A 72,089-nucleotide genomic window follows, 5' to 3' on the forward strand; every position below is an offset into this window, starting at 1 on the left:
TTGAGACCAGAGGTATCCAAATGTATTGTCAGGTTGCACACTTTATAGGAAAAGCTAGTTTATCAGGTAACCAAAGTAAAGCCCCCCTTGCTCCCACCCAGCTATCTACCAATTTACCTGGACTGTATCTTAGAAAATCAGTGGCCTGTTGGACTCAAAGAAGTCATCCCCAAAAAAATTGTATAAAAAGATTTATTGAAATTTATCAATGACAAACAGACATAGAACTCAAAGTTTGGCTCCTCTGAGGGGGAGAAGAATGGGTGCAGATGTTCTTTTTTACAGGTGAAACACGGGCTAGGAAATAACACATCACTTCTAAAGCAATCCGGAAGAGGGACATGAAAGCCAACCTGTACATTCACTAGGAATTTGCAGTCATTTCAGATTTTCACTAGGTAAGAAAATACAATTTTGCATTAGTTTTTCCGTGCTCGGGTGTATGAAAAAAGAAAAACAAAAACAAAAACCCAGCCGACATGCAGCAACGTCTCCTGCGCTTAGTTAGGCCTGTAAAAATGTTCTAAGCACAGAAGTCCATGTGGAAGAATTCTCTTGTCATTTTGTAAAACAAAGCGTTCTAGTAGTTTACAGACCAAGATAGGGCAAGCTCTTTTTTTTTTTTTTCCTTTTAAAGAGGTTCAAGTTTGAGGGTTTGCTTCTTCTCTTTTAATTGTAGTCATGAAATTCATCTTACTTATAACTTGTCAGCCTGCGGTTTTCAGCTCTTTGCTGAAACATCAGTGTAATATCAGAGTTCTCTTCGTAGAGCGAAGCCCACTACCATCTGAGAAGGGGGGAGGGGAGGAGAGACGGGGAATATCCCCAAACCAGTGCCAAAATACGCCTTTAGGTTACTATTTACAAACCCGGGCGTCCGATGCCTTTAGCAGGCCCAAGAAATGTCGAAGTCATGTGATCCAGAACAAGACTTAAGATACAGCTGGTGCTCAGCCTTTCCCGGGCTTCAATTAGTAACCAACAGAGGCCAGCCACAGGCTTCCAACCAACTCAAGAGATACGGGAAATAGCAGGAAATATAAGAGACCTCCAAACCATCCTCTTCGCGAGTAAGGAACAAATGCTCACTCTGTGTGTCCTCAGCTATTGCATTACAGGGACTGAACCAGACACAAAGAAAAAGTAGGGGGAGAAAAATAAAGAGTGGCAGTAAAAATAGTATTTTATTCCACCCCCTCCCACCCTCCCTCCCCCCGGGACCCCCAGTACACTTTTCCCCTCTCGTTCCCACAGCAACATTACAATCAGAAAAAAATAAGTTTCGGGGGGGGGGCAGGATTGGGAGGTGGGGGTACGGGTAAAAACAGTCAGATCACAATAGGAATTTTTCAAAATAGGTTATTCCGCTCAGTCCTCGTCCTCGCCCTCATCTTCAGGTTCCCGTTTTCGCTTCTGACCCCTTTCTTCTTCTGGAAGAATAAGGAAAAGGCATTCAGATTAAACATGGATCTTGTCTCTTTAACATCACCTACCCACAGAGAACCAGGGGACCACACATCTAGGAAGCTTCCTAACCCAAGGCCTATCGTCCCTGGCAAACTAAGGCAGGCTATCTGCAGAGCCAGGGAGGCACCTGGGGCCTCAGGTTGGAGGCAGTGTTCCACCCTCTGCCAGGGCCCTCAGGGCCTAAGCAATGTCATGCCAACCGAAGGGGCCAGCCTGCCACAACTGAGAGTAAGAAGGCTGCCATACCACCAAGATCTTCTTCATCTTCCTCGTCATCTACTTCCCCGTCATTATAACCTTCTTCATCCTCCTAAGAGAGAAGATAGACATCACAATGTTAGAGATACTCCCAGCCTAGAGACACGCATAGGCCATCACTTTCCCAACACTTAGCTCCAACTGCTGGCAGTCAAGTCTCTAGGAGCCCCATACCAAGGACTGGCCACCTCAGGATAAACCTAAAGCAGAGGTTCTTAGCTTAGTTTGGATCAAGAACCTCTTGGAGAATCTGCAGAAGGCTTTGAACCCCTTCCTCCGGAAGCACCCATATCACATACAAGATCTGCCAACAACGTGCTAGGAGGTGGTAGATTCTACCCTCGGATTAAGAACTCCAGGCCTGAAGCCCCTCTAACAGCAGCTTAGATCCCCTGCCGTGTAAAGAAGGCCATCAGTCCATTGGTCCTTTATCTAGTTCTGGCTTCCAGAGAAGACCCCAGTTTCAGCAAATCCAGATCCTGAGGGTAAGTCCAACCATAGCCTACCCAGTACCTACACCACCTGATCACCTGGTGCCGAAGGAAAATCTTGACTCACGGCAAGCTCATGTGTTAGAGAACTGTGTTCCATAGATTTTTCAATGGCTAATTTTTTGGAATCAGACTGCCTAGCCTTTCTTCCAAAGCACCTCAGGGTGGACTCGAATCTCCAACCTTTCAGTCAGCAGTCTAGTCGTGAACCATCTGCACTACCCAGGGAGAGGGGGGATAAATTAAGGGTCCCCCAAGGACGGTGTTCCTAACTTGCCTGAGATTCAGCAAGGCATACAGCATCATTGTCAACACAGGATTCTAGTGTTTTATCCTGCTCCTGAAATTATGGGGTAGTTGTATTTCTGTACGTTTACCATGTTCCTAAAGCATCATGCGGCCCACTGTTATAAAGAACTTAGCGATAGACTTTTTTTTATCTAGGGAAATATGCTTTTATAAGGTCAAGCAGTTCCCTTATCAGTCTGTTTGTGAAGGTTCTGTTTTTGTGTATAAACTCTCTTTTACTGGAAGCTGGAAATCTACAGATGGTCAATGAGATTACAAAAGAAAAGTCCCTGCACGCTGCAGCTCTTGTGACAGGAAGGGCAAGATGAGAAATCCATTAGCCAACGCGACAGGCTGCTGTGTCCTAGGAGGACTTAGTTCTCAAAGTCTTTATTTTTAAAATACTCCCAATAGCCTTTAGAGGTGAGCCTAGCAACTTACAGAGAAAAGAAACCCAGCCCAGAACTAGACAGACACCAATCCCATCTCATCAGCTTTCCTATTCGTTGCCTCTTTCTGCTGCTCCTCCCAGGCCTGGGGTGGGGCGCCTAGGAGATCCTGCCTGAGTGAGTCTGCAGGGCAGGCAGATGTCTCTGCTCTCAATGGAGGGAGACAGGAAACTGGGCGGGGGGTCCCTGGAGGGGGCAAGGAAGGGGTGTTGTTGCCAGTGCTGTTGCCATCTTAAATCTCCCTAGGTCTAACTATGGAGCCCTGGTGGTGCAGTGGTTAAGAGCTCGGCTGCTAGCCCAAAGGTCAGCAGTTCAAATCCACCAGCTGCTCCTTGGAAACCCTATGGGGTAGCTCTACTCTGTCCTCTAGGGTTGCTATGAGTCGGAACTGACTCCACGGCAGTAGGTCTGACTCTGGCAATTTCCAAGAGTTGATTAAGAATTCTGAAAAAGTCATGGAAAATGACTCTGCTATAGAGAGACTTGGACATCCCAACACAAAAGCCAGGACCTTGGGAAAGGATGTAACAGCCTAAAATAAGCGGATGAATGGTTATCCATCCCATCAGACAGTCCTTAAGCATTTTACTTATGTTTTATTTTGTCCTACTAACGAAACCAGTATAATAGGGTTGTTAGTAGGATAATTATCATACTGGTAAAGAAACAGGCTCAGAAAGGTCAAATACCTTGCCCAAGGACACACAGCTAGCAAGCAGTAGAGCTAGGTGGAGTTCAGCCCCACAGACTGTGCTCCTAACCTCTGCACTATATTACCCCTCACAGACATTTCACAGATCTTATTAACTGTGAACCAGCCAATCTGTTAGGATAATGCACGACTCTTGACCTAGAACTGTCACCATTCACAGGTGACCTGTGTCACTCTGACGGGGAACCTGGCAGCGTTTTATCCAGCAAGCACGTACAAGGCAGTGCTGCTGGTCTTTGATTTTCCCTAGCACACTCTAAGTGCTCAGGGAATAGTCACTGAATTCACACATAAATGCAAAAAAGGCAGAAAATGGGAACACTGATTCTGCACATCTCTAAGAACTAACTCACACAGAAATGAGGGCTGGGCTTACCTGGCAGGTGAGTCCCCTTCTTTACCTGCCTCCAGAATCCTCGATTCCCCATTCCTAGTCCAACCACCTCCCCAGGGCTCGCTGGAAGTCCTGTCTCCCCAAGACCAGTACAAGAGTATGGAATGAAACCATTTCCCTGCCCACAGGGGAGGGGACTTCCCCAGCCAGGGCTCCTGGGCTGATCACCAAGTCCTTTAGTTGGACTAGCTCAGAGGCAGCAAGTAAGCGAGTGCGGGGAGAGAGTAACCCCACCCAGCCTGGCCCAGCTCCTTACCTCCTCCTCTCCACTCACATCCTCCTCTTCACCTTCCTCCTCCTCATCCTCATCCTCCTCGTCTTCCACTACCTGAGCATCTTCATCGTATTCTTCCTCTGTACAATCAAAATGGGGAATAAGAACGGACCTGGCAGTGGGCTGCTGCCCCCTCACACCAACATTGGCCCCAGGCTGGTGGGAGGGGCAGGGGTGGTAGGGTCTTCAGTGTGGGCCCATGACCCTTCCACCCCCACCTAGGCCAAAATCTGAGTGCTTTAACGCTCACGAAAACAGTACCAATATATAGCCTCAAACACGTCTGAAAGCGATCCAAGTTTAACAAAATCCAAAGATCCCACGTGGAAGCTGAGACAACAGAGGAACAAGCTATAGGGCCTAAGCTGAGAAGTCAACTCAGTTTAAAAAAGCATCCAAACTCCCCACTTTAAGGACAGGAAACCTGAGGCACAGAAGTGATCTGCTCAAGACACACATCAAATTAGTGGGAGAGCTAGGTCTAGAAACCAGGTCTCAGGACCCCTGTGTCCCTTCTGCCACATCACAAGATCTCTGGTAAGGCAAACAGGGTATCTAACATCTTGCAGAAGACTCCCAGCCTCACACGGAAAAGCACAACAAGCATGTGTCTAACTGGGCAAGTGTCTCAATTTTCAACTTCACCCTGGCCACAAAGACCTGCAGGGCTCGCAGCCTGAGCAGGTATGGAGGGCACAGGTGATGCTCCTTTCCCCTCCCTGAAGACCTGGCTGTGCCAGCCCTGCTCCACTGCTGCCAGTGTGCGTGGAACCTACTGTCTGTGGCCTCATTCACTTCCTGGGGCCCCTGGGGCTCCTGAGGTCACACCCCCAAGTCCTGGTCTGTGGCCTTGTGGGCTGCAGCCACCAAAAGGTGCCACAACCTCCCCTCCACTGGACACCCAGATGGGGAAAAGGGACCTGCAGGCTGCACCCGTCCTTCCTCTGTCCTCCCTAGCCTTCCAACCCCCTTTGAAGAGTATCTTAAGTCCATGGTCATATTATAGAGAAAATGTAAAACTCATTCCCTGGACAGCTTCAGAAAGAGGAAAAACTGAAGTGAGAATCATTCCAGATAGATGGTTACCTAAGAAGTTTCTATGCAGTTGAAGACTCTCAGGATGTGTCTTTGGGACATGTTAGAGGTTACAGAGCACAGCAAACAAGGCAGACAGCCCACTCCCCCTCCACAGCTTGAAAAAAGGCAGGCTGCCAGCTGGCCCTCACAGCTGGTGGTGGCCTCCCAACAGTCCTGCCCTTTCCCCTCCAACACGCACCATCCTCATCCTCCTCCTCGTCATCCAGGCCCTCCACATAGCCCTCAGCATCCGAGTCAGGGGCCTCCTTGTCGTCCCGGTCGTAGCCATCGAGATACGTGAGTTGTGGGAGGAGCTTGAACACGTTTTCTCGGTAGTCATTCAGGTTGGTTACCTCACAATTGAAAAGGTCTAAGCTCTTGAGGTTTTCTAACTTTTTCTGCAAGTGGGAAAATGAAGTCAACAGTGAGCAATTTGTTGGAGGCCGGGCGGGGAGTTCATAAGCAACCCCAAGATAGAGGCGGGGGTGAAAGGAGACCATGCAGAGCACTCAGGTGACAAGGAGCCCCTGATGCGGCTCTGCTCAGCCCTGTGTGTGCCCAGGCACATTGTCCTGGTTTGTGGGCCCCAGTCCTTCATTTGCACAAGGCGATTGAACTTGAGGATCTTTAAAACCTAGTGAACATTATTCTGCAATTCAGCTTTTGCCTCAACAGTGACTGGCTTGAAGTTAAACCAGGGCGCTCTTGGAACATAAGCCAACGGCTTTGCTGCTGGTCCCTGTCCTTCCTCTGTGGCCAGGGAGCCTCGGCAGGACTAAAAAAGAAATGTGAACTAACCTTGTCTATATCTAATAATAATAATAGCTAACACTGTACTTTATATGTATCATAACTCAATTTACCCTTGCCATCAGGCCATTTTACAGATGAGGAAATAAAGGAGGCACAGAAGTTAGGCAGCTCAAGTTCAAACTAGTGCTCTTACCCTGCAATACTAACTGCCAAAAAGAGCAAGAGAAAAACCAATGGGCAAACCCTTCTCTGCAGCTAGAAGAGCTCTTGAGTGGTGCTGGGGGGTTTGGGGGGTCAGATTTTGTCTCTGGTACTTAACACAATTACAGGAGCCCTGGTATGCAATGGTTAAGCATTTGGCTGCTAGTCAAAAGGTTAGTGGTTTGAACCCACCCAGCAGCTCCACAGGAAAAAAAAACCTGGCTATCTGTTTCTGTAAAGGTCACAGCCTAGAAAACGCTGGGGGGCAGAGCTCTCCTCTGTACGTGGAGTCACTATGAGTTGAAACTGACTCGATGGTACCCAACAACTTAACAGGATTAGGTTAAAGCTTTATATCAGGCGGGTTGTAGCTATATCATCCCCATTTGATGGCTGAGGAAACTGAAGCCCAAAAAGTAGAACGGCCACGTGGCTAGCAAGTAACAGAGCTGTATCTTCACCTCCCACTCATCACGTCCGTAAGAACCCCCATCCCAGGGAAGCCCCACTCTGACCAGACTCTGCCTAACTGGAGAGGAGAGCCCTGGCCCTCAGGGTCAATGCTGGGAGTCCAGGTTCCTCTCTGTAGGATCTTGCGATAGGGAACTGGCTCATTCGCAGCAGAGGGGTTAAGGGTAACACCCCGCTAAAAGCAGCTTCCCATTCCAGGAGGTCAGTGTAAGACACCACACAGATAAACACTTAGAAGCTGGGCAGGGGGCCAGTGGAAGAGGGTCTCTAATCTTTAATAGTGACTGAACAAGGGTTGGATACACTCAGTCCCCACGCCTCGCCCCCAAAGTATAACATACACAGAACTTCAAAGATTCTTCCTTTCCTAAGGAAAATTACGAGACTGAGACTTCCCAGTGGATCTGAACAGTTCTGTTTCCTCCTAGATCAGTGGAAAATCTGAGAAAAAGTACTGTGGGAAGCACATACTATTTAGTTGACCCATGCCACAGATAGGCAAGTCAAGTTTGACCTTGGCAAAGAAATGCCAGCTTCCTGTTCTGCCACCCCCACCCCGTCAGCCAGGCCCTTCAGCTTCCATGGAGAGCAAAGAATGTAGACAACAACCCTGCAAACCCAAACCCAAACAACTGCGGGGGTGCCCCCAACCTCCACCCTATAAGCCCAGAAAAGGGAAGCATAAGCAGACTTAACAAGATGTCCTCACGGTCTCTCCCTGATTCTAAGTGCATGGTTTATGAGGCAATTCTTATATGAACATTTACGATAGTGTTTCAGTGTGTTTATTTAATATAATTCAGACCCTGGTCATGTAGGACAGTCATTCTGGTTAATACATCAGTGAGGTTTAGGGCATGCTCAGCTCTACGAGGAGGGGCAGGAGACGGAAACTCTGTCCAGCTCTCTGCAGCCCTGGTCAAGTCACGCCAAGACCAGTGACCAGGGGTCGTTTTCTGCCATGCAGGGGAAGGCCTGCAAGAGGCTCCCATACCACACAGATGTCCGCCACCCCAGGTCCTTGTCATCCAGAGGTTGTGAGGGGGTGAGCCTACTCCCATCAATTCAGAGTCACCAGCCTCAGATCAAGTGAGCCAAGGAGAAACGGTACCTGCTAAGATATGAGGTCAGCTTAATCCTTGGATGGCATTCCCTCCTCACCCCCAAAGAGGGGCACAACCTTATGCTAAGCCTTGAAGAAACTGCAGCTCAGGTTCCCAAAGCCAAGCAGAAACTATGCAGGGAAAAGCATCAGACCAGCAACTGAGACCAGGGTCCTCACCCCACCTTCCCAATGACTGCCCATTTTGACTATTTGACATTGGTCATGTCAGTCCACTTCTATGGGCCTTGGTTTCTCTATGGACAAGGAAATCGTAGCTCCAAGTGTATCTCACAGAATGATAATGAGAATCAAATAAAGTAAGAGAAATAGTAGTATTCCCTGACACCAATTCCTCCCCACCCCTCATCCCCTACAGAGAAGGGAGGATCCAAATGACTTACCAGTGGCTCTATTGTGCTGAGGTCTTTAATTTTGTTGCCACTTAAATTTAGATGTGTGAGGTTCGGACACTTTTCTGCCAATACTTCCAGGCCCCCTGAGATTCTGTTATCGCTTAGTTCAAGCTAAACAAGGCAGGGAGAGAAGAAGCAGAAACAGCTCTTACAGTGAGGCTCCTCAGCAACTACAAGCCACCTGACTCTCTCCCAGGCAGAGCGGGAAGCGAAAGTGGTGTCAGAGACTTATCCGGCATGTTGTTGCAGGCACCTGGCTTTACAGGCAATTATGCTCCCTAAACACCAGGTAATAACCCCTTCCTCCTGCCGCCCTCCTCCCAACACACGTACACACACATACAGGCACCCACACATGTGCACCCACACGCTCTCGACACTTGTATTTACCTTCTTAAGTTTGTTTAACTTTGGTAAGTTTGCGACTGAGGTGAGGCCTACGTTGATTGTACTTAAGAACTCCAGTTCTTCAAACTCATCTGTGAGGCCTTCGATTTTGCCTTCGATCGACCGACAGTTGTCCAGGACAAGCTCTTTCACCTGCAAGGGAAGGAGGCATGAATGGAAGCAAGGAATGGCAGCTGGGGCCGGGGAAGGGTGTCAGACAGCCTTCTTGGAGGACAGAAAGACGGACCGGGAAGCAGTCCAAATGACAATGGACTGAAACACGTCAGTTCTTCTGGTTCTTCCGGCCCACTGGACTGCCAGTGATCAAAGGCTGGATTCATGCACTCTGGTCTTCCTGACTTCAGCAATACTGAGGGGAGGGCAGGGTTGGGATGAGCAGAGCTGCAGAACCAGAGCGCCACTCCAGACGGGGACCTTTACTGGACGAAACCAATGAGCCCTGCTGCCACTGGTAGGCAGGAGACAATGGTCTCATTTCAATCCTATTGCCAGATTCTCCCAAAACCCCATTAAAAAGAAAACACCCAGTCCCACAGCTCCCTGCCACCACCAGCCATAACGTTGTTCAGGGCCCTCTGGGCCCAGGACTCACCATTCCATCAGATCTCCCCTGTCCAGCAGTGCCCCATCATGACCCCAGCCCACTTGCTGTCCTCAGCCCCCAAGTCTGGGACCCTCTGCTTGCTGATGGTTCCCAAGATGCACACATACACTTGCTCTCACCATGAGTCAGAGCCTGCCCACCTGGGGCCTGACATTTGACACTGTGGTTACCCACTTGGGCCTGCCCCATGGCAGGGGCAGCAGACCAGGGACCCCTCTGATTCTGCGTTCCCTAGACAGCACTGCACACCAGAGTGGCCATGTGGCTTCTAAGCAGTTGAAATGTGGCGAGTGTAACTGAGAAACTGAACTGTAAATGTGGTTTCATTTTAATTAACGTAAGTGTAAAGAGCCATGTATGGCTACCATATTGGACAGTGTGGCCGCAGACTTTGCTTTTCAGGGTCCTGGGTATGGATGTAGGAGGGGGAAATCCCTAAACCCAGGATGGGCGCATAATGAAATGCTGAGGTTGGCAAATTCCAAAAGTCTGTCTTTAGAGGCACCTCTGTTCCCCGTCTAAACCTCCTCTAACTCCCTGGAGGCAGTTTTGCCCTTTGCCCACCTCTCTTCTCTCCCCAAAATTTGGATCCTAAATCCTTTATTTCTAACGAGGTAGAAAGAACCAATAGGAAGCTATCCTGTCATTAGTTTGTTAAAAGGTTAAAAGTTCCAGGCTCCAGGAAAGACGAATAAAGACAAGCTGAGGAAGAGTACTCAAGTCCCAGGCATGAAGTGACCCAGGGGAGTCAGCAAGAGAGAGGAGGATGCCTGGTCTTCCAGGCAGATGGCCCAGAGTTAGCCACTCCTGCCTACAGAGCAGTCTGGCCGCCTGCAAAGCCTGGTCTGAGAGGCACCTTAGAGGTGATCCCTCCTGGCTGCACCTAGTGCTGGTGACCCCCTACAATGCTTGGCCCAGAGTACCTTCAGCCCAGAACACAGCCACCCTGACCTGCGCCTACCTACCGCCCTCTAGGAAACTCCGATGTAGACTAGATACACTGCCCCCTGGGAACTCCATACACAGATCCTGACTTCTCACTAATGGAAGAGGCCATGGGAACAGGATCCACACCATGCTGTCCCTCCCTCTCCCCCACCCCCTCAAGTCCACTCCTGCCAGCAGGCAGAGCAGGGGAGCTCTGGGCACATCTGGATCTCAGAGCCCTGCAGCTGCCCTGTTTTCATCCTTCCCTAGTGGATAGAGGTGCATGGCTCTGCCCAGCACAGCAGCAATTTGCAGGTTCCATCTGGCACAGCCCACGGAGGAGGCGCGCAGGGGCAAGGCAGCTCTCTCCCAGAGCTAAGGAGCTCTCAGCCTGGGCACTGGCCACCAGGGTCCACCTTGCCACTGGCTCTGGGACAGGAGAAGATAAGTCCTTCTCCACCCCCTCAGCCCCCAGGAGAAGCCAGGTGGCCAGGTCAAGCCACCTTCTCAAGGTCACTGGCCGGAGTGCCTGGGACTAAATGCTGCAGGCCTTCTGCCCTAAGGCAGGGGAAGCAGTATAGAGCCAGGAAGCCAGGCCTTAGGGGACCGGAGCAAATGGAGGGAGATTAACTGCACTGGGGGAGAGGAGCGTTGCCTTCATTTGCAGTAAACACTAGAATCACAAGGTCCACGGTCTTCTTTAGCAACTGGTTCCCTTGGAAGGCCCTGGGAATTCCTTAAGCTCCACCAAAGAAAGACAAATATGAGAAGGGATTCCAGTCCACCCTCAAAGATTTCAGACATGTGGTTTTTCTAGGTGGATCAAGGGCTTCTCTGCTTAGTCCTCAGCCAAGGAGAGAGTAGGGCCTCAGTGAGGAGGGGGGGGCTGCTGGGGCGTCAAGGGAACTCCGCCTCTTTCCTAGAGAGGCACAATGCTGCCTGACATCCCAGCCTTGGGGACGCCAGGTGGAAGACACTGCTGGGGACAGACTGCCTAGGAATTCTACAGAGTTGACCAGACCAGTCCCCAGCTCCCAACACCACATCTAAACTGGTGGCCACTCCTCCCCAGGGACAATGAGCATGCCACTACTACTACTACTTTCCATTAATAGTCAATAGATCTTTTTTGAGCCCATGTCATGAGCCAGGGACACTCTAAGTCCTTCACACATATTACCACACTTGGTTCCCACAACTACCCCATGGGGTATTTATGGGGCATTCTCCCCACGGTAAAAGTCCCATGACATGGTCAGAGAGGAGGGTGTCTACTGGACCGCGCTGGGCAGTACTGGCTGTAAGATGAAGAGCGTGCCCAGACAGCTTCTCCAACATTCCCAAATGGAGGAGCCAAGCTCTTCCAGACCCCCAACTCCATTCTCCAAGTTCCCTTGACCCTGGCTGCTCCCCTTTAGCCCCTCTTCTAACTGCCCCACCAGCCAGTTGGGTGCCACTCCCAGCAGACCCCACCTTGGTTACACTTCCTCAGTAGCCAAAGCACAAGGCCTAGGCCAGCCCTGGCTGAGATGAAGCTGCACCAAGCAGCAGCAATCCAGAGGAGGTCTGGACCTCACTCTTCCCTAAGCAGCCCTTGGGAAACCCTGTGGTTTCTGACCCACCAGGTGGCTGTTAACGGTCTGGGTGGTGGGGTCTCCGGAATCCCCACTGTTTCTGCATTTCCTTCCTGGTGACGCACCACTGTTTGGGGCAAGATCAAAGATAAGATGGGACGGGCAGGGCTTAGATCTGGAGGTTGCTGATATCACCAAAAAGCCCAAACCAAGTGACGGGAAAGCCCGCAGAGTAAAGCAGGGTGGTGCCTTACACGGGGGACTGCCCAGGTGTTAGAAACAGACCAAACAAGACAAAACAGAAACACCTGCCTGACAGTTGACCTGTGGAGTCACTCAGTCCAACCCCCTGCCTCCGCCGGGGGCTACCCTTCTGTAGTGAAGGGTAGTGAAGCCGTTCACTACAGATTAGTAAGTGAACTCAAGTAAGCCCATGCTGACCCTGCTTCCTGGGTCATCTGCCCCTGACAGGGATTGTAAATTTGAAAGGCTCTGGTTCTGTAGGAAGGTGCTGTGGGGATGGTATAGAGACAGATGCCAACAATACCTAGAAGCAAAATCTTTGACGTGGTGAAAAAATTAGAAACTATTCACTACAGATGATCTGGTAAGCACCATGTTTACCTTGCCTATCGGATAATCCCCTCCTGGTTGGGTAGGCTAGCACATTTCAAAGCTTCCAACCCATCTGACCCTGAACTCTGCTGCAATTCCAACCCACTTCCTCTCATCTGTGCCTGGCTGCCACTCTCTGAAACTCTCCAATGCAAAGAGAACAACTCTTTTACATCCAGGGTGTGTTCTGCTTAAAAAGGACAAAAAAAAAAAAAAAAAAAAACCCCAAAACAAAAAAACTAAAGCCCATTTTGCCTGCCAAGTCCTGGGTGTGAGCTAAGCACAAAGTTAAAATTAAACCGAAAACTTGTACTTTGAGTTTAAACTCTCTCAAAATTCCACTGGCTTATTTAAAAATACCAAAATGTGGTTACCTTCTCTGGTCCGGCAACTGGAATTACGCTGTACCAGGAGCTCCACAGCCCCCAAAGCCAAACCTTCACAGGATTGCAAGTTTCGTTCCTCCAGTGTTAACGCCCAAGGGGAACCCTACTATTCATTTAGCCCCAAGAGGTCTCAATGGGGAGGAACTGGAGGTTCCCAGAAGTCAGACAGTGGGAAGGGAGGGTGGAAGGTCCCTCCTGCATTTCCTGAAAAACTTGTCCCCAAAGCAAGGTGGTATAAGTCCTTCTCACGACTAGGAGCTAAAACCTCCATTACAGACATGAAAACATTATTTATCACTCTAAGGAACAACTGCTGCTTGTTTCAAAACTGAAATTTTGTCCTTAAAAAAACGTCTTAAATTTGACCTTTCCTTTCCGTTCCCAACACTGCAGCCCTGGTCTCTGTCACCTCAAGTCACTTCAAGCCTCCTTTTGCCTCAAAATGGGGTTCTGTGACTGCAGTGACGGATGTGGTCAGGAGGAGGCAGCCTGGACTATAGGACACAGACCTTGACTTGGAGTCCAAGGACCCAACTGGCGGAATGTCCCTAAGCTCTGTCCCCGAGGTCTCAAGCTTCTGCCCCTGCAAAAAGGGGATGGTAATATCTGTTTAGCCTATAAAGTGCAAATTCCATCCTAGAAAACATTCCTGGCTTCCCACTGCCTCCAGAAAAAAGTCAAGTTCCTAAGGCAGGACCTCCAAGGCCCCCCATTCTTGACTTCTCCCCTATTCCCCCATCTCATTTCTCCCCACCTCTCACCCTCACTACAAATCTGGCTCAAGTCCCCTCCCCAGGAAGCCAGGGACCTTCCCACACCCAGCTCTGAGCATCCTGGAGCATTCTGGGGCCCCGAGGGCAGCCGCCGCATGAATCATTTAATCGTGTATTAAGCACCCGATCCGCCTAGAGGTCAGGGACTGTCCTCCGTAAGCAGCCTAGCGGGCAGCCGGACACCAGGGCAACTGCTTAACAAATGTCCTGTTGGTTGTGCCAGGCACACCATTGGGAGCTGGGAACGCAGAACTGAGTCACACCATTGCGAAATTTCTACGTCACTAGTTGAATAAGTGTTGAATGAGCCCTGCCTTTCACAAACAACTTTTTTTAGGTGTTTATTTTCTGCCTGGACTCAAGCATAGCCCCTGGGGGGCCAGGTCAGTTGTGCACACATCCCCCCACCGCCACCCTAACCGGACCTGGTATCTTCAAACAAGAGCCCCGTGATAAATCACCCTCCGCACAGGGCACCCCTTCAGTGTTGCTCACCTGGGCCAATGCTGAGGGCACACTGGCCACTGCAAGCCAAGACTGGGGTCCCTGCCAGCAAGAGATGTGGAGGGCCGGGAGGGGACAAAGGGCCGGTAAACAGCCAGTCTAATGTGGCAGGTAGCGAGACTGAGGTCAGGACAGAGTGCATTCTTCAAACGCCTGCACCACAGAAACGATGAGCATGCTAAAAAGAGGTGCAGAGGGGCCCAGAAAGACCTAGAAGGGGATGCAAACCAACACTGTCTACATGATCTACGGTGCCTGTGCAAAATGAAAATGTGGGCTGCTTGATCAAAAATTACTAACAATTTCAAGACGATGACAGCAACACATTAAGCCAAGTACAGGGCCCTGAGCAACTTACACAGGCCACACGCCCGTGAAGGCCACCCTGATTAAAATGGACAGCTTGGGTGTAAATGGAGCCTCCTGAAGGGTGGAACCAGAGAGAAGCAAGCTCAGAGTGGGAACTGCTGTTTACTTTCCTGGGGGCAGCAGGCTGACTCTGGAGTCAAACAGACCTGGTTCAAATCCAAATTCTCTAGTCACTAGCTGTGCGACCTTGGGCAAGGCATCTTACCTCTCTGAGCTCCAGTTTTCTCCGACAACAATAATCCCCATTTCCTAGGGCTGGCATAAATAATGTACTGAGAGTGTCCCCAGCTTGGAAGAAGTCACCTGCCTTTCCCTGCATCCACAGCCACCTCACTGAGTAGGGATGAGAGGCAGCCCAGTAGACCCGAGTCACCTAGATTGCCTGCAAGGCTTCCTTAGGAAAACACGAGGCATCTTAACCCTTTGGAGAACCAAGATGGTGTGCCCATAGCATACCGCCTCAATTTCAGATCAGCCGAGGGCTGTGTTTTTGCATTGTTTGCTTGGTGTTTCTTTTCCCACTAACACAGAACCTTGGTTTTCTTTTCCTACAACTGAGTAAGAATTCAATAAATATTTGTAGCTTTGGTTTCAACCTTGTCAGTCCCTGACCAATTTAGTTTTCAAGTTCTAGTCTTTGCACAGAAGAGAAGACTCAAATCAAATTGACCTCGTGTTTTTCAGTGCTCATGGGTTTTAAATAGGTCAGCTTTTAAATGGGCCATCCCCTGCTGCAGATCCATTTCTAGCTAGAAGGCCAAGCTGTTTGAGACACCAAGGCAGAGGAGACAAAGGCTTCCCAAAGGTGTTACACAGCAGTGATGGATGCTAGCGATTTTGTCATTTTAACCATAAAATCTATGGGTTTTGTCTCAACAGACAAGTGTGGCAAAACCTATAAACATCAGTCATGTTCCATGAGGGGAAAGTCAAGGCTCTGGGAGAAGAGCTGGATATTTCAAAAGCTGGCAGGGTCTTAAAGGTCATCTAGGCCAGTGGCTTTCTGATCACCACTCACAGCAAGAAATCCATCCTACCCCTTGGCTCAGTGCACACACGATTCTGAGTGTGTACAGGTATATACAACCGAAACGAAACTTACCCTTACAATCATTCTTCTCTATTACTTTTCTTGGTCATTCTTAATGTGACCTATAGTTTGCCAGAAGGCCCCTCAGTGGCACAAATGGTTTGCCCTTGACCACTATCCTAAAAGTTGGCAGTTCCAACGCTCCCAAGGTGCTAGGCAAGAAAGGCCTGGCAATCTGCTTCTGTAAAGATTACTGCTAAGAAACCCTATGGAGCAGTTCTTCTCTGCAGTACATGGGATCGCTGTGAGTTAGAAATGATTTGATGGCAACGGGTTTGGTACTTTTTTTTTTTGTTTTTGGTTTTGTAGTTTGCAAAACATCAGTCTAGTTTAGCTCTCTTAGAGGAAGAAGCAAGGTCTAGAATTGGGCCTAGTCCAGGATCCCTGAGCTGGGTGATTTTTCTCCACACCACACCACCAACCTGGATCAGAGTCTGTCCCCAAAGGAAGACCATCGATTAACCGAGCTTTCAAGTGTCTGCTAACAGAAGGAGGTTCTGCAAATCTCAAGTACCTAAGACTCAGGATGCCACATCTCTCAAAGATCTTTCAACAGCTTAACTAAGAGCAGGGTCCCACATTATATTAAAAACAAATTAAAACCACCTCTCCAAGGAGCTCGTGTCCCTGAATGTTTTTGTTTTCTGCAATAGCGCTCTGAAGGCCCAGCGCGGAGCACATGGCAGCGGGAACGCGGTGACGCCATCCCTTATTATTTCAGCGGAGGCGCGCTGCAGCGGTAATTAAGCTGTCTGCCAGGGCTGGGGTATAGGCTAAGCTGCCGGGCTGGGGGAGGGCCAGCAAGGAGGCATTAACATAAACCCTGTAACTCGTCCTGAGCCGCCTGGAACCGGCTTCCTACCTACTCCTCCCACAGGTGTGGGGAGTCCTTGGTTTCTGCCTGGCAGAGGCTGAGAAGCTGGTTCCACAGCACAGCTTCCTCCAGCCAAGGGCAGTAATCTGATGGCCCAGGCAAGTGCCGGGCAGAGGCTCTGGGCTTGTTGAATGGGCCAGGTTAGATGGCGAACCCTAGCAGAGCTGGGCCCCTCCCTCATGTTGTGCCTTTGCTTCCATTAAACCTCTTGCCTCCCACATCTATATTCTGCTCCTACTTCAAGGACCCGTCAGTCCCACCTCCTGCAGGAAGCCGTCCCTGACTGCCCCAGCCCCATGTGTGCAGAACAATGTTCTCTGAGCAGCAGGAAATGGGCCCAGGGAGGAGCAGAAGCCTTGGGTCTGACTTTGCTGTGGGGGAAGGTAGGGAGGTATGGGGTGGGGCGGTGGTGGGCGAGGGGTAGATAAGGGTTTTGGAATTGGCTGGCAGGTGTGACAGGACTGATTGAGAACTTCCTGGGTTCCATCTCCTAAATGGTGTTCCTTTTTACCTTCAGTATATGCTGGAATGCCTGAGAACCAGGAGTTGGAGACAGAGCCCAATGACTGCACTAGTCCGAGCAGGTAGTATCTGAACAGCAACCAGGAGAAGGGACAAGAAGCACTGAGAGGCAGGCCTGGGTTCTTTGCCGCTAACTTGCTGTGTGCCCTTGGGGAAGTCACCTCCACTCACTGGGCTTTGGCCAGTTCCCTAATCTGCCCATTGGACAATGGAGCCCAGGTGCAGAGATGAGATCCTTACTAGTTCATTGTTCTGTGGGCCCATACTCAGTCACTGTTCCCCAAAAGGAGGCAGAAGATTTTATGCACCAAAGGAACCCTGGATTCATCATTGACGGATGCCAGAAAGGAAATCTGGGACACTGGGCAATTATCCCGGGTAATCACTGAAATGTGAAAATCAATCAGGTAGTCTCTTAAAACACACCGGGGTCACAAAAAGAGCCCCCTGAGGCCCAGGGCGCTGGGTTCCAAATGTGGGAGCCTGGCACTGTCCCATCTGATGCCTGCCATTGCACAGGCCAGCCGAGGTGCCTCCAACCTCCTCTGGGCAACAGGGAGCAGGCATCTCAACTCAGGGGGTCCCGTTCCCAGCTTACTACTTCTGTGGTTCATAATGAACCACGGTCCTCCATGATCTTATTAAAGAGCCACAGCACTGTCCCCATGCAAAGGAGAAGCCATGAGCAGACACAAGAAGGCCTAGAGAGCAAAGGGGGTAAATCCTGACCTAACCAAACCCACTGCCAGCAAGTCCATTCCAACCCACAGTGACCCTATAGGGCAGGGGAGAACTGACCCACAGTTGCCAAGGCTGTAAATCCTTACAGAAGCAGACTGCCACATCTCTCTCCTGTGGAGCGGCTGGCTGGTGGGTTCAAATCACCAACCTTTTGGTTAGCAGTCAAGCACTTTAACCACTGTGCCACCAGGGCTCCTCAAATCCTGACCAATCTTCCTAAAATGTTGCTTTGATCATGTCACATTCCGTCCCATCACTCCCCTGTTCAAAAGCCTTTAATGGCCATGGGGATCAAGTGCAAATCCAGAGTAGGATTCTGAGTTGCCATCCATTAATGAGCCCCGTCCCAGCCTCACACCTCTGCCAGCCTGCCTGACCTGTGGAAAAATGTTGACATACCTGGCATTTCTTCAGCACAGTCCAGTTTACAAAGCTCTTCCCCAGGCATCGCCTCACTGATATGCAGGCATCTGGAATTCTACCTGCTCTACCCTTCCTGGGAAACCAGCCTCTATAGAACCGCTTGGGGACAGCAAGGACTGCCTGCTGAGGCAATTCCACCAGCCTTCTCAGCTTCCTAACGGCCAACAAAGCCTGAAAAGATGGCCCGGCCCAGCCCAGCCCAGGGACTCTGCTGTGGGCCCGGTGGGACCTTGACTCCCACCCACTCCCTGTGGGCCCCTGGGCAGAACTGTCTGAGGAACAAAGCTGACTCATTTCCCCAGTTAAACTAATCAGAGACACAAGAGCTGGCAAATCAAAGCTTCTGCCCAGCCCAGCCCACCAGCATAACTCATTCTAAGAGGACACCACACCATTCAGACTCAGAGACAGGAATGCCTGCAGCCTCAAGGTGGGGATCTGCCAGGTTTCCAGTTGGCTATTAAAAAAATGCTTCAAAGAGTTAGAAGACCCATATCACTGTCACCTCTCGGGAACCACTGGATCCAATCCAACTCTCCTGGGCAACTGACAAAGGTAGGTGGCTCACCCAAGGTCACACAGCCCATGGTGGAATCCAGCTTTGGGCTGTGCTCAAGAACACCTAACTTCGGGTCCACACTGCAAAGCCACAGCCTCTCCATGGTGAATTCCTCGCAGCAGAGGAAAGAGGCGCTGAAAATAAAAATGGCTGTCAGGAAAACAGCCCAGGTCTCACCCAAAAGAATAAGGTCTGATCCCGGTCCCCTTTATCTCCCCCCACGCCCAGCCTACCCACACCCTACAGCAGGGCTGGAAGCACAGATGAGGCAGGGAAAGGCCAAATGGCCTCAGAGATAAAACCCTCGACCTTGGCCTCCTTCCCCACCACCTCTATCCAAAAATGACGGCAGCAGAGCAAATGCCACGGTACTGAAGCCCAGTGTCCAGCCGCCAATTGGAAACCACTGGTTTGGGCAAAAACTGGGACCAACTGTGCAAAAGAACCTAAGGCTGGGCTGCGAGTTTTTTCTACCCAAGACCACAAAACAAATTAGCCAAGGGTCATGTGTTAAGTAGCAATTTAATCTTGGTTCTTTCTCCCTGAGAGAAACGTGAAATGTGGTGTTTTCCTAAGTGGGTAAGTCTGCTAAAGGTACTGGTGATTGAAGTGCAAGAAATGCTAAGTAAGAGTTCTGTATTTCTAGGAACTGGAAGGGGGATAAACGGGAAACAGTGGAATGAGGAAGCACAGGAGTGGGGAACCAAAGGGCTGCTGGAAGGACAGGAGAGAGACAGAGCAGGCAAGGGAGAGGGACGGACAGACAAAGACAGAGACACTGAGTCAAAGGCAGTCAAAAGGAGGGAAAATAGAAGGTTATGGGCTTTGTAGGTCTTACTTCCTGAGTCCCACCCTGCTGACTTGGGTTCTGGAACTAGAACTTGACCCATACTTACTGTTTTTGAAATTAGGTTACAGATTAACAGTTAATTGTTCACAGGTCTGCAGCTGTTTTAACCTTAAAATGCTAAAAACAAGCCAAAAAGCAAAAGCCTCACAACCTTTTTGTATCTTTAAGAGTTAGGGAGGGGGTGCTAGGTGACTAGAGACAGCGTAAAAAGGACATAATGATTTTAATTTTCCTCAGGAGGACGAGAAGGAGGTCCCTCCGTGGCAGCCATGACAGACAAGGTCGTCCCTGGCTATGTTGACAGAAACAAGTGGAACGAACCAAGGTTCCTCGGTCAGAGCCCAAACCACTGTGCACTGATGTGAACAACTCTTAAATTCCACTCTGTGCATTGGGAAGATTGAGGAAGAGCTGACTTGAGGAAGGCAAGCAGGGTGAGGAAGGCTGTGACCACTGGAGGAACAATTGAAGGAACTAGTGATGTTTGGGCCGGAGGGTGGGGAGACACTGAGTGCTATCTTTATCCAACTCTCTGAAGGGGTATCATGTGCCAGTAGAAGTGCATGTACTCTGTGCGGCTCAGGTGCTTCCAGGACTAACACCAGTGTGCAGAAATTGCACAGCAGCAGCTCTCTGCCCATGTACAACAGGGTGTTTAACTCATTCTGGCTGTCCCACAGAAGAAGGGGCTGCTCTGGCAATGAGTGAGCTCCCTGCCCCTATGAGCACATGGAGCAGCCGCTGCTAAGTGACTGTTTACAGGATGTCACACATCAAGAGTACTGAAGGATTACCAAATGAATGAATGAATAATAGTGTACGAAGAAGTCCTGCAAGGAGGTGGAGCTGGGTCTCTTCTACCTCTTAAAATGGCTGACTTTGATTCTTTCCTCTTTAAAGAAGCCTACTTGTTTAGCCTCCCCATTGCTGTCAAGTCGATTCTGACTCATGGAGACCCTATAGGACAGGGCAGAACTGCTCCATAGGGTTTCCATGGCTATAAATCTTTCTGGAAGCAGACTGCCACATCTTTCTCCCGCAGAATGACTGATGGGTTCGAACCACCAACCTTCCAGTTAGCAGCCAAGTACTTAACCACTGCACCACCAGGGCTCCTCACTTGTTTAGGCTAATGGCTCCTAATTTAGTCATTCAACAATATTTACAGTGCCTATTATATGCCAACTGCTAACCAAAAGGTCAGCAGTTTGAATCTACCAGCCGCTCCTTGGAAACCTTATAGGACAGTTCTACTCTGTTCTATAGGGTCACTATAAGTCGGAATTGACTTGATGGCAATGGGTTTATTTTGTTTTGTTTTTTGTTTGTTTGATTATATGCTGGAGAGCCCTGGTGGCACAGTGGCTAAAGCGCCTGGTTGCTAACCGAAAGGCTGGCCATTCAAACTCACAAAGCCACTCTGCAGGAGAAAGATGTGGCAGTTTGCTTCTGTAAATATTACAGCCTTGGAAACCATATGAGGCTACTCTGTTCTTTAAGGTCGCTATGAGTCAGAATCAACTCGACAGCACTGGGTTTGATTTTGGATTTTCATTCTAATGGGGAAATGAGATAATAAACCAATGAATGCATGTGTCTATTAGGATATACACAAATGCTACAAAAAAAAAAAAGAATACACAGCAAGAGTGGCAAGGGACACTGCTTTCTTTACAGAGGGTGGTCAGAGAAGGTCTATCCAAGAAGGTGAGCTTTCAGAGGAAACCTGAAGCCACGCGAACACCTGAGGAAGAGTCTTCTAGGCACAGAGAAGAGCCAAGAGCAAAGGCCTTGAGATGGGAATAAGCTTGGCCCTTTCGGGTATTAGCTAGGAGGCCAGGCAGCTACAAAAGAATTTGTAGAAGGAAGGGAAAGAGGTGTCAGTGTGGGAATCCGGCAGGGAGAAGGCTTTTGTATGTCACAGGCACCCTTACATACATATGGACACATGGGACATTCTGCACGGAGCCCTGGTGGCACTATGGTTAAGAGCATGGCTGTTAACTAAAAGGTTGGCAGTTCAAATCCACCAACCACTCCCTGTAAACCCTATGGAGCAGCCCTACTCTGTCCTGTGGGGTCACTATGAGTTGGAATAGCCTAGGCAGCAATGGGTTAATGCATAACTGGTCATGGGCTGATGAGGTTTCCACAGACAGTGGAAGAACTGTTTGGACCTTAGTAAAGAAGGTAAGACTCAAGGCCCAGCCATAAGCCTGATGCTTCCCTTGCCCTGCCTCAAGGAAAAAAACAGCAAAAAAAAAAAAAAAGTAAAGGATTATTCAGAGCTGCACTCACACACACAGTGAGCGTAAGCTACACCCCTGGGCAATATCCCCCAGGAAAATGTTTTGATTATGTTGAGTGTTTGGGCATGGGAAGTAGCCGGGAAGTCTAGTTTCATTCTAGGGTTTGCTACTCAGGAACTGTGTGACTTTGGATAGGACTTCACACTGAAACTCAATTTCTTCATCTGTAAAATGGGAAGAAGAGTCCCTATCAACCTCACAAGTTCCCACGGGACTGAATGAGATAACGGCTATGAAAGCAACGTGTAAGCCAGACTGTCCTGGAGGTTACTGTGTTGAATAGTAAGGGCAAGTCTCTTGTCCAAGACTTCACACCCCAGAGAGCAGAGACCGGGTGCTAGGCAACTCTGGATCCCCCACAGTGCACTGCACTTCGCTCTCAATACATGTTTACCAAACTGAAAAGCATTCAAAATAACCTAGGGACAAACAATCTGCCATTTCTCCTTCCTATTAAACTGCAGCACTCTGCCAATATGCTCCAGAACAGTCTCTCTTCCCCGTAACCCTTCACTTAGGGAGAAGAACCAACGGAGTCACACCAAGACAGAGTGTCAGGAACACCTGCGTGGAAGGCTCCCTGCACTCCGCCCCACCCTGCCTTTCTCAAACACTCTGAGCTGATTCAGCTCCAGGCTCACCTTAGGGGTGAGACATGGCCTGCCAAGGTCCTAACTGAATCAAGAGGGCCAGGCTGGGCCACCAGCAGAAGGGCCCATGGACCATCCTAGGAGAGGGTCAGGGTTTCCTGAAAATACCGAAGAAAGGCACAGAAAAGCACAATACACACCACAAACTAAAAGGCCTCAATCCAGTCCAGCCCCTCAACAGTACAGAGGGGAGGCTGAAGCCCAGATGACGTCAAATAACTGGTCTAAAGACACCTGTTATTTCTTCCTTTTAAACTTTTCAAATAAGTTAATGCACTCATTCACATAGTTTTAAAACCAGAAAGTTTAAAAAAATGTTACTTCTCCCTTCCACCTGTTGTCCGTCTGTCCAGTTAACCACCCTACCAGTAAGTTATCGTTTTAGAGTCTGTTTACACATATACAAATTCAGAATCTGATTTTTCTCCTTTTTACCCCAAACTACCATATTATATACCATTCTTTATTTTGCCTTTTTTCATGGCATTCATTTAATATCAGTACAAAAACACCTTCCTTATTTCTTATTTTCAACTACATGGTGGTCCATTGGGTAGATATATCACCGTTTTTCTTAACCAGTCCTTACTGATAGGTATTTGGGTTGCTTCCAATCTTTTGCTTGAATAATTTTGCAATGAATAATCTTACGCATGTCATTTTGCATTCACCCTGCTGATTAACAAAGGAGCTGAAAACAGATATCACTTCTGACCCACAGGGCGGCAGTCACAGAGCACTGGGGTCCCCTGGCCCAAACGGGGTCACCACTGTCTACCCATGTGGACAAGTTACTTAATCTCCATTCATTCAATAAATGCTACTCAGAACCTACTAAATGCCAGGCACTATGCCAGGCCCTGGGGACTGTTATGCAATGATAAAGGTATCCTTATCTTCTGCCCCCAGTGTCCAAACTGGGAGGGACAAGCAAGAGAAGGGACTGTTCCTACAGTGGTTGTTCAGGGTCCCTAAGAGACATTTGATCTCTCTGAGCCAGCCTCCTTGCCTGGAAATGGGTGGCCACACTTATACCTCAGGGGTGTTCCAAAGGATCAAAAAGGTGACGCCAAGTACCAAGCAGTGGACAAGGCTTGCAGTAGGTGCTCAATAAGGAATACGCTTCCTCCCATCCCAGAAGGTTCTAGCTGATGCCAAAGGCAGCAAGGTGTTCCAGACAAAACACGAAGCATTCTCATGCCCACTCAACCACCACCACCACCACCCTTTTCTTAAAGTTGGAATACACTGCTACTTATTCTTTGAAGCAGCAGGAAGTCCCAAATTATGTCTTGTTGTTGTTCTTCAAGTTGATTGTGACTCATGACAAGCCCATGTGTGTGGAGTAGAACTGCTCTAAAGGGTTTTCAAGGCTGTGGCCTTTTGGGTGCAGATCACCAGGCTTTATTTCTGAGGTGTCTCTGGTGGGTTTCAACCACCAACCTTTCAGTCAATAGGCCAGCATTCAACCCCTTGTGCCACCCAGGGACTCCTCAATTATGTTTTAGCCTCCTTTTACTGGAAAATGATTTGGCCTCTCTCCCACCTCCAACTAACCACCCACAGGGGGCTTTTCAGGCAGTCTTTAGTATCTCTGAGGCACCCTGATATGTGTCTCATCTCTGTGCCCGGCCCCAGTGTTCGAAGAATGTCAGAGCTGTAGGGGGAAACCAGACGCATTATTAAGCACCCTGCCACTGAAAGTTATGGGCCCGCACATGGCAAGCTGATTTGATGGGGGTTTTCCTGAGAGTGTGAAATCAGCATTTAAAAGGTGGGGAGGGGAATCAGAAGGAAAAGAATCATTGAACAGTATGTTTATTTTGTTTACTTTTTGGTGTCTTATTCCACAACAAAACATCTTTTTAAAAAAAAAAAATTAAGAAATTTCAGCCTGATCTATTTCACTTTCCCAGGACTTGACGATAGACAAGAGTGAGGGACAGAAGTCAGCAGTCTAGAGCGTTTCCATACTCTCAGCAGCCCCCAAGTGATTAGGAGGAGAGGTGGCAGGAAATCGAAGCAGAGATTTGAGGTTACATGCACAGCTCTGAAGTCCAACGACCTGGCTTTGTACCCAAGAACAGATCCTCAGTACTTTGTGACCTTGGGCTAGTTACCTAAACTTTCTGAGCCTCAGTTCCCTCATCTGCTCAAACGAGAGCTATCCCACTCATCGTACAGCACTTCTGTACAGATGAAATAAGATTACATGTGGTGTCTGGCACATAGGTACTCAACATAAAAATAAACATGACATACAGAAAAGACACTATTCTTTCTCAACATTGAGCAAAAAGACGAAAATGTAATGCCTTCTCTTTAGACGCTTACAGCAGAGGGACGAGACAGATGCATTTGAGCCCTGAATAACGAGTGGCTTGTCAGCAGAGAAGAAAGAATGGGGCATGCCGGGTGAGAAAAGCAAACACGGAGGTGCTGGGCAGCACGGTGTGGTCAGTGGCTGCAGCCCCCAGAGGGGTACGACGGATGGGGAGACAGGTGGACAGAAGTGTTCCATTATCAAAGATCCTTAGGAGGGGACTCATCACACTATTCCACCCCATGATACTGGGAAGCTGTTTTCCTAACAGACTAACAAATTCTTATTTTACTGGAAGCTCCTTTCAAATTCATATAGGATACCTGCTTCTAGATGAAAACTACCAGCCAATTATGGCTCATCCTGGTCCCTGGGAGGGAGAGGTGGGTCAGCAGCTGGACTTAGGACCTCTGACTTAACTGTGGGCCTCACTCCTCCTTAAGCCCTGGAGGCCCTCTGAGTCTAGCCTCACCATCTTTGGTCAGCAGCATCTGGAGGGTCTCTCCAGCCCACCCAAAGACTTCTTGACCACCTCCCTCACCCCCCGGCAAACCAGGTGGGAAGGGCTGGAAGGTCCAGCTGGAATCCAGAAAGTAGTACGGAACACTGAAGAACACTGACTTTTCAAAAAGACCAATGGAAATCCTGCTCTGATCTGTATTGAGAGTTTGGGTTTACCAAAAAGGGGCAGCATCTCTGCCTAGGCCGGAATAAGACCCACTCCAGGTAGTTAGTTAATCCTTGCCTGGAGGGCTGATGGGGAGTTAGACATGTTTGGTTAACTTTTGCCCACCCTCTCCACAAATACACTCAGCCGTAAATGAGAAAATAAATTATTGTTAATAAATGCAATTTGGAAGTACAACTCTTTCAAAGTATGAGAACTAAAACATTCTGGAAAGAAAAGACAAGAAGGTCAGCTGGCCTGGGGAAATGCCTAAGGCTGGGTGTGAGCAGAGACCACTAGCCAGTTGTCATATTCTGTCCCTCTTTTGTATCATTCCATCTTTCCTGTCAATCACCTCAGGAACTCACATCTTCACCTCACTGGGCCTCAGCCCCCTCACTGGGAAGGTGACTCCTAAGGTAATTCCAGGTCAGACATTCTAAGGTTCTGGCTCACGGGGGCCGGAAGTCCAGTGTGGGTCACTTGACTACCTGCTCAAAAGCCACCTACAGGTGGCTTTCTGGATCACCCACCCCCTTAACACAGCTTTGTCTTTGTGGCATGTATCACACCAGCAGCTATGCCTTTGTGGATGGTTTACTGACTGTCTTGCCCTTGGAACTGAAGTTCCATGAGGTTAGAACAGATGATGTTTGTCCAGTTGACTGCCCTACCCACAATGCCTAGAACAGAACCTGACACACAGTGGGCATTCAATCAATATGTGTTAACTGAATGAACAAATAGATGAGTTTGCTGAAGCTGGGGGTCTGTCAGAAACACAAGGGCTTCCAGTCCTGCACATCTCCATTTACTACTATTTGGTGATCTTGGCACTTACCCCTCCACCATACTTTGTTTGCAGACATCACCCCTATGACCCTCGTTAATATGAGATGCAGGCTGGCCAAGTGCTGCCCATCATCAGGGACATTTGTGGCTGTAATAAGCCTCCTGGGGCTAACAAGGCATTGGCCAGATTCAAGTCTGGTTTCTGATGCAGCAGACACCTCTCAGACCACAATCCAGACCTTGCTGGAGTCTTTGGCCACTGGGCAAACAGAGGCACATGCTCACTTCCCCATCTGACCTTGCTCCGAGGCTGCTCATCGGCTGCTCCTGACGATGACCACACTGGCCACTAGAACTGACGGAAGACTCCAGAAGACTCCAGAGTGCCTATGGAGGCCGCTGCCTGCCCTGCGCCCCTTCAGCTTTGAGAGGTTGATTTTTCATTTTAGCTTTCCCCCTGCCCCCACCAGCTCCCAGGCCTGCTCCTCTACCTCCATCCCAAACAGCAGCTCTGGAGAGCTATCTTCCTCTAGGCCCACAGACCAGCTTAGACTCAGACATACCAGTATTCAACCAAGACACACAACGGCATGTCTGCAACCAAGCAGCAAACTGGATGGAGACTAAAGGAGCAGAACTACTCATGGCCCCAAGCCAACCTCTGCAGACAGGCTTAAGGCCTGCCAGAGACAGCTGGGGGGGGGTTTCTAAAAATGTATGCCTGCCCTCACTCTTCCTAGGCCACACCCCAGGTACACCCAAATCTCCATGGCGAAAGGAAAACATGTAGAAGTGGAAGGAACTCGCTGGTAACGGTGCCGGCCAGTTTGGTTCTCCATATGGAGCAGGTCCCAGAGCCAGAACAGGCAGATCCTTCCCACAGGCAGCCAGGCAGGAGGCTGGACAGCCACATCTGACGTCATCATACAGCCTTCCCGACATCCCCAGCCGCAAGGAAGTCACGCAGGGTTCTGCAAACCGTCAACGCTGCCCTCTGGCACGGGGCACAGAGAGAGATGCTGACCAGAGCCAACGGAAAGCAGAGCCACAAGTGCACACCAAACGAGGTGCTAGGCACTCCCAGAATTAGCCGAGAGCACAGCGTGACCTGCAAGCCCTGGAGATGTGCTCTTATGTCAGACTGAATGGACACAACTAGCTTCCTCTCTTCCAGTGAGTCAAGGAAGACTTCCTGGAGAAGGGCCCCTTCTCAAGTGCTGTCTGAACGACAGATAAAGAATTGGGAGGGGCGGGCCCAGAGTTCTACAGCCAGGAGGGAGCTGAGAGGCTGGAGGGGCTGATGCCTCCAGGTGACTGCTACAGAAAAGGGAAGCCAGGCTGAGGGCTCCCCCATGACGGGAAAGGGAGGCCCGGGGCAGCGAATGTCTGTAGCCTGGCTGTCTCTCCAGTCCCACCTCAACAAAAGTTGGGGGCTCTGTCCCCTGTCCCAGGCCCCATCTGCCCCCTCCCACTTGCTTCAGCAGCTCCAAGTGAGGCCTCCTTCAGGGATAAAAACAGTTCTAAGAACAGCTCCCACCACACACAAGCTCCAACACCTGGCGAGCGCATGGTTCAGAGCAGCTGGCCGCCCCCCTCCCATTCAGGCCGGGGCCAGTCAGAATCTATGAACACTCAGGGGCTGTCCACACCACACCTGGCTCAAACCATCTTTCCTTCAGTCCTGATAATAACCCCTGAAGGGCAGGTACTACTTTTATTCACCATTTTATAGATAAGGCAACTGCCCGAGAGCCTCAAGCAATGGAGCTCGCAAACCTCAGCTCTGCCCACTACACCTGGCTGCTTGACCCTGGGGCCCCCCCTTCTTCTTCCAAAGGGTCCGGTGGCCTCTCAATCTCCTGGAGCTTTAGGATGGGCCAAAGTTCCAGTCTTGCTTAATAAATTCCACTCAACACTCCAGTAGTGACCTCATGAGATACAGATAAATGAAAAATCACAAATGTGATGACCTCAGACGTGGCCAGGAGTGTGAATTCGGAATGGCTGTAAGGGGTGTGTGCGAGAGAAGATGCCTGCACCCCAGCAGGTTAGATCCTGCACCCTTCTTTCTACTTCTTGCTTTCTCTGTTTCATTTTCCTCCTCTTTCACATGCATTCAGTTTACTTCTTCCTACCTGCTGTGAAATTCCACACCTATCTCGGTGTGGTCATTCCCAGCTGTGCTTTACAAGTCCCCCTCTGGAGCGTTCTGCAAACCCACAGACTGGACCCCATCCTCAGAGACTGACTGGGGTAAAGCCTGGGAATTTCTTAAAATGCTCCTCAGGTAGTTCCCACACACAGCTGGGGCTGAAAGGCGCTTTGATAACCACATACCTTCCTTCCTGCCATCCTGATTTTGGCAATACTATCGGTCTGTAGCCACTCTGCCATATCCAGGCACCTCCCCCACCCACCCAGGACACAGGAACTGGATTCAGTAAACTGAATTTGCTGCGTACTTAGGTAGCATTCATCTAATTCCCTGCATCACTCCAGATGCTGGGCATACACGCCAGTGAAAGTGGGCTCCCGTAGCCCTTCCCTCCACAGCCACACCACCTGGGCCAGCGAATGTTTACGGTGGAAGCTGATTGTATATAATGTGTCCCCCCACATATGACCTCTGAAAATACCTAAAGGTAACCCCTCTCATTTTATTGCAGGTCCTTACCTTAACCCTATCACCCCTCTACCCACACACACACGCACATGCACACACACCCCCATTCTCATCACTGCGCAGGAGGCAGCAAAACCCAGCCATACAGACCTTCTGGGTACTGTTGGCTGCAGAGCAAAGTACAGCTTTGCTCCTGGGTTGTGTCCACAAGCCACAGAGAAACACTGGCAGGCTGATCTCCTTCAGGCTTCCCCTCTGCCCTCCATTCCAGCTCTTCCAGCCTGTAGCAGGTCCTGCCTTTTGTTTATCCCAGCCTAAGGATAAGAAGGAGAAAGCCTCTCCACCTACCGACCCTAAATCTAAGGAATCCTCCTCCCCCCTTAGACACTTCTGGGCCTCTCTGGAGACCCGCAGGAGTAGCCCAGGGTTTGCCTTTGCTGGACGCTTGGGGACGGTGAGGGTGAGCTGGCACGTCTGCACTCACAGCCTAGTCAGGCAGCACTCAGCGGACACAGCAATGGGCCCTAGATTCGCTGGGGGTCTCAGGCAGGCCATTGGATCTTTCCTGTCTATCAGAGGTGGGTTATGAATGTCCTCCATCCCTGCCCATCACACACCAAGAGCTGGGAAGATCTTAACAAGGAAGCGGTGCTTGGCAAGGTACGGACATTTCTTTCCCAGTATGAACTTTCGTAACCAAACTGAAAATAAAGCAAGTAATTGATGAGAAAGCGGTGCTCTCCTAAGTGGATTGCCTAAGACAATCTATGTGGGCATAGGATGAAAATATTAGCACTTTTAACATTCTTTTACTTCATCCTTTTTAAATTCTACTTTCTTCATGTTAGCTTTTATGTTGTACATAACATACCTATCTGTACTGTATATAATCAATAACTAAAAGGTAGGCATACTGGCACTCACGTTCAAATTTGTTACTGATAAACAAAAAGTCTGAAGTCCACTGGGCTTGAGGAGCAATGCTGCCCACCTCAGAGGCAAGCTCAGTTAGAAACTCCTACCATCCAGGGAAAAGCTGTGGGCACCAAACTGGTGCTTTGTTTCAGATGCTTTCTTTTGGTGGCTTCGTGCTTGGTTTACCAGACAGTGGGTGATGAAAGTGACAAGACTGTATAAGAACCGAGGTTCCTTCAGTCAATCAATACTTCTAGAATGCCCACCACTTGACAAGTGCCGTACTCAGCTCTGAGGACACACAATGATGAGCAGTAATAGGCCCCTGACATCACATGGTTTACCAGCTACAAAGGCAGACAGATATGCTAATTAATCACATTTAGGAATGTATAATTACAAACTAGAGCCCGGGTGGCACAATGGTTAAGCACTCGGCTGCTAAGCGAAAGCTTGGCAGTTCCAACCCATACAGCAGCTCTGCAGCAGAAAAACCTGGCCATTTGCTCCCGTAAAGATCACAGCCTAGAAAACCCTCTGGGGCAGTTCTACTCTGTCACATGGGGTAGCTGTGAGTCAAAAGTCAACTCGACAGCATCTAACAACAATTACAAACTGAAGCACTTTGCAGAAAAGGCTCCTTAGGAATTTTATACCAAAGAGACCAGACCCTGACCTGAGGAATGGCAGATGAAGCAGGAGATGGTAAAGATGATTAGATGCTAATAGTGTGGAGTAGATTTGAGATAAATCCACTAATTAAGAAGGCGGCCAGGGCAGAGAGCAGCAGCAAGGGAAAAAGATGAGAGCAAGGGGCTGGCAAGGGCCAACTGTGCAGAACCTTGTTGGCCTTATTAAGGATTTTAGGCTTTATCTTAAGAACGATGTGGATTTTAAGGATGGGGTGACATGATTACATCTATGTTTTCATACGATCATTCTGTCTGAAGTTTGAAGCGGCTTCAGAGGCCAGGCTGTGACATAGAGACCAGCTGGCAAGCAGTAAAGGATGATGATTTTGCATCGATAGGACCTGTGATGGATGGAAAGATTAGGGGGGGAAGGGGCAGAGGTCATGGTTTCCATTTGGACATGTTGAGTGTGGAATGATTTTGGACACCCAAGAGGAGACATCAGGTGGGTCCCAACCTTAGCCAAGAGGCTGCTGGGGCTCTAGATGTAAACAGTATATCCCAGCAATGCATGGATGATATGTACACTGACAGTGAGAACACGATTTCCTGGGGAGGGAACACAGGATACGAGGGCCCAGGCCCCAGCTGTGACAAGAGTCCAGTATCTCATGGCTGCATAGGCGTTGGGGGGGGGGGCAAAAGGACACCAGAAACTGAGAAATGGCAAGAGCAGGAGAAAAACCAGAGAAATGGAGAGCATGGGGGGGGGGGGGATATAATTTTTACCAAGGTCAAGGGTGCCGATTGCTGCTACTGAGGAGTCATGTAATAGAAGATGGCAAAGGCTGTTGGGATTCTAGGAGCTATTTAGGAAGCAAACCAGTCCAACAGGGTTAAGGCATGAGAGAGGGGAGGGAGTGGTTACAGTCAAGTGTGGATGTAAAAGCAAAGTGTCGGGGCAGTAGCTAAGGTGGGATGCAGGACTGGGCAAGGCCTTGTTTGCTTTTTTAAGATGGAAGAAACATTCCAAGCTTGAGAAGGATCCAAATGAGAGCAGTGGCTAGATGCCCAGGAGGAAGAATGCAAGGAAGAGTGAAGGGCAGGAGCAGATGAGACCCAAAAGACAGTTGAGCTGGGCACAGATTTAGGCAGGTTTGGTCTAGAAATTTCTTAGGCAAACCAAGAGGCTTTGATTCTCTGTAAGGGCGAGATCACCAGCTTATAGGAGAAGGGTGGGGGGCCAGTGGGTGGTATGAAGAGTGTAGGTCCAGAGAAAAGGAGTTGCTCAGGGAGTGGCAAGTCATGACACTACCCCCAGCAGAAGCTACCTGGAATCCAATGCCAAGGTGGCTCCATGATGTTTAGATGCTATCCCTATATCCAGATCTAGAAACACCATCTTCGCTGCTGAAATTCTTGCAAGAAAAAAATAACTCTTCTGTCAAGTTTGAAACTGTAGCTTCTAACCTTTCCCACTCACCCAACTGTTACTTTTTAATATAATGTCTTTTAGACAATGTAATGCGTATTTTTAAGTGAATGTCAACTATGGTGTTAGTGGGAACAGACCACAGTAACAACACAGCTAATGTTTATTGAATGCTTTCCCTGTGCCAGACTGTGTGGTTAAAAAAAAAAAAAAAATTGCTGTGGAATAGATTCCCAGTCCTGGTGACCCCATGTGTGTCAAAGTAGAACCGTGCTCCATGGGGCTTTAAATGGCTGGTGTTTCAGAAGTAGATCACCAGGTCCTTCTTTCAAGACGTCTGTGAGCGGACTAGAACTTCCAACCTTTTGGCTAGCAACCAAGCATGTTGACTGTTTTCACCACCCAGGGACCAGACTGTGTGGTAGGTACTATTACACCCTCATTTTACAGAGACCAAAAGGCGTTGTGAGAAGAGACTTGCCCAACGCCCACGGCTGGAAGTGGGGGAAACAGACACACAACCAGGCCATCTGGGTGGGAGCAGAAGTCAAGGGCTTCATCAGGGCGTTCTTTTCTTTTCTCTACACTTATCGCCTCAGTGCTGGAAAATGTGGGAGCCCTAAGGCTTCTTCCACAGGCGTGGCACACTTCAGAGATGGAGGGCACTGGGTGACAAGACCCCAAGAAGGGGCTGGGGGAACATGGCCGGCCAAGGACCACTGGCACAGCCAGGGAACTTGGAAGGCACCCATCTGGGTCAGGAATTTGGGATGATGATTCCTTAATGTCATGAGGTTTGGGATGGGGAAGAGGTACAATTAAGGAGACCAGCTTGAGAACACAGGACCCAGGGACAGGCTGGTTTAAAAGCAGGAGAAATTAATACTGACCCTCTGTGGAGAGATTTCACCAAGCTACCACATATCCCCTCATCCTCTAAAATCAAACCACAAGGTATCTGAGGATGAAGGAGCCTTCTTATCTGCCTTTTTTAATGTCTTCCTAACATTAATTAGAATTGAAATCAATTTATGGGTCAAATGCAGTTAATTGTTTTGTTTTAAATGGAAACTGATTTACACACAGTAAAGGAGCCTACTGTTTCATGAAACCTTTTTCCTGTAAGGTCTATGTACGCATATACTGGGTAGTGGTATAAAATCTATTTCTCACTGTTAGGACCAAAGGGTTTTAAAGTCACTGATTTAATTCAACACCCACATTTTAGAGAGGGAAAAAACAGGAGCCCAAAGACACTGAACAACTTGTCCAAGTTAGTTACCAGCACAGGGGAGACCAGAACCCAGGTCTTTTAACAGTTCTCTGATAACTTCCTCACCAAACCAGAATCCCCAAGTGCAAACACATCTGGGGAAAACAGCGCTGACCTGAACCATGTTAGAGTAATCGTACGGTAAGTAGATGAGTGCACCCGGGCAGCTGGAAAGCTACAAGAACATAAACTAGAGTGAAAACACCAGGGATACAGGGCGTGGCTCAGGACAAGGCTTGGTGTGGTAGAAGAGAGGCAATTTTGCCTTGTTTACAGACTTTGTATTAACAAATATCATCAGGACAACTGGCTCTATATACATTGTGGCTGCTTCCTACCTATGAAGGTGGCCCAAGACCACAGTGCTTTACTCAGCTGGGTTCAAAGAATGTTACTAGCAACAGATGTCTTCGCAAGTCTTCATCCCTGCCAGAGTCCATCTCTTTTACGAAAATATCATTGTTAGGTATTTCTCGTTCATCATGTAATTCTGTTCCAATGTAATATCAGATTCAGAGTCAGGCCCATGCCTCTCTTCGTTTGTGGGAGAAGGACGGCCAGGATAGGGGACTAAAAGTGGAGGGTAATTCCTAGAGACTAGAGAAGCAGCTAGAGCAGAGAGTAGGCAGATGAAAATGAGGCGGGAGGTGGCAGAAAATGCCTGAAAGGGAGCACCCCCTCTGGACACCAGAGCAAAGAGCTTCCTCTTAAACTAAGAACTCAGGCCAAACAACAGAGCCATGTTTATTCAACCACCACTCAGCAGCAAGCTTTCTCTCCTTGCTCAAGTGACTACACCAGGGTAGAGAAGGTACGGAGGGAGGTACGGAAACATCTGTTGAGAATCCTATGCAACCTCCATAAAAGGTAATCAACAGCCCCAAGTTTTTTTTATTTCAAAGTGGTGTAACAAATTTGGACTAAAGCTCTGGGATGACCAGTCCCAAAGGCTCAATTGTGTTAAGTCTAGAGTAAGTCACCTTGAGAGGCTAGTGGTATAGCAGCGTCTGGGAGAGGAAACTGGTCCGTCGGTTGCTGTCCTATAAGTACAGGCCGCAGTTATGGGACAGGAATTCATCCCTTGGGATTCGCTCCTCCAACTCTTTGCCCAGTGGATCTTTATCTGTTCCTTCTGCACATCAGCTCAGGCAGAAGAGGCTGGAGGTAGAAATCAGGGCTCTAAAACTCAAAGCCACTTTGCTGCTGGTTAGTTCCCCAGGCAACATGCATGGTGGGAAGAGCAGCAGACCAAAACTAGAGATTCCAGGACTATCTGTGGTTTTCAATTATCTGTGTTCTGAGGATCTGATGTCAGCTACCAGGTACACAGATGCTGCACCTTCCACAGGCCTCAAAGCTAGAATCGTTGCAGTTCAAAGCCTCTTCCCTCTAGACAGCAACACTGAAGAGTAACCATTCAACTACAGGACATGCAAAAACCTTTTGAAATATTCTAAGTATGCAACATAAAGAATTTCAGTTGGTTGCACAGAACTTCTGGAGAGAGAGAAGTGTTTAATACTAAATAACATGCACCATTTCTCCAGAGTGCTCCGATCCAGGCTGATTCTCACTAGCTCCTACCACGTACAAGGTCATACCTCAAAGGGCTAGAAAGAAAGACCCTCAAGGCACCACCTGAATGCATGGCTTGCCACATACTTTAAAAAAAAAACAAAAACACCCAGGGTCCCCCAGGTTGCTAAACCAGGGATTAGCAAACTTCTTCTGTAAAAAGGCCAGACAGTAAATTTTGCCAAAGACAAAATTGAGGCTATTATGTCGGTACTTACGTAACAAGAGAAAACAAAATTCCACAAATTTATTGGTAAAACTCAAAAGATAACAGAGTACAATTTTTTGTAACACAGGCCCATTAAGACAAATGGAACTATATTTTGGGGGGATATTTCACATAATTGAAGTTCAAAGCTTGTGTTCCCTATTATCCAATCAATTGTGATATTCATCTGCACAAATTCTTCTTAGCTCATGGGCTGTACAGAAATTGGCAGCTTGGGAAACCGTATTTGGCAATTTACATGCTCCCCAGGTGATTGACAATGGGCCTCATCAGGTACTGGATAGACTACACACTCCTCAAAGTGTCTACTGCCCACCTAAGGGGCCTCTGCTTTTACAGCAGGAAGAGAACCCAGCTCAGCTGCCTGTGGTTGTCTGACTTTCTCTCCAAAACTCCGATGTTTCAGCCTCCCAAATGGGAGGATGCTTCGAGGCTTGGCCTACCCTTAAGGAGATGTTGGGTGGATTAAGTGAGATGACCGGTGAGGTGTTATGAGTGTATTATACCCCAGGTCTCAAGGACATGCGAACTCTGTTCAGTGTTTTGGCTGCAGAGAGTAATGCACAACATGCAAGATCCCAAAAAAGCCACTGCCGAAGAGTGGCCCCTGCTCGTCTTCCCTGTACCCAAAATGTGGCAGGTGTGGCAGGTGTCTCAAGGGCAGGACAGTAAGCAAGGTACGCACAGGGTTACTTGTGTTTACTTACTAATCCGTGGTGCAATTTCACATGGGTTTCACCACATATTTGACCCCCCGTCAAAACCTAAAAGGTCAGATTCATTGCAGTCTAGATGTGATGTGCTAACCCAAACTTAAAACATGCGTGGCTTCCCCCTAAAATGACAATTCACAGAACCTCTGGAACTCAACCTCATCCTCAACACACACAAAGTATCTTCAGCCAGGAGGCTACCCAGCCTTCACCTGAATACCTTCAATGACAGGAAACTCACTCTCATAAGGTGGTACCATTCCAAAGTTGGAGAGGGAAAAGCTCCTCCCCAGAGTGTCTCACTCAAAAGGGGGTTTCAAGGAAGAGAGTAGAGGCTAAGTGTGCAGACTAGACTGGCTGTCTAGGTTTGAATCCTAATTCAGCCACTCACCTGCCCCACCTGGTTTCCAAGGAGCAGCTGGTGGATTCAAACTGCCAGCCTCTTGGTTAACAGCTGACCTGCTTAACCCCTGCGCCACCGGGGCTCCTGCCACTCACTAGTAACATGACATGTCTGTGCTTCAAATTCCTGACATGCAATATGAGTATATGGATAATACCAACTTCAGGGGCTGATTATAGGGATTAAATTAGATGATATGTATAACCTAGAACTGTGCCTGACATAACACGGGTGCTACATAAACATTAGCTATTATTTTTGTTGTTGCTGATATTCTAAACCCTGGAGAGGTTCACAGTTCTACCTTGTACCACCCCCTTTCTCTGAGACTAACACTATCATATGCTGGGCATCTACTGAGGACCACATCAGACCAACTTGCCAATTATTAATGAAATGGGATTATAGCTCCCACCTTACAGGTGAGGGAACTAAGGTTCAAGAGGTAGGTTAAGTTAACCTGCCCAAGGTCACATGGTTAATGTGTGTGTGTGTGTGTAAGGGGGTTGCTTGGTTTCAAACAGGGCTTAGACCTGGTCCAGTTCAACCCCCTGCGGAAAACTTGCATTTCCACCCCAGATGTGGTGAATCAGAATCTACGTATATCTTGTTAAACTGTAAATTCTGATTCAGTATACCTGGGGTGGAAATGCAAATTCTTGGCAGGGGGTCAAGACTGAATAAACCAGCTTGAAACCCTGGTTTCAAACTCAGGTCTGTGTGGTTCCAGAGCCCAGTTTCATCGTGGAGATCCCTGGACTTTACTACCATTCAGCGACAGCAACAATGCAGTAAGAAAACACAACTGACCAGGACTATACTGAGTTCGACAAGCTCAATTTTCTGCCTATGGATCCCTGGTTAACCTGCATAAACTGGACTTAATACCAGGCTACTTGAATCCAATTAGGCAGTAAGTCAGCCTGGAAAACATCATGCGATGTATTCCAAAGGTCAAAGTTAAACCTCGCTTCCTGGGCAGCCCTTGTTGCAGTGAGAGCCAGTCTCCATGCAGACACCACAGTTCAGCCAGTGAGGTTTGTAACCAGCACCGATGTCAGCTTTTAAAAAGTCCCAAAGAAATGCCAGCATCGGAGGGCGCGACGCGACGCTTTGCCTTGCCTGGCCTGGCTCTGCAGTCAAAAGCCAGAGAGGATCGGCTGAAAGACATCATTTTTATTGAATGCAAACGTTATTCTCTTTTTCGGTTTAGGGTCACATTTACTACTTCCCTGAGCAAAAATAAACTGAGCGGAGGGGCGGGGGAGGTGGACAGAGAAAAACCGAGGGAGGCTCCGAAAGGTAGCCCTAGCACCCCGCGGGGCGCTGCAACACCCACACCTGAAACACGGAGCAACACCTACCTTCCCGGAGAGCCCAGCCCCGGAGGGCGTTTCCCCAAAGTAACACCTCGTCCTTCCCGGGTAAACGGCTGCTATCCTTGGCTTCCATCAGAGTCGTGTGCGCGAACCCCTCCCAAAAAAGAAACCTCATGTTTAATTTCTCCCCCATCCTTTTATTTCCGCCGAAAGAGCAACTAGGGTGATCGGCTCGTCTTAATTTTAGGCGTAGTTAAGACTACGTCTAAAACGCCTGGAGGAGGAAAAACGAAAAACGGAGAGAAGTGGGGCGGGGGAAGTAGGGAGCGCGACTGGGGTGAGGGGAGCACTTGCCGGGAGGACCGTCGCCCTCCCGATTCAACCGCCGCTGCGACGCTCCGGCGAAACCTCGGGCTGTAGGCGTGGGGAGAGAATCCCCATCGGGGCCCCGAGAACGATTTGGGGTCCCCTGTGCCGGCCCCCCCCCCCCCACTGCCTCCGTGCCCGGGGCCGTCGGGGCAATGGCGCAAGACTCCGCTCCCCCCCCCACAGCGACAACATCCACGGTGACAAAATGGCAGCCCGGCGCCCGGCAGTCGTGCCACAGGCGCGCAAGGCCTTGGCGGCTGCCCTCGCCCCCCCAATAACGCCTCGCGCCCCTCGGGCTCGGCCCCAGGCTGGCCTGCTTGTGAAAAAAAATCCTAAATTAAACACCTCGCGCTCGGAACCACTCGGGAAAGCGCGAGGCGGGGCCGGGGGCCGAGGCGGCGCGCCCGCGCCCCGGCCCGCGCGCACGGCGTCCCGGCCGCCCCGGCGCCCCGCCGCATGGAGCGGGCGCCCGCATTCCGAGCCCCGCGCTCCGCGCCCGCCGCGCCGTGGGGGAGGGGCGGGGCGGGCCGCGAGAGACCCGGGGAAACATGGCTGCTCGTCCTAGTTCGGCGTCGCGGCGTGGCCACCAGCCGCCGGAACAGAGTTGGGAGAGGCTCCGAAGGTGGGTGTGTGGGGGCCCGGGGGCAGCGCGGCAGGGAGGGGTGCAGGCAGCGCTCTCCGGGAGCTATTTGCATTTAGGACATTTTAAAAGAAAACAGTTCCTCCTCCCCCACCCCTTTTGTCCCTCATTAGGTAGCCTTTTCCCCCTCCTATCCAAATATGCAGAAAGTGTCCTCTCAACCCCCATCCGCTCCCCACCCCTCCTCAAGGCCGGGGGCAGGCGAGTGGGCAGGGAGACTAGGAGGCGAGGGGGCGAAGCGTGAGAAATCTCTCCCAGTTCGGCGCGTCGCGCTCCCCTCCCCCAACACACACACCACACACACACACACACACACAGAGACACACACTCGGTGAAGTTTAAAGAGCCGGTTCGACCCGCTTTCGATCTCGCTCCCAATTGGCCAGCAATGTGTATAGGGTTCGTCCGGCGAACCGCGCCCCCACACCGAGCAGCTGCGACCCCGGCCCCCTACTTGGCGCCCTTCCCCCTCCGCACCGGGGGCTTCCGGAAAGTACGCGGGAAGACCGCGGCCTCCAACCCCCTCCCCCATCACCACACCCAGCCCCAAATCCTCCGGCCCGGGGTCCAAGCTGGGATGATACCGGCCAGAGAAAGAAAACCGCCAGCGAATTGTTCGCGGAAACTCCTGCTTTCTCCGGCGGCCATCCCCCAGCCCTGCGCGCCATAAGGCACTCGCTCGTCTCCAGTCCACAGCTGCGTTATGATGGGGGTGGGGGCACAAAAAGGCTCTTGTTTTCAAAAGTCACACTCAGGTTTGGGGGAGGAACTAGGGAAAAGGGGAAGCAAAGCCGACCTCCGCCAGGGATTCGGGTTTTAGCGGGTTAGAGAGGCGACAGGTCAGCGCACAGTGCTACCCAAATTCCCAACTCTGCGCAAACACGGCCACCGAGGTTATAGAGGGTCCTCCTCGCCCGCCCGCGCGCCCCAGATCTCCCCGCAGGGCCACGAGGGGAGTCGGCCAGCGTCTTCGCCCCGGGCCTGGGGGTCTCCTCCGCTGAGCCAACTCGCATAAAACACTCATGTTTGCACGCGGGAGGCAGACCGAAATAAAAACGAGCGTGCAAGTAACCCACCCTCACTGTCCCCTCTCCTAGGAGTGGGCTTTTGCCAGAGCCTCCCGGTTCCCATCCGTGTAAGTTTTCTCCGGCCGGACTCCTTCCGCTGCCCAATCAATAACGGCGAAGAGAAGGCAAACTCCGTCCCGGAGCTGCGTGTTTTCTATGCCCGCATAAACCTGGACCCAGCCAATACCCAGCACCAGCTCTGGGCAGCTCGCGTCCTGACAAAGTTTCCCGTGCCCATTTATGAACCAGGCGCGAATGGCTGCCAAAGAGCCCACCCCAGAGAAAGCCGGGCTGGGGGCTCGTGTTGACGGGGAGGCGAGGCTCCGAGGCTGGCATCTTAGGGAGGCCGGAAGGAGCTGGGGCGAAGGGGTCCGGGACGTAGCCTCTCGGTAACTTGCAACAGTGGTGGCTCGAGGTGGGGAGGCGCGGGGATTATCTGTGCCTTTCCACGTTCGAAAATCCCTCCCCCCGCCTTCTAATTTATCCTCCCTTCCGAAGGAAAGGAAGAAACATCAGCATCTGGCCCGAAGGTGGGGTGGAAAGAGTGAGAGAGAAAGAGGAAAGGAAGGGAGGCAGAGAAAGGCAGGGAGGGAGGGAGAGAAAGGGCGCGTTCACGAACACTACAAAGTTACAAATATGGCTCCCCCGTCTCTCGCCTCATCACTGCAAAGAAATGAAGACGCACTTTAAACTCGAGCCATTCCCAACTCCACTGCAGCCCCCTCCCCACGCGCTGTCCCCGGGGGCCTCGGCCCACATTTATCTGAAACTAAACTGGACTCGCGAAGCCCAAAACTTATTGTGTGTGAGAGAGAGAAAGGGAGGGGGAAGGCGCGGGAGGGGGGGCGCGGAAGGAGGGCTACGTTTATAAAACATAAAAGCCCCTTATTTTTGTTGTTAAATCCAGGAGGCAGCCCCTGTCCTCCCCCTCCCTCGTTAATCTTTCCCCCCGACGGAGTCACGGGAGCAGCGAGCTCAGAGGGTGATTTTCCCTCATTCTCTCCGACCCAAACGCGTGCGCCCGCTGGCCCCTGATGGGTGCACATTCGCACGCACACTCGCACCCACACTCGCACACTTGGACGCGCACACGCGGGAGCACACGCACAGGTAGTCACACACCAAGGGCAGCGGCAGCAGCAGCCGGAACATGCTCGGATGGCATTGCAATCCCCCAACCCTGCAATTCATTTGCAGTCCGACTCTCAAACCCACACCTTCTGGGCGCCCCCCTCTCAAAAAACAGTGCCTCCCCCCCAACACAGACAGACAAAGTAGGAGAATGGACCGACAGAGATATTTTTGGCAAATGCTCACATCAGAGGGCGTCCTGTTCCGCAGCTCTAAATGAATCCGTTTGTCCATTTCCATCTCTCGCTTGCTCTCTCTGCAGAGGCTCCCGCGCCGGCGGAATTCAATCAATAAACCCCGAACCCACGGCCGCGCGTTTTAGGACTTTGAAGGCTCAACCAGCTCCGCTCGGTTCTCGAGCCCCCAGCACCCGCAGCGCACACTAACCTGATCGCCGTGGAGGCGGGACCTGCGGCCCCGAGGACGAGTGGCAGCAGCCAGAGCCAATCATCGCCGAGGGTCTCCGGGCAACAGCCCATGGTGGCGGCGGCGGGGGGGAAGGGACCAATGGGCGGGCTGCGCAGCCGGCCAGGGAGGCTCAGCCATTTGGTTGTGGTGCCGGAGACGGACCCCTTTAGATTTCGGGGCGGCCGAGGAGCGCGGTGGCTGCTCGGTGGCTGAGCGAGGGGGGTGGGCGGAATGGCGGGGGAAGGGAAGGTGACTGTGCCTCGAGGGCCGAGCCTCCCGGTCGCGCCAGTCCGCCGCCGCCTCAGCGTTTGGCCGGGGGCGGGGCCGCAGGTGCGTTACACGGGGGGAGGGGCGCGGCCGGAGGGGTCGGGTCGGGGTCCCCGCCGGGCCCCAGGCTTAGCGCGGCCGCTCCGGCCCGCCCGATGGGGTTGCGAAAGGAGGCGGGCGGCGCGAGGTCGGGGTCCGCCGGCTGCCCTTCGGGCTGGCCGGGGGAGGCCCGGAAAGGGGGGAGGGGTCAAGGGTGCAGCTGGGCGGAGGGGCTGGTCATTTTCTGGGTCCGGAGGGCTGAGCTGGAGGAGCGTGGCCGTCCCCCTCCCGCCACACACACACACTTGGTGGCCGCGGCTCAGCCCAGCGCTCCCCTTTCCCTCGGCCAGGGCCATCGCTGCCTCTCAATAAATAAGAAAAGCAAAATGTTTCCTTCCACTTTTGGATGACTTTACCGTGCGGTCTCGACCCTCTCCGTAGGGAACAGCGTGGGGGGGGGTGGTCACCAAGAGGCACCAGGGTCTTGTTTAGACAGTATATGAAGACCATGAACTTGGAATAAGAACTGTTGATAAATGTATATAGAACATTAAAACGTGCAAAAGGAAGGTGCTATTATAACTCCTGGGTTTCTGGGCCAAAAATAATTTATGGGGTTTTATAGACATAGTTGAAGGAAACGGTGCAGTTCATTTTAATCGTCCATTTGAGTCATTGGTTAGATTTGGCTTACCAGGGAGGCTCTACTTGGAGCATTTTCACCAGGTGTTTTTGCTTTACCTGCTTTTAGTTTGAATCACATTAGTTTTAAGAGACCTTAAAGTCTTAATTCTCACTGGGTTACCAACTACTTACGGCCAGGCCTAGACCTTCGTGTACTAAATTGGCTGCCTATGGCTTTTAATAAATCACAGGAATTGTTAACAAGGACAGATACAGGCGACATCCTGCAACTTAACACTTTATTCAGTAAATTCTTCTTTCAGATAGAATAGTAATAAATGGAATTTAAAAACTGATAATGCTTACCCTTTGAGTAGTTGGGAAATGCAAAATAAAAAAGGCATTTTAATCGATTTGGGTGTACCTAGAATAATTTTAACTTGCTGGCTTAGCTGACATACCTGTCATCTTTAGTTTTGTTAATCTCATTTTAGCTTGGCTGCTAACCAAAAGGTCAGCAGTTTGAATCCACCAGCCACCCCTTGGGACCCTATGGGGCTGCTCTACTCTGTTCTATGGGGTTGCTATGAGTTGGAATCGACTTGCCGGCAATAAGTGTGGTTTGGTTTGCATAGTTGGAATTTTTTTTTTTTTAATGGTATTGGTTTCTTTTTAAAACATAAGGAAGGACCCCAAATTATCTCTTTTACCATTGAGTCAGTTATTTCTGAATATGGTATTTAAGGTTGTTTCAAAACAGACCTCTGGAAAACATCACAAACACATTAAATCAATAAGGTGTGTAGCATCTATGTAACATAGTAGCCCTGACGTTTATGTTCTAAGTGGTAAAGACTCATCTTCAACTTAAAACGTTTACCACAGTTAAAATGGGATATGGGACAGTACCTTTGCAGAGGAGGGATCCCTCAAAAGCCATCCACTCAAGTGCAGAGATGTGTCCCATCCAATACTCTGAAACAGAAGCAGATAGCTTTAGAGTGTAAGAACGGGAGAGTATGGCTTGGAAGCTCAAACCCCCTTTAAAGAGTGCACCTGAACAAATTAAGATACGGAAGAGCCCTTCATAGAGTGGTAATGTTTAGAATTGGAAAAATTGCAGCCTGATCACTATATCAAAATATGAAATGTAACACAGTTGTTTTTAAAAGCATCTTGCCCTTTAAAATTTTAACTGCTTTTGTATTAGTGTTAGAAAATTGAAAGAATGCTTTCCTGGATATCTGTCAGTATAGAATTTGAAATATCAAAAAAGGCTCCATAACTAATTGAATACTTAACTTTTTTCCACATACTTTGAAAGAAGAGACTTCCTCTCACTTTCGCAGACAGAAGTTAATGTTTGTAGTTTATTTCTAAGGAGCCCTGGTGGCACAATGGTTAATGTCCAGCTGCTGACCAAAAGGTCAGCAATTCAAACCCACCAGCAGCTCCAAGGGGGAAAAGACCTGTCGATCTGCTCCTGTTAAGATCACAGCTTAGGAAACCCTATGGGGCAGTTCTACTCGGTCCTATAGGGTCTCTCTGAGTTGGTGTTGACGGCGCACAGGAAGTTTATTTCTAAGAAAATTTTCACGTGGTACTGATTTAATTGTCAAAAGGAAACAGACATAGCTCGGGTAAAACTGAGCCATCAAAAAAATCAAAACATCAAAAAATATTTGCTCTTATATTCCTTATTTACTAGGGTTGTTTCTTAGATTACATTTTATTGCATACTATAAACCAAAAAAACCAAACCCAGTGCCATCGAGTCGATTCTGACTCGTAGCGACCCTTCTATAGTAGTAAAGAAATGCTCTGAATGGCTCTGCAAATCGGAAGATAATAGTAAAAGAAGCCCATACCAAGGACTCTTGCTGAATTTTGATGTGGAGTTGGAACAGGGTGAGTTCCTAATTGCTGAGTGATTCTGCAATAGGAGTTAGGTTATGAGAGGTGTAGAGTCTGTGACTTCTGTAACTGGGCTTGATTCACACTGGAAAGAATGAGACAGTTTTGAGCCCTGTCATGGATTGAATTGTGTCCCCTAAAAATACGTGTCAACTTGGTTAGGCCATGATTCCCAGTATTGTGTGACTGTCCTGCATTGTGTGATTGTAATTTTATGCTACAGAGGATTAGGGTGGGATTATTACTCCCTTACTAAATTCACATCCCTGATCCGATGTAAAGGGAGTTGCCCTGGAGTGTGGCCTGCATTATCTTTTATCTTACAGGAGATAAATGGAAAGGGAATCAAGCAGAGTGGGAACCTCACACCACCTGGAAAGCAGCACCAGGAGCAGAATGTGTCCTTTGGACCCAGGGTTCCTGCATGGAGAAGCTCTTAGTCCAGGGTAAGATTGATGATAAGAACCTTCCTCCAGAGTGGCCAGAGAAAGCCTTCCCCTGGAAAAGACACCCTGAATTTGGACTTGTAGCCTACTGGACTGTGAGAGAATAAACTTCTCTGTGTTGAAGCCATCCACCTGTGGTATTTCTGTTATAGCAGCACTAGATGACTAAGACAAGCCTCAAGGAAGAAAGATGGTTCTCAAGTTAGAAAAGATATCTTTCTGTCTTGCAGAATATTTCCCATCAAGAACCATTCCAAACAAATGAGCAGCCTATCTTGTACTCAAAGAGGGATGAGGAATGGGTGTCCTTAGCCTATCTTGATAAGTGTTAGAAAGTATTGTTTTATAAATACCCACATCATTGCTGCTGCCATGTTGGCTCAATTGCCCTTGTTTGGTCTCTAAAGACGGAGACCCTCTACTGAGCATCCTTTCCATGAGTGAGGTTAACGTATTCACCATTCAGCTTTTTGTTCAGCTTGAATCACATACACTGGAACCTGGCCATTGTATTCTTTTACCTACATCATGGTTCTGCTGCTTAGACCCCAAAAACAATGATATGGGAAGACTCCAGCTTAATTATGTTCTCCTTTGTGTTTCTATATAAATAGCTTTTAGAAATATATTCTTTTGAAATCCAGGGTAACAAATGTGAAGACTACTGCATTTTGATATGAATAGCAAAGGAATGTTGAGGCCCAGGATCTAAAAAGTTACTTATTCTTAATTTTCTTGTACTTAACAAAGCATTGGATGGATTTTTTTTTTTTAATTGTGCTTTAAATTTTTTTTAAATGAAAGTTTACAAATCAAGTCCGTCTCTCATACAAAAAGTTATACACACCTTGGTATGTATTCCTAGCCGCACTCCCCCTAATGAGACAGCACGTTCCTCCTCTCTACCCTGTTTTCCCTGTGTCTGGATGATATTTTTTAAAAATAATAATAAAAATTAAATAGTTACCTTATCATGGAGAAAGACTGCTGTTGCATGAACACAGTCACTATATGTATGTGATTTAAAAATTAAATTAATAGTAAGAATCTTATAAGCAGCTTACAGACGGTTTATGGGGGGGGGGATAACTGTTTTGCCTGCACACTTGTTGGAGAATCACTAGAAATGTTGTAAATCAGTTTCTCAAATATATTTATTAATTTTAATTTGGGGTCAGCAATAAAAGGAAAATTTGCTTACTACTCACCAGGAAGAAGACAAGAGCTATAAGCTGTAATTTTTAGTATCAGAATAAGGCTTTAAAGGAAAAAAGTCAACACCTTAAGGACAAATAATGGAATAAAGAGCCATAGAATGAGACCGACTAAAGGCGATCTAGGTTGAAAAATAGAATTGCAATTAATTTAGAGTCTATTTGTTTTAATCCTTGTGGGGTTGAAGTTTATGAAGAAAAGCGTACTAAAACCTATTAAATAGGAAAAGGTAGAGAACAGACTTCCTAAAAACTTTTAATATATTTGCTGTTTGCAAATGCCATTTATCAGTTCAAGTATACTCAGTAAAGTTGTCCTCCCAGAGTACTTAGTAATGGCAGTTACTGTTTATACCTATAAGTAATAATCTATTTAAAAACATATTCTATAACTCGTCTTGAATTAGAGCTCAATTTATTGCATTCTGAGAAATCAGTAAAATGTGTATATATTTCTAGTTGAAAGATTAGGTCTTTTCAGGAGAGCATGCCTCCCTCCCAGTCTTTCTCTGGAAAGATTAGGTCTTTTCAGGAGAGTATGCCTCCCTCCCAGTCTTTCTCTGGAAAGATTAGGTCTTTTCAGGAGAGCATGCTTCTGTCCCAGTCTTTCTCTGGAAGCCCTGGGTCCTAGCAACATGAGTATAAATGTGTCGAATTCATTTGGGTATGACCAAATGAGAGAGCCATGTCAGGTGCCTGAGGACTCTGATCTGGCAGGGGAACACAGGTTTTACTCTGCTAGATTGATATTCTGACTCGCTTCGCCTGAAACCATTTTATATGCCTTCTAGTGTGTTCGAATTGTATCACTTCTACATATATTTATTCAAAGGCAACTTAAGTGTGACAAAAATACTTACGCTAGGCTGGACCAACTCACTTTGTCTATGTTCATGAGTAGAAGCAATGCTATAGATAAGAGCAAATGCAGGACACAGGTGTGAAAAGATAGGTAACCGTGCTGATCATAGTATTATAGCACTGTCTGTAATAGTGAAAGGAGGGAAGGAGGGAGGATCATTCATATGCACAGAAAAAAAGTCTGGGAGAGTATACACCACAAGGGGTGATGAAGTTATGGTGCTTTTTTTTTTTTCTCCTTTCTTTTTGCTTGTCTATATCTTCTAAGTTCTTTCAGTTAATATATAACTTTCCCAATTAAAAAATGAGTGATTTTTAATGGAAAACAATAGGTATAGCTGACATTCTGGGTCTTTATGCTAGTCAAGAATTCTTGGTTCCAGGACAACAGAGACTTACCCTGACCAATGTAAGCAGAACACAATTTCTTGTAGAGCAATCACAGAAGCAAAGAACGAGGTTCAGGAAATAAGCAGGAACCAGGAAGCTGGGTAGCCTAGCCTAGAACACAGGCAAGATGGCCCCCCAGACAGAGTCTGCAGAGGACCCCGCCCCTTGGAAGTCATCTCTATGCCACGGACTCTGCATTCCACCACTGCTGCAAATGATGGCTTTCTCAGGATCCTGCTTTTCCCACCACTCCCTTAAGGATCAGAGCCCGTGGCAGGGGTATTTTTTAGATGCCCTAGCTGTTAGGGAAAAAGATGATCTGCCTCCTTTAGTGTCCACAGTGGGATGTGTGACCCTGCCTTCTACCTGTTTTAGTATTCTGCCCAAATAGTGTTCTCATACTAGGTGGCCACTAAAGTGTTCTAATTAAACCACACTATTTTATGAAAGGTTTCCTAAGGAGCACTGATGGCACAATGGTTAAGTGCTCAGTTGCTAACCAAAAGGCTGGAGGATCGAACACACCAGTGGCTCCACAGGAGAAAAGACCTGGCAATCTGCTCCCATAAAAAGGAAACCAAACCCACTACTGTCGAGTCATTTCTGACTCATAGCAACCCTACAGGACAGAGTAGAACTGCCCCATAAGGTTTCCAAGGCTGTACATTTTTATGGAAGCAGACTGCCACATCTATCTCCTGCGGAGCAGCTGGTGGGTTCAAACCGCAGACCTTTCAGTTAGCAGCCGAGCATTTTACCCATAAAGATTACATACAGCCTTGGAAACCCTATGGGGCAGTTCTCCTCTGTCCTCTAGGGTAGCTATGAGTCAGAATTAACCTGATGGCACACACGACAACAACATGAAGGTTTCCTACCCATCTAGCTTACCCCCACCTTAGCTCCTCAACTGCTCCCTACTACTTACCAGGACAAGGCTGCATCATCCACTGAGGATCAATCTAAAGCAAAGCTAATATTTGAAATCCTTAATTTCTTTAAAATGCTTCCCTTTCCAAATCCTAAACCAGAAGAAACAATATATTATTGTCGATGTCAATGAAGTACTTAACGAAGCACAGCTGACAATAACCTTAAGCCTTTGAGAAGAAGGATCCCCAACAGAGACATTTGATTTTAAATTAGAAGGAATTTAGTCCTAAGGGACACGATAAAGACAGGAATAATCTCCATTTTATGTTGCATAAATAAATGCAGAGATCTCTAGATACCAAGTGATGTAAGATCTTGAGTAGCGAGGGATTATTGCCAATGGGTTTCTATTTGCTATTCTTTGTTCAGGCTCAAGTGTAGACCTAAGCTGAAAGGTATGAGGTTTGTAGTAAGTTTACTGGAAGGAGGCAAGTGGTCACAGGCCAAGGGAAGGAAAAAAGGGTACAGAGCAAGATGCAGTTACTTCAAGGACAATTTAAGAGAACAAAAAACGCTGATGGTGAAAGAAATGCAAAAACCACGAACACATCAAAGGGGTCCACATCCCTACCAACAAAGAAGAAGGCTGCAAAGGATTCACCTTTAGAAAACATGATTAACGTTGGGACATGGTTCTCTTCTCTCTTGACCTCATCATTTCAGGTCAATTAGCTTAGATTGCTTTTCAGCTAGAAAAAGCAAATGATACCCTTGCAAAGACTCTGAACACTGTTATAGGGGAATTCAACTGTTTGCTAGCTTTATTTTTGCTACTATTAAAGCATGGTTTAACTGTTACATGACTGGAAGTTCTTATTAATTGCAATGACTGTCTTTCCAGAGAAGCAGCGCTACAGGTTCTGTTCATTGATACACAAAGTGCTCTTCCTGACCACATGTTTTACTAATTAGAGCTTCACATTTTCTCAGATGATTTAGTGCAAATCATGGCAGACTGCTAACTCTTCAAAAAAATTCATTCTCTCTTCTTCTTGGATGCAAAGCTTGACTAGGCTTCCCAGTTGCCCTTGCAGATATATGGGGCCATGTGACTGAGTCCTAACTGGACTGTGAGTGGAAGTGATGTTTGCCACTTTGAGGCCTGAAATCTCCAACGCATGCTGGCCAAGATGCAAGAGACAGAGTGATCTTAGAAGCCATGTGTTCATGAGGATGGGGCCAACTTTGGCCTAGGTCCTGAAGGACAGCCATTACACCAGCATGTTCGCTTGTCCATCAAAAGACAAACTGTAACCAAGATAGAAATTTTTATGGTCCTGAACCCTGGTGTCATAGTGGTTAAGGGCCATGACTGCTAACCAAAAGGTTGGCAGTTCAAATCCACCAGGTGCTCCTCGGAAACCCGATGGGGCAGTTCTACTCTGTGCTATGGGGTTGCTATGAGTCAGAATCAAGTTGACGCAATGGGTTTGATTTCTTTTGGGTTTTGGTGCCATTACATGTTTGGGTCTATTTGCTACTGTAGCCTAAGCTAACATACTAATAAAGTTTTTTTCAGTCTTAGTTTTCTATTCATTTATGATTTTGAAGATCAACTCTAGATTTGAAAGGTTTATTGTTGTGTTTGCAATATATCTTTGTATTACAGGTCCCCAGAGGCACCAAAAAACAGAGGTTAAAGAATTATATTAAATGACAAATACTTAATGAAGGAAAAACTAATTGTAAGGAGTCTATAGAAGTGACACGCAAATATATCTCTTTCCCCCAAATTTTAGGCTTGGCTTGTTGCAAGTGTAAAACAAATGTCTGCTGTCTCTTACCAATAAGTGATCCTCTCTCCCTTTCTGAGTGACAGTTCAGTTGCCCGATGGGCATCTATAAACAGTTGTCCTAGAGGAACATCCACACAACATTTCCAAAACCAAAACCATCTCCTCTGTCAGCCTCTGCCTACTCTGACTCCATCAAGCTACCATCATCCTCTTGACTCCAGTTTTTTATCAGTAGCACCCTTAGAATTGTCCTCTGATGATTCCCATAACCAATGGTTGGTTCATTCTCTGCTCTTTTCCCCCAGATATCTTCCTTCTTTCACTGTTTTCCTATTTTTACTACTCTAATCTGAGAGTGGAAACCCTGGTGGCATAGTGGTTAAGTGTTACGGCTGCTAACCAAGAGGTCAGCTGTTCGAATCCGCCAGGCCCTCCTTGGAAACTCTATGGGGAAGTTCTACTCTGTCCTGTAGGGTCGCTATGAGTCGGAATCAAGTCGATGGCAGCTGAGTTTTAATTTGAGAGTAAGGAGCCCTGGTGGTGCAATGGTTAAGCACTTAGCTACTAACCAAAAGGTTGGAGGTTTGAACCCCCCAGTGGCTACATGGGAGAAAAGACCTGGCAATCTACTCCCATAAAGATTACAGCCTAGGAAACGCTATGGGGCAGCTCTACTCTGTCATATAGTACAGTCGTTAGGAGTTGGAATCAACACGACAGCACACAATGAGAGTGCCTGCACCAGCTCCAAACTCTCCGATGTCTTAATGAACCCATGTGTCAGTTGTTCCCAGGCTTCTGTTTTTCTCAACAATAACATTTAAAAAAAAAAATTGTACTGACCATCATAGGATTGGCAACTTTTAATTTTGCCAGATAAAAACATTCTTTAAAAAAAAAAAAACTATCTTTTTTTTTTATAGACTACTTTTGGTACTGTAAGGGAGACAACTTCAGAATATACAGCAGTCCTTTATATTAAATAAATCTGATTTTATGAAAACTCACTATGTTGTCCTAGACTTTCTACTTAGGTGGCTGGAAACTCTTCTGTGGACTGGCACTGGCCCTCAGGCCCTGATGTCCTCTTGTGGCCAGATGAACATGTCTGAGCTCTAGTCACAGTGCTCGTCTAATCAACAACAGTCTTTGGTTCCTTGTGGTCTATTCTCCTCTACCTGGCATTTAAGCTCCCAAACAAAGAGACCCTACACTACTGTCTTAGTTAGCTAGTGCTGCTGTAACAGCACAAGTGGGTGGCTTTCACAAAGAGAAATTTTTTCTTTCACAATCTAGGAGGCTAGATGTCCAAATTCAGGGTGCCAGCTCCAGGGGAAGGCTTTCTCTCTCTGTTGACACTGGGAAAAGATCCTTGTCATCAATCATTCCCAGTAGGGGAGCTTCTCAGCACAGGGACCCCCAGCCCAAAGGATGTGCCACTCTCCTAGCTGTTTCTTGGTGGTATGAGATCCCCATGTCTCCCTGCTCACTTTGATCTTTTATATCTCAAAACAGATTGACTTAAGACACAATTTAATCTTGTAGATCGAGTCCTGCCTCATTAACACAACTGCCCCCACCTCATTAACATCATAGAGGTAGGATTTACAACACACAGTAAAATCACATCAGGTGACAAAATGGCAGACAATCACACAATACTAGGAATCATGGACAAGCGAAGTTGACACACATTTGGGGGGACACAATTCAATCCATAACAACTACATTTCCAGTCTCATTATTAATTTCCAGGCAAATTAGACTCTCTGATATTCCCTTTTCTATCTTTGTATTCTTCCACCTTGTACACCCTTTCCATTTTTCTCCACAAATCAAAATTCTATCCAAAATTAAGTCCAAATTTGATGTCACTTTCTATGAAACCTTTTATGATCCATTCTACCCGCCCAAACATACTTCCTCTTCTTGAACTTTCATATCACAATAAAGGATAGCAAATGGCTACTTACTTGCACTTACTATATTTACCCCTTCAACAAAATTATAATAGATTCTTGAAGACAAGAAAAATATTTGGCTCATTTACCCCTCCATTATTTGAACATTAAATATTCAATATATATTAAATGACTAAATAAATGCTTTGAACACAGTGGGCACCCTGCTTTTAAAAGTCCATTTGAAACAAATAAGTTCATTATTCAATGTCAAGTACATAGCAACAGGGGTGTTTGGAAAAGTGGAATTGGTAAGTAACTTCTTCATTTTTTCCAACATAAGGGAAACAAAAATAAATTCTGATTTCTAAGACCATAACACAGGAGCTTTTCTACCGTGAAAGTTTTATTTTAGGTTCCTATCCAGGAACTGAACTGTCTTAAAAGGCAATTTACAAACAAAACTTTCACGGTAGAAAAGCTTCTCTGTTATGGGATATCAGGAAACCCTGGTAGCATAGTGGTTAAGTGCTACAGCTGCTAACCAACAGGTCGGCAGTTCAGATCCTTCAGGCGCTCCTTGGAAACCCTATGGGGCAGTTCTACTCTGTCTTATAGGGTCGCTATGAGTCGGAATCGACTTGACGGCAGTGGGTTTGTTTTTTTTTTTTATAGGAATTACAGACTTCCCTGACTCTAATTCTGTCTCCATGCCAGGTTTAGTTAAGGTACACAACTTCTGTTCCTTTAGGTTCTCCATTCATCAAAAAGCAAGAAGGAATGGGATGAAAAAGCTCATGTATTTTACTCTTAACAATTGGTGGAAACCTAAGCACTTGTACTTCTTGTTTTTTCCCTTCCATATTTTTTTTTATATGTTTGCCCCAAGAAATTTTTTTTCTGTAATGTTAATATAAAAATTACATTAAATTAAATTAAATTTTTCATTTTACTCCAATTGTATGAATAACAGAAAGTTTATCAAAGACTAAGTTGGGTATACAGACGGCCCCCAACTTATGCATCTGAGTTACGATGAACCGCATTTATAACCATCCATTTGTTTTGTACATCATATTGTTAGTATATGTACTATATACAATGTTGCAGTATGTAATTTGCTGATGTTATTCCATGCCAAACCTCAAAGACAAATAAAGATTGGTTTCATAAAAATACTAATAAAAGGCAATAATTATAGAAGCTAAAAAAAAAGTATTTGACTTATGTCAGAACCGACTTACAATGGAGTCGCTAGAACAGAACCCCATTCTAAGTCGCAGACTACCTGCATTTTATTAAGCTATTAACTGTATTATGAAAGGCATGCAAATAAAAGACGGAACTTTCTGAAAAAGCAGAACTTTCAATTTGGAGTCTGAATTTGAGTGGAAGCATTTGATAAGAGGCTCTTTACATTTAGCCTTGCAGTACTGCTAGAAATGAGAAAAACATATTAGTCCCTCAAAGTCAGTCCTTTTAAGAAATAAACCTTCATGAACACCGAGGCAATTAGTGGAGACCCCAGAGAAGTCACATCCAAGGATTGAGGACCATGATCTAGTAGCATTATACAACAGGAGTAAGGGCTAAACTTAAATAGACACTTAATGCCAGAATAAGATTAAACACTCAGAGGAAGGTAACATAATCTAAAGTCTCTTCACTGTACTAGCCACTATATCCAATACACACACACTCACACATCATGTGCAGAGAGAAAAAAAAAAGAACAATCATCATGAGATAATACAGTAAATGAAGTAGACCCAGAGATGATTCAGATAATGGCACTATCAGACAAGGAACTCTGAAATAACTATAATTAGTTTGTTAAAGAAATTAGAGGAAAAGTGTTCAAAATGGATATAAAGATGGAGTACTTCAACTGAGAATTTGAATATATGAGAAATAATCGAATGGGCATTCTAGAAACATAAGTTGCGATATCTGAAATTAAGAATGGTTTGAATTGTTGCAGCATCAGTCTATACTCAAAGATAGTTATAGAAAATATTTAAACTAAAACACAGAAGGAAAAGGGAATGGGGAAAAAAGTCTGAGAGAAATTTGAGCACAGTCAAAAGGTCTAACATACATATAACTGGAATTCCAGAAAGTGAGGAAAGGACATAAGCAGTATTTAAAAATGATGCTGAGAATTTTACAGATCTAATTAAAAAAAAAAAAAAAATTTTTTTTTTTTTTTAATGAATGATAAAGGTCACAGATTCAAGAATCCTCACAAACCCCAAGCAGGATAATACAAAGAAAATAACACCTAAGCACATCGTAGTCAAAATCGGAAAACCTAAAATAAAAAGAAAATCTTAAAAGTAGCTACAGAAAAAGGATGCAGTATCCTCAGGGGAAACCAATAAAGGTAATAATTGATTTCTTGACAAAAACTATGGAAGTTAGAAAATAATGGAATAACATCTTTAAACTAATGAAAGGAAAAAAAAATTCTGCCAACCAATCAATAATTCTGTACATATATGTGTGTGTACACATATATGAAAGTGAAAAAATGTTTTCAGAAAAATAAATGCTGGAAGACTGCATACACAACAGATTAACATAATAAGAAATCCTAAGGAATATATGCAGGTTGAAGGGAAGTGATCCCAGATCATCAAAACTGGGTAAAAGACTACTGACTCTAAAAGATTATTAAAGACTACTGACTATGTTATGGAAACCCTGGTGGCATAGTTATAAACAGTAGTAGGAAATAAAATATATAAAAGCAAAAAAAAAGAAAAAGACTTGTATAGAGGTAAAGAGAGATAAACTGTTATAAGATTCTTGCATTATCGGTGATATACAGGTATACTGCAATAGGTTAAGAGTAGATTTTGTAATTTCAAGAACCCATTAACATCAAGTCGATTTCGACTCAAAGCAACCCTGTAGGACAAAGTAGAATTGCCCCATATGGTTTCCAAGTAGCAGCTGGTAGATTTGAACTGCCAGCTTTTTGGTTAGCAGCCTGAACTCTTAACCACTATGCCACCAGCGCTCTGTAATTTCAAAAAGTACCTGCTAAAAGACTGATAGTAAAAGGAAAAACAAAAAGATAAAGTGGGATACTAAAACATCTGATAAATAAAAAAGAAAGCATGAAGAGAGAAAGAAAAAAAATAGATGGGAAAAATGGAAAACAAATGGCAAGACGGTAGATTTGAAACCAACTTAATTACTCCATCATTAAAGTATAAATGAACATAGCACTCAATTTAAAAAAGATAATTGTTAGAAATTTAAAAGACCCAATTGTATGCTGCTGACAAGAGACACACTGAACTCTAAAAACAGAAATAATTTACTGTAAAAGGATGGATCACATATGTCATGCTAACAACTAACCAAAGAAAGGTAATATGATTATATTAGTATCACATAAAATAGGCTTAGCCTAGAAGTATTACTTGATATAAAGAGTGAAGTTCCATATTGATAGAAGGATCATTCAAAAAAAGCAATAACAATGCCAAATTTATATCACCTTAGAACATGTTTCCAAAATACTTAAGGCAGTAGCTGATATAATTAAAGAATAGACAAATCCACAGTCATATTTGGAGAATTCAACATAATTTTCCCAACAACTCATAGATCAACCAATTAAATTAAAATATAGACTATTTAAACAACACTATCAACTAATTTTACCTAATCAATATTTACAGAATACTACAATCAAAAGTACAGAACATATTTTCTTTTCAACTCACAGGTAACATTTATTAAATAAAACATTCTTCAGTTTATAAAGCAAGTCTCAACAAATTTCAAAAAGGGTTAAAATCATACAGTGTATGTTTTTTGACCACCATAGAATTAAATTAGACCTCAATAACATAAATATATCTTAAAAATCAAAATATCTAGAAACTAAGGAACAATCTTCAAAATAATCCATGACTCGAAGAAGTAATTACAATGGAAATTGTAAAATATCTTGAGCTGATTTACAATTAAAAGCTTGTAGGGAGTACGAGAGAGAGAGCTGCACCACCTTGGTGGGCAGATTGACTAGTACCTATACCTCACCTGAGTGGTGGTGCCTGCTGGTGGACAGACTGACCACAGTGTGTTCTCTAGTGTGTTTGGGAGAGGTAGAAAGTTGAAAACCAAGACTTGGAATTTTCAAAACCTAATTAAACTAGGGAGAGAGAACGAGCTATAACAGTGAGGGGGAGAAAACAGTAAGCAAAGGCCGAAGGCTCTGCCCACCTAAGAGTTTCTGCAGAAAGTGTGCAAGCAAAAACACCAAAATACTGGGGAAAACTGAGAAAGTTAACATGCTTGAGAATTCCAATGCTCCAATAAAAAATCATAAGACATACAAAGAACAGAGAAGCAATGGCCCATCCAAATGAACGTGACAAAGGGACTGAAAGCACATCTAGGGATAACCAAACAATGAAGAAAAAAAAAAAGGAAAAATAAAATGCAACAACATTAAACATAATTAAAGAACTAAGGGAAAACACAGGCAAAGAGCTAAAATAAGTAAAACAATGCAAGAACGAAATGAGGACCTAAAAAAAAAAAAAGATACTGCAACTGAAAGGGACAATAACTGAAATGAGAAACACAACAGAAGGACTTACCAACAGATTTAATCAGGCAGAAGTAAGAATCACTGAATGAGAGGATAAGGTAGTTATAATTACCAACGCTGAAGAGCAACAAGAACAAGGCTCAAGAAGGCTGAGCACAGTTTAAGAGAATTATGGGACAACAAGAAGAGACCTAATATATACATTATAGGAATTCCAGAAGGAGATGAGAGAGAAAAAGGGACAGAAAGGACATTTGAAGAAATAATGATAGAAAATTTGCCCAATCTAATGAGGGACATGAATCTACAAATCCAAGAAGCTCAAAGAACCCAAGCAGGATAAACTCAAAGAGATCTACACCAAGACACATCAGAGTTAGGCTCTCAAAATGTAAAGGTAAAGAGAGAATCCTGAAAGAAGTGAGAGAAAAGCAAACAGTCACACACAAAGAATTCCCAATAAGATTAAGTGTTGATTTCACCTCAGAAACAGTGCAGGCCAGAAGGTAATGGAATAATATATTTAAAGTGCTAAAAGAAAATAACCGTCAACCAAGAATACTATACCCAGTGAAACCATCCTTCAGGAAAGAGGGTGAAATCAAAACATTCCCAGACAAACAGAAGCTGAGAGAGTTCATATCCACCAGACCGGCCCTATGAAAAATGTTAATGAGAGTTCTATAGATGGCAGGGAAAAGATAATACAAAGTAATTCAAAGCTACACATAAAAAGAAAGATCCCTAATAAAGGGAAATGTATGGGCTAGTAATAAGGTATTCATGCTTTATAATTCTGAGTGTTTTGTCCTTCATGTTTTTTAATAACAAATATAAAAAATCAAGGATAAAATTATGTAACAGGACACATGAAATATAAAGACATAATTAGTGATAACAACAACAAAATGGGAGGACAGAAATGGTATATAGAATTTTTTGTATGTTATTGAAGTTAAGTTGGTACAACTTACCATACAGTGTTATAAATACAATCTGTGAAATGTCATATTCATGGAAAGCACTAAGAAAATATATTAAAAATATACACAAAAGAAAAGGAGAAGGGAAACAAAAAGGCTCACTACAATAAACCAACAAAACCAAAAACCAATCAGTAGTAAAGGACAAAGACAAAGAAGGCTTAAGACACACAAAAAACAAATACCAAAATGGCAGAAGTAAGTCACTTCTTATCAGTAATTACCAAAAAAAACCAAACCAAACCCACTGCCATCAAGTTGATTCCAATTCATAGTGACCCTATAAGACAGAATAGAACTGCCTCATAGTGTTTCCAAGGAGAGTCTGGTAGATTCAAACTGCTGACCTTTTGGTTAGATGTAGCTCTTAACCACTCTGCCACAAGGGTTTCCATCAGTAATTATAGTAAATGTAAATGGACTAAATGCTCCAATCAAGAGGCAGAGAGTGGCAGAATGGATTAAAAAAAAACATGATCCAACTATATGCTATTTATAAGAGACACACCTTAAACCCAAGGACATAAATAGGTTGAAAGTGAAATGATGGAAAAAAATATTCCATGCAAATAATAACCAAAAGAGAGCTGGCAAGGGAATCTTAATATCAGACACAGTAAGCTTTAAGAGAAAATCTGTTTGAAGAGACAAAGACGGATATTATATAGTGATAAAGGGATCAATTAATCAAAAATATCTAACAATCATAAATCTATCAGCGCCCAACATGTTATTGTTGTTGTTAGGTGACATCAAGTAGGTCCCGACTCATAGTGACCCTATAGGACAGAGTAGAACTGGCCCACAGGGTTTCCAAGGAGCAGCTGGTAGATTTGTACTGCTGACCTTTTGGTTAGCAGCCAAGCTCTTAACTACTACTCCCAAGGGCTCCAAGGCAGGGGCACCTAAATATAAAAAGCAAACACTGATAGAACTGAAGTGAGGAATAGAGAGTACTACAACAATAGTTGGAGACTTTGATACACAACTTTCAATACTGAACAGAACATCTAGAAAGATCAATAAGGAAACAGAGGACTTGAATGACACTATAAACCAACTAGACTTAACAGACAGATAGAACATTCCACCTCAAAACAGCACAATATACAATATACTCCAGTGCACTTGGATGATTCTCCAGGATAAACCATGTTAGGTCACAAAGCAATCCTTGGTAAATTTAGAAAGACTGAAATCATGCAAAGTAATTTATCTGATCATAATAGAGTGAAAGTAGAAATCGATAACAGGAACAAAAAAAAGGAAAACAGACAAAATGTATGGAAATTAAACAACACACTGTTAAACTACCAATAGGTCAAGGAACAAATTAAAAGAGAAATCATGAATTTCCTAAAGTCAAATGCAAATGAAAACACAACATACCCAAACCTGTGGGACACAGTGAAGGCAGCACTCAGGGGGAACTTATAGGACTAAATGCCCACATGACAAGGAAAGAAGAAAGATATCAAATCAATAGCCTCAAATCAATCCTTCAAAACTCCAGGAACTAGAAAGAGAAGAGCAAACGTACCCTACACCTACCAGAAGAAAGGAAATAACAAAGATCAGAGCAGAAATAAATAACATTGAAAACAGAAAAAAATAGAATCAAAACCAGAAGTTGGTTCTTTGAAAAGATCAGTAAAATTTAGAAACCTTTAGCTGGACTGACAAAGACTAGAAAAGATGCAAAGAACCAAAATGAAAAATGAAGGAGGGAACAATACAACTGACCTGGTAGAAATAAAGAAAAACATCACAGAATAGTACAAACAACTGTCTGGTAACAAGCTGGATAACCTAGATGAAATGGACAAATTCTTAGAAGTATAAAACCTACCCAAACTGACTCAAGAGGAAATAGAAAGTCTCAACAGACCCATTAGAGACTGAATCAGTGACCAAAAATCTCCCAACAAAAAAGTCCTGGACCAGATGGCTTCACTGGGGAATTCCACCAAACATTTAGAAAAGAATTGATGTCAATACTGTTTAAAGTCTTCTAAAAGATAGAGAAGGAAGGAACACTCCCTAATTTAATCAATAAAGCAAACATAACCCTGATACCCAAACCAGACAAGGATACCACAAGAAAAGAAAATTACAGGTCAATATCTCTTGCAACATAGACAGAAAAATCTTCAACAATACACTAGCAAACAAAATCCAACCACATATTAAAACAGTCATACACCATGACCAGGTGGGATTCATTCCAGGAATGCAGGGATGGTACAACATTGGAAATTCAATGAACATAATACACCACATAAACAGAACACCGGAAAACAACCACATGATTATCTCTATGGGTGCAGAAAAAAATTTCATAAAATCTAACACCCCTTCTTGATGAAAACAAAAAATTGGAATAGAAGGGAAATTCCTCAATATGATTCAAGGCATACATGAAAAGCCAACAGCCAACATTACACTTAGTGGAGAAAGACTGAGAGCTTGCCACTTGAAATCAGGAACAAGACAAGTGTGCCTGCTCCTACCACTTCTATTCAATATTGTATTAGAAGTCCTAGCCAGAGAAATAAGACAAAAGAAATAAAAGGTATACTGATTGGAAAAGAAAATGTAAAATTATCCCTGTTCACAAATGATTTGATCCTATGTACAGAAAATCCCAAAAAGTCCACAACAAAACTTCTAGAGCTAATAGAGGAATTGAGCAAAGCTGCAGGGTACAAGGTCAACAAACAAAAATCCCTTGGGCTTCTGTACACCAGGAATGAGAAACCTGAAAGGAAAATTAGGGAAACAATTCTATTTAAAACAGCAACTAAGAAGATAAAATACCTAGGAATAAATCTAACCAGGGATATGAAGGACTTATTATATGATGAAAACTATAAAACACTGCTGAAAGAGATTAAAAAAAAATAAATTGAAAGATGTTCCACATTCATGGGCTGGAAGACTTAATGTTGTTAAGATGTCAATACTACCCAAAGCAATCTATAGATTCAATGCAATCCCAATCAAAATTCCAACAGCCTTCTTTACAGAAACAGAAAAACCAATCCTCGACTTTATATGGAATGGCAAGAAGTTTTGAATAGCCAAATCAGTATTGAAAGAGAAGAACAAAGAAGGAAGACTCACACTTCCTGACTTTAAAATGTACAACTACGGTAATCCAAACAGCCTGGTGCTGGTATAACAACAGATACATAGACCAATGGAACAGAACTGAGAGTACAGAAATAAACCCACACATCTATGGTCAACTGACTTTTGACAAGGGTGCTAGGTCCATTCCATGTGGAAAGAAGAGTCTCTTCAACAAATGGTGCTGGAAAAATTGGATTTCCACATGCAGAAAAATGAAACAGGATCTATATCTCACACCATACACAAAAACAAATTCAAAATGGATTAAGGACCTATGTGCAAACTAAATGTGAAACCATAAAATTCTTAGAAGAAAAATAAGGGCAACACTGTAAAGCCTACCTTTTAACAATCTATCATCTAATACAATATCAGAAGCAAAAACAGCAAAAGGCATAATAGACAAATGGGACCTCATAAAAATTAAAAACTTTTGTTCTTGAAAAGACTTTACCAAAAAAGTAAAAAGACAAACTACTAGATAGGAGAATACCTTCAGTAACCATGTATCTGACAAGAGTCTAGTAACCAAAATATATATAAAACTTCAACAACTTAACAACAAGACAAATAACCAATCATAAAATGTGCCAAGGACTTGAACACACATTTCATCAAAGAAGACATTCAAATGGCAACAAAACACATGAAAAGATGCTCTGTGTCGTCAGTCATCAGAGAGATGCAAAAACAAAACCACGGTGAGACACCATTTCACTCCCATTAAGATGGCTAAGGTTAAAAAAAAAAACAACCAAACAAAAAAAACCCAGAAAATAACATATGTTGGCAAGGATGTGGGTAAACCAGAACGCTTACCCACTGCTGTTAGGAATGCAAAATGGTACAGCCATTGTGTAAAACAGTATGATGGTTTCTCAAAAAACTAAAAATAGAACTACCATGTTGTTGTTAGGTGCCATTGAGTTGGCTCTGACTTATGGTGACTCTATGTTCAATAGAACAAAACACTGCCTGATTCCACTTATAGGTATATACCCAAAAGACTTGAAAGCAAAGACTCAAACAGAATCTTGTACACCAGTGTTCACTGCAGCACTATTCACAATAGCCAAAAGGTGGAAACAACCTAAATGCCCATCAACAGATGAATGGACAAAATGTGATACACACATACAATGGAACACTACTCAGCCAGTAGGGAAATGAAATCTTGATACATGCTACAATATGGATGGAATTGAAAGACATTTTGCTGAGTGAAATAAGTCAATCACAAAAGGATAAATATTGTATGACCTCACTTATATAAACAGACAAAAAAAGGGAAATGAATACAGAACAAAGTTAATCAGTGGTTACCAGGGGCAGGAGGGAGGGGAAGGTAGGGTTTAAGGTGACAGAAATATCATATTGATTAAGGGTAGGGTTGCACAGCTGATTACTGTAATTGTTGTCAATAAGTTGTATACCTGTAAAAAGTTCAATGGGCAAAAGTTGTGTGATAGATACATTTAAAATGACAAAAAAAAAAAAAAAGAACAGCTGCCAAGGCTAGAATTTGGTTTCTTGGTTTGGAGATTTAGGGTGTGGTTTCATGCGACATCCCACTTAATTGGCCCAGTAAAATGTTTAGTGCTTCCTAGTTCGCTGTGTACCGCCTTGCCTCTTAAAAGGTTGCAAGCAGCCATCCAAGGAACAATAATTGGTCTCTATTTGCCAACACCAACAGAAGAAGAAAAGTCAGGAACAGGAGCAGAATATGGAATGTGTGGCTAATTGCCTCCATGAACAAGTACCTCCTTTGCCATGAGATCAGAAGAGCTGGATGGTGCCCAGCTATCATTACTGAACATTTTGATCAAAGATTCTATAGGAGAATCTTGATGAAAAGGGGGAAAATGCAGAAAAGAATTTCAAATTCTCATGGATTCCAGATTTCTTGGAGCCATGAAGGTTAGATGAACCCTTGAAACTACCGCCCTAAGATAATCTTTAAACCTTAAACCAAAAATATCCCCTGACAAAAGGACAAATATTATATAAGACCACTATTATAAGATCTTGAGAAATAGTATAAACTGAGAAGAACACATACTTTTGTGGTTACGAGGGGGGGGGGAGGGAGGATGGGAGAGGGTTATTTACTGATTAGCTAGTAGATAAGAACTACTTTAGGTGAAGGGAAGGACAATACTCAATACACGGAAGGTCAGCTCAACTGGACTGGACCAAAAGCAAAGAAGTTTCCGGGATAAACTGAATGCTTCGAAGATCAGCGAAGCAGGGGCGGGGGTTTGGGGACTATGGCTTAAGGGGACTTCTAAGTCAACTGGCAAAATAATTCTATTATGAAAACATTCTGCATCCCACTTTGAAATGTGGCATCTGGGGTCTTAAATGCTAACAAGCGGCCATCTAAGACGCATCCATTGGTCTCAACCCACCTGGATCAAAGGAGAATGAAGAACACCAAGGCCACATGATAACTATGAGCCCAAGAGACAGAAAGGGCCACATGATCCAGAGACTTACATCATCCTGAGACCAGAAGAACTAGTTGGTGCCCGGCCACAACCAATGACTGCCCTGACAGGGAGCACAACAGAGAACCCCTGAGGGAGCAGGAGATCAGTGGGATGCAGACCCCAAATTCTCATAAAAAGACCAGACTTAATGGTCTGACTGAGACTAGAGGAATCCCGGCGGTCATGGTCCCCAAACCCTCTGTTGGCCCAGGACAGGAACCATTCCCAAAGACAACTCATCAGACATGGAAGGGACTGGACAGTGGGTAGGAGAGAGATGCTGATGAAGAGTGAGCTACTTGTATCAGGTGGACACTTGAGACTGTGTTGGCATCTCCTGTCTGGAGGGGGGATGGGAGGGTAGAGAGGGTTGGAAGCTGGCAAAATTGTCACGAAAGGAGAGACTGGAAGGGCTGACTCATTAGGGGGAGAGCAAGTGGGAGTATGGAGTAAGGTGTATATAAACTTATATGTGACAGACTGACTTGATTTGTAAACGTTCACTTGAAGCTCAATAAAAATTAAAAAAAAAAAAATCCCCTGAAATCTTCTCAAAACAATAGTTTTTTTTTTTTTAGTAAAAAATGTTTGCCTTGAGCATTATACTCTTTTACGAATTATATATATTGGATCAAAGTGACACGAGCAACTTTAAAGATTAGCTAGGAACCTTAGGGGGCAGTGAGTATACGTTAATAGAGGAGAAACAACTCAGAAAAGGAAGGTGAGAATGGTTTCACAACTCAAAGAATGTAATCAATGTCACTAAATGGTACATGTAGAAACTGTTGAATTGGTGTGTTTTGCTGTGTATATTCTCAACGACAACAACTAAATAAATAAAATTTAAAAAAACTTGTGAGATGCAGATAAAGCAATGTTTAGACATAAATTTATAAATACAAACAACAGTTCATAATTAAAACTGGGGACGGAATGGATCCTCCTCAATCTAAGAAAATCTTACAGCTAGCATTGTACTTCCAAAACAAAAAAAGCCGTTGCCATTGAGTCCATTCCAACTTATAGCAACCCTATAGGATAGAGTAGAAGAGCCCTATAGGGTTTCCAAGGAGCACCTGGTGGATTTGAACTGCCAATCCTTTGGTTAACAGCCATAGCTCTTAACTACTACGCCACCAGGGTTTCTAGCATCATACTTAGTAGTGAAGTATTGAATGATATTCCCCTAAAATCAGGAAAAAGGCAAGGTTGTTCACTATTACCACTTCTATTCACCATTGTATTGGAAGTCCCAGCCAGTGTGACTAAGCAAGACAAAGAAAAGATGTGCAGATTGGAAAGGGTGAAGTAAAACTGTCTTTACTACAGATAACGTGATTGTTTACCTTGAGAATACTAACTAACCTAGGAAAACATTACTAGAACTGAAAAGTGAGTTTAACAATATCACAAGACACAAGGGCAATATACAAAAATCAATTCATGGAATAGAAAACTTGATATTATCGAGGTGGCAATTTTCCAAAATTTGATCTATCGATTCAACATAATCCTAGTAAAAAATCCCAGCAGCATTTTTTTGTAGAAATTAACAAGTAGACTCTAAAATTTATATGGAAATCCAAGGGACCCTGCAAACACAATTTTAAAAAAGAACAATGTTGGAAGACTGATACCATATGATTTTAAGAGTTATTAAAACACTACAGTAATCAAGTACAATGGGTATCGGTATATTGATAGGTGTGATGGTGGAAGCTATGCCACCAGTATTTCAAATACCAGCAGGGTCACCCATGGTGGACAGGTTTCAGCAGAGCTTCCAGACTAAGACAGACTAGGAAGAAATCTGTCTGGCAGTCTACTTCTTAAAAAAGTGGCCAGTGAAAACATCATGAACAGCAGAGGAATATTGTCTGGTACAGTGCTGGAAGATGAGCCTCTCAGGTTGGAAGGCACTCAAAATACAACTGGGGAAGAGCTGCCTCCTCAAAGTAGAGTAGACCTTAATGACATGGATGGAGCCAAACTTTTGGGCACAACTAAAAATGAGAAGAAACAGCTGCAAATATACTTTAGTAATCAAAACATGGAATGTAAGAAGAATGAATCTAGGAAAATTTGGAAGTCATCAAAAATGAAGTAGAATGCATAAAGATCACTATCCTAGGCAGTGACTGTTATTGGCCATTTTGAATCAGACAATCATATGGTCCACTCTGCAAGGAATGACAAATTGGAAAGGAATAGCATCGCATTCATTGTAAAAAAGGAACATTTCAAGATCTATCCTGAAGTACAATGCTGTTATAGGATAATATCCAAACACCTACAAGGAAGGCCAGTTAATACAACTATTATTCAAATTTACCCACTAATCACTAATGCCAAAGATGAGGAAATTGAAGATTTTTACCAACTTCTCAGCCTGAAATTGATCACATATGCAATCAAGATGCATTGATAATTACTGGTCATTGGACTGTGAAAGCTGGAAACAAAGAAGGATCAGTAGTTGGAAAATATGGCCTTGGTGACAGAAACAACACTGGAGATCACATGATAGAATTTTGCAAGACCTACAATTTATTCATTACAAATATCTTTTTTCACCAACATAAATAGCAACTATACATGTGAGCCTCACCAGATGGAAAAAACAGGAATCAAATTGACTACATCTGCGGAAAGAGATGATGGAAAAGCTCAGTATCATCAGTCAGAACAAGCAGGGGCTGACTGTGGAACAGACCATCAATTGCTCATATCCAAGTTCAAGCTGAAGCTAAAGAAAATTAAAACAAGTCCGCGAGAGTCAAACTATGACCCTGCATACAATTCACCTGCTCACCAACACCATTAAAAAATTAAAAGGCAAACTACCTAGTGGTTAAAAACATCCTCAATACATATATTTAAAAAGGACTTGGATCCAGATATATGAACTCCTGTAAATCAGTAAGACGAAGAAAAACAACTTTACCAATGCGTAAAAACTCAGATACTTGACAAAAGAAGATGTATGAATGGCTAATAAGTACATAAAAGAGGCTCTACTTCATTTGTCATTAGGAATATGCCGATTAAAAACATAACGAGATACTATGCCATGCCCTTTAGAATGGCTAAAATTTAAAGGAATGTTCATTCCCTTTCCTTATTCTCTGTCCCCTTCCCTTCCCAAACAATTTAGTCCTAAAGCCATTACGTGGAGCAGAGTAAGTTAGGTGCCCCATGATGGAGATTTGGTGGTGGTCTTGGTGGGTTACAACAGTGTATCAGAGCCAGAGCAGAGTGAGGAGGACATTCCCCAGGGAGAGGGCAGCAGTCCAGCATGGGGTATCAGAACCCAAGCACTGTGAGAAAGTCATCCATTTGGGAGGCTTCTGGCATGGGGAGTAATTGGTCTAGAAGGGTGGGGGAGCAACCACGTTGGGAGATGGTCCAACATGACATATTAGAGCATGAACAGGGTGAGACGGGTGTCCACACAGGGGAAAGCCCAGTGTAAGATGTCAGAGCCTGAGCAGGGAGAGCAAAGAGTCCAAATGGGAGGTAGTCCAAATGTGGGAAGTGAGAGCCTGAGCGAGGCAAAAAAGGTATCCATGTAAGGGTGGCCCAGCATGGAAAGTCAAAGCTTACGTGGGGTAAGGAGGGTATCCACTTGGAAGGGAGGAGGCCCAAAGTAAGGTTTCAGAACCTGACCAGGGTGAGGAGGGTGTTCTGGTAGAGAGGTGTTCTGGAGTGGAATGTCAGAGAGTGAGCATGGTGAAGAGGACAACCACACTGAAGAGGGGATGGCAGTGGGCATGGGAGATTAGACACATTCAGGGTATTGATCAAATAAGTAATTATAATAAGAATAATAGGTACCAGAGAAAGGAGCTACAAATATGGAAAGGGGGGTAAAATAAAGTGAACCCTATGGTGTTAGATTGGAATACAAAGTATTGACTCGTTGCTGTCAAGTCGATTCAATACATACAGATTGGTATAAAAATAAACACAGATGTAAATGTATGTGTTTGGTGTGTGTGTGTGTGTGTGTCCATCCACATATTCCTTAGTTCTTTCTTGAGAGAAGGAGCCCTGGTGGTGTACTGGTTAAAGCACTCACCTGCTAACTAAAGGTTGGTGGTTTGAACGCACCAGCTGCTCCATGGGAGAAAGATGAGGCAGTCTGCTTCCATAAAGATTTACAGTCTTGGAAACCTATGGAGCAGTTCTACTTTGTCCTATAGGGTCACTATGAGTCAAAATCAATTTGATGGCAATGGGTATTTTTTGGTTTTGGTCCTGAGAGAGGCTGCTGGGAGCAGTGATTGTCCCATAATAATGAGCACACCAAGTACTAAATCTTGGTTTCTAAATACCATACTCCACTAAAAGAAACTAGGGATCCTTGAAGAAATGGCTGATTCCAGGCCTGAGCAGGAAATGTACAAGATGATCCTGGATATTCTTACATCTGAAAAGAAGGAATTGTTCCAAGAATGACAGGGACATGCCAAAAGGACACAGAAGCCAACCTGAAGGGCCAAATCTCAGACAATTTGAGTATTAAAATTAACAACATAGTAATATATTATGATTCATCAGAAAATATAGGAAACATGAGTTCATAGAAAACTAGAATATAATTAATAAGTTAAAAGTTTGGGAAGTAATGGAATAGTTACATAATTTTACAGTACCTCTCCAAAAAAACAATTATTAATTACCAAGGGAAAAAGGAGTAAATTCACAGTGGAAAGGCCTGGTAGATACGATTTTATTCAAATCATCAAAGTAAACATCAGTAATGAGACAAATTAAAGCCATGTGCCTTCTGTGATAAACCTGCCAAAGATGCATATCCTGAATGTAATCGTACAGAACTAACCTAAATTTGGGGCCGTTCTACAATACAGTTTGCCTGTATACTTCAAAAGTATGAAGGTCATGCAAGTCAAGGAAAACTGCGAACTACTTCCGCCTGAAGGAAACTACAGAGACTTGACAACTAAATGCAACATGTGATTTTGAACTGGGTCCTTTTACTAGAAAGATTATTGGGACAATCATCAAAGCTTGAATAGGGTCTGATGGTTAGTAATGTTTTAATGGTTACATTGAGGTTGTGTAAGAGAATGTCCTTGTTTGTACCAAATACAAGCTAGGGAATTCAGGGAAGATGAGGCATTCTAAAATGGTTCAGGAAAAAAAAAAATTCTTGGTACTGTACTTGCAACTTTAAGTTCGTGATTAACCCAAAATTAAAAAAAAAAAGCAATTAAAAACTATAATCACACGCACACACAAAAAGACAGACAATACCAAGTGTTGATGAGGCTACAGAGCAGCTGGAACTCTCCCACACTGATAAAAACACACTGATGGGAGGTGGTTAAATGTTACAACCACTTCGGAAAATTGAGTGTTAGTTCCTTATGAAATTAAAGTTACACCTATCCTATGACCCTACACCTATACCTGTTCCACTTCTAGAAACACCCATAAAGGGGCTTGTATCGAAATGTTCATAGCAGATTGATTCATCATATCCCAAAACTGGAAAGAACCCAAATGCCCATGATTGGTGAATAGATAAATAAATTGTGGTTTATTCATACAATAGAGTACTATTCAGGAATAAATGGGAATAAACTGCGAATACACAGAACAACATGGATGAATCGCAAAAGCAGTGTTGAGCTAAAGAAGCCAGATACAAACGAGTTCACTTTTATGAAGTTTAAGAACAGTCAAAACTAAACTTCAGAGATTGGAATTAGATGAGTTGTTGCTTTGGGGTGGGGGCTGGGGGTTGACTGGAGAGGGGCAGGATGGAACATTCTGGGGTGCAGAAATGTTTTATATCTTGATTGGGTGGTAGTTACGTGAGCGTATATATTTGTCAAAACTCATCAAATCATACACTTAAAATCTATGTATATTATTTCTGTAAACTATACCTGAACCTAAAAAGTTAATTTTTTTTTTTTTCACTATATCAGCAACAATGGTTATTTCTATGGAGTGGGATTCTTTCACTTTCCACATTTTGTATTTCCGTAACATTTGAACTTTTTTCGACAAACGTGTCTTAATTACTAAAAAAAGGCACATCTAGGATCTAAAAATATAATTACATAAAGATAGGATTGGTCCAAATGGTACTGAAGCAACTGGTTAGTTAGTTGGGGGAAAACTAAGTTAGATCTTCTCCTTTTATTATATATTGAAAAGATGCTCAGGTAAGTCAAAGGGTTAATGTATAAAATCAAGACATAATTTTAAATCAAGCCATAAAAAGTAAAAAATAGAAGTGAACATTTATCTGATTTCTGAATAGGAAAGAAACTTTTAAGATTAAAAGCAATGTTAGGAACTCTAAAGGAATACACCAATAGATTTTTTACTACATAAAACTTTAAAAAAATATAATAAAATATAAGCAAAACTAAATGCAACAGGAAGTTGGGGGGAATTTACCAAAATGTAACAATATTTGACAGGTTTATAGGCAAAGGATGTGAATTCCAGAAAGGAAGGAAGGAAGGGTAGAAAGTACGGAGGGACAAGAAAATAAGGAAGGAAGGGAGGAAGGGAGGGAAAGACAGAAGTTAGGGAGGAAGAGGTAGGGAGAGAGGAGAGGAGGGAACACAAATGGCTAATCAATAAGTGAATAAAAAGTAAACCTGAATTTCTGTCCATTAATTTAGCAAATATTATTGTTATATGATAACATTTGATGGCGTGCATAGAATGGCAAGACCAATTCTTATTCACTATTTTTTTTTTTATGTGTAGGGGTATAAATTGCTACATTTCTGGAAACCAGTTGAGCGATGTGTATCAATAATCTTTAATATATTTATATTCCTTGAACCAGAAGTATCACTTTTTGGAATCTGTCTAAAGGAAATAATCAGAAAAATAAAAAATAATATAGAATTATTCATTAAATGATGGTATATCCGCTTGGTTAATTATTATTCTACCACTAAATGGTGTTTACAATGAGTTTTTAACGACGTTTTAATTTTAAATTTTTTTTAAATGCTCATAATAAATTAAGGATAACAAAGCTGGACTCCTGTTTGGCTCCTGGAACAGAAACTTCCCAGTGGTGAAAAAACAGTCTGTCTCTAGACACAGCACATGTTTTCTCCCTTCGCTGTATTTTAAATATATTCAATGTTAAACGGTTTAATATAGAATTAGGGGCTTACACGATTGTCGAAAGAGCGGAGGGCGCGGAGCTCAGGGCAGCTGCCGCGAAGGTGGGAGAGGTGGACGCTGAAGGTCTCAGCCCGAAGCGGGTGGCTCTTCAGAGAGAGCTTGCCTGAAAGCCTCGGTGAGTCTCACATCTGCTCAGCATCTGGCTGTCACCACCCCTGGAGAATAATACCTCCCCCTCCCCTTCCGCCTTCCAAATTTCCCCTAAGTTCCTCTCCCTAGCAAACTCTAACCTGGAAGGAGGGTGTGGAGGGATTCTGGGAGCTGTAGTTTCCTGCTGCTCTGCATTGCGGAGGAGGGGTAGGCGTGATGCTGAGTGCTACAACAGACTATCCCGAGCAACATGGCAGATCAACCTGAGAGTCACCCCATACCTACCTGTCAGAGTCAGAAGGCCACAGGCGTTAGGGTTGAGGAGAAAACAATCTGGATTATAGATAATGGAGATTGCATTCTACATTTCATTATTACAGAAATTCCTTCTTCCTGTGTGTGGCATTCCCAGCTTATTTTATTACAAATTTGACAAGCAAAGCAAACAGCTGTATAGTTTAAACCAAGTTATACAATCTTTTTAGAAAGCCAAGAAAATGACAGCATTTTCAAAAACTGTCCAATTGAAACCGGCATGTATTGCATGTGAGAATTTAAAATGGCGCAGCCACAGTGGAAAGCAGTTTGGTAGTTGTTCAAAAGGTTAAACAGAGAGTTACCATATAGCCCAGCAACTCCAGTCCTTGGTATACACCCAAGAAAATTGTAAACGTATGTCCACATAAAAACTTGTTCCTGAATGTTCATAGCAGCATGATTCATAATAGCCGAAAAGTGGAAACAGATGTCCACCAATTAATGAATGAATAAACAAAATGTGATGTATCCACACAATGGAATAATATTTAGCCATAAGAAGAATGAAGTGTTGATACATGCTACAACATGCATGAACCTTGAAAACATTATCCCTTAATGTGAAACGTCCAGAATAGGCAAATATATAGAGACAGAAAGTAGATCAGTGGTTGTCAGGAGCTGGGTGGAAGAGAAGGGATAATGACTGCTGATGGGAATCAGGTTTCTTTTGGGAGTGATAAAAATGTTTTAAAATCAGATAACAGTGATGGTTGTACAACTCTAGTGGACATACTAAAATCAATGAATTATACACTTTTAAAGAGTGAATTGTAACTCAATTAAAAAAAAAAAAAAACACTGCTCCCTGAGAGGCTCTAGTAGCACTGAGCACACTTGGTGTCTAGGTTACGTCTTCTAACTATCTTCCTTTACTAAAAGGAATGCCATCTGGGGCAGAGAAAGTACAAGATAAGCCTGCAACATTTCATTGTGCCAGAAAGCAAGGAAGTGCTCAAAGAACGATGAGGCATGTCTAGAGGATACAGGCAAAATGTGAGCAGCAAAATGAATAATGACTGTAATTGATTGTAAGATACCAAATAAATAAAAATCCATGAATTCGTGGCAATAAAAAGGAGAGAAGAAGAAAACAGCAATTCTTTACAGAAGAGTGACAGCTAACCGATGTAAAAGGAATTATAGAATGAGAAAATAATCATTTTGCAACTTTTTTTTTTGTAGAAATAATTGGCCCAAGCAACGATTGGCAATAGATGCTACAACCACTAGGTTAAAGCTTATGAGGAAGACATCCCGAAGATTACTTACTAATTGCAGATGGAAATATATACCCTTGCATTGGAGAAATCTGGCAATCACCATCTGTATTAGTTTCTTAGGGCTGTGATAATAAATTATCACACTCTAGGTAACTAAAGGAAACCCTGATGGTGTAATGGTTAAGTGCTACAGCTGCTAACCAAAAGTTGGAAGTTCAAATCCACCAGGTTCTCCTTGGAAAATCTGTGGGGCAGTTCTACTCTATCCTATAGGGTCGCTGTGAGTCCGAATCGACTCAACAGAAACAGGTTTTTTTTTAAGTAATTAAAAACAATACAAATTTATTCTCTCACAGGTCTGGAGGTAGAAGTCCAAAATCAAAGAGTCAATAGGGCTATGCTCTGTCTAGGCTTTCTGTACCTGCCCTTTCTAGCTTCTGGTGTTACTGGCAATTTGTATTCCCGGGCTGGTAGATGCATCATTCCAGTCTGCCTCCATTTCTTCCTGTAATGTTCTCCCCTGTGTGTCTCTCTGTGTCTCTTCTCCTCTTCTCCTAAGGACATCCACGGTATTGGATTAGGACCCACTCTAATGACCTCATCTTAACTTGATTACATAGACAAAGACCCTATTTCCAAATAAGGTTATATACACAGGTACCAGGGGTTAGGGCTTCAACATATCTTTTGGGGGACGCAATTCAACCCATAACATCACTGTAAACAAGT

General features: G+C 45.1%; 1 protein-coding gene and 1 long non-coding RNA gene across 4 annotated transcripts; one reads left to right on the top strand and one right to left on the bottom strand.

Moving 5' to 3' along the window:
• Positions 1 to 1,208: 1,208 nt before the first annotated feature.
• On the bottom strand, positions 1,209 to 40,902 carry ANP32A (acidic nuclear phosphoprotein 32 family member A). Of its 3 annotated transcripts, none has more exons than XM_049905822.1 (7): positions 39,021 to 40,755; positions 8,744 to 8,893; positions 8,342 to 8,464; positions 5,610 to 5,808; positions 4,316 to 4,413; positions 1,714 to 1,777; positions 1,209 to 1,430 (listed from the first exon to the last, which is right to left on the bottom strand). In XM_049905822.1, exons 1-7 carry the CDS (start codon positions 39,102 to 39,104, stop codon positions 1,369 to 1,371), a joined length of 780 nt encoding a protein of 259 aa, XP_049761779.1. In that variant the 5' UTR covers positions 39,105 to 40,755; the 3' UTR covers positions 1,209 to 1,368. The 3 variants fall into 3 exon arrangements, with proteins under 3 accessions (XP_049761779.1, XP_049761781.1, XP_049761780.1); XM_049905824.1 differs by lacking the exon at positions 39,021 to 40,755 and adding an exon at positions 10,948 to 12,648; XM_049905823.1 differs by lacking the exon at positions 39,021 to 40,755 and adding an exon at positions 40,821 to 40,902 and having other exon boundaries at positions 1,210 to 1,430.
• Positions 38,236 to 45,914, top strand: LOC126087925 (uncharacterized). Its single transcript, XR_007519902.1, has 3 exons — positions 38,236 to 38,418; positions 40,897 to 41,372; positions 44,213 to 45,914. It is a non-coding gene; the product is annotated as an uncharacterized LOC126087925 (long non-coding RNA).
• Positions 45,915 to 72,089: the final 26,175 nt, after the last annotated feature.

Source organism: Elephas maximus, chromosome 13, assembly GCF_024166365.1.
Source record: "Elephas maximus indicus isolate mEleMax1 chromosome 13, mEleMax1 primary haplotype, whole genome shotgun sequence".
In the NCBI taxonomy this organism is placed as follows: Eukaryota; Metazoa; Chordata; class Mammalia; order Proboscidea; family Elephantidae; genus Elephas; species Elephas maximus.

What these genes read in the sequence shown, in the direction of transcription:
- ANP32A (XM_049905822.1), bottom strand. Translation starts at nt 39,104, where the DNA reads ATGGCGCGCAGGGCTGGGGGATGGCCGCCGGAGAAAGCAGGAGTTTCC. An exon ending in CGGTTTTCTTTCTCTGGCCG is followed by an intron (nt 8,894 to 39,020) that starts GTATCATCCCAG and finishes CTTCCCTTGCAG; the next exon opens with GTGAAAGAGCTTGTCCTGGA. An exon ending in AGTTAAACAAACTTAAGAAG is followed by an intron (nt 8,465 to 8,743) that starts GTAAATACAAGT and finishes TGCCTTGTTTAG; the next exon opens with CTTGAACTAAGCGATAACAG.